Raw genomic sequence first — 72089 nt, forward strand, 5'->3', positions numbered from 1 at the left:
AAGATGTAGATTTAAATCAATTTTTATCGAACTATGATGTTCCAAAATTAAGTGATGTGGAATCTTTATCGTTAGAGGGAAATATAACTTATACCGAAGCCTCACACACTTTAAAGAATATGAAAAACGATAAAAGTCCAGGGTCGGACGGATTTACAGTGGAATTTTTAAAGTGATTTTGGAAGCAATTAGGTAAATTTGTTTTAAGATCTATTAATTATGCTTTTTTAAATGGAAACTTATCTTTAACACAAAAGCAGGGAATTATTACATGTATACCTAAAGGTGATAAACCAAGGCATTTTCTTAAAAATTGGAGACCTGTTTGTCTTTTAAATATTGTATACAAAATTGCACAGGCTCAATTGCATCTAGATTAAAAACTATTTTAGATAAATTAATTAACTCTGACCAGACAGGTTTTATTCCAGGCAGATTTTTAGGGGAAAATATTTGATTAATTTACGATATTATGCAATATACAGAGGATAACGATATTGATGGGATGCTTCTAATTGTGGATTTTGAAAAGGCGTTTGATTCTGTGAGCTGGGAGTTTATTGATAAGGTATTTAAATATTTTAACTTTGGTAAAGATATTAGAAGCTGGATAAAAACATTACATAATAACTCTATGTCTGCAATTAATCAAGGTGGTAATCTATCGTCTTTTTTTTAAATTAAGAGGGGTTGTCGGCAAGGTGATCCGATAGCTCCTTATATTTTTATTTTGTGTTCAGAAATACTAGCAATTAGACTTAGAAATAATAATCTTATTAGGGGTATAAATATGGATAATTGTCCACTACTTCTCTCACAATATGCAGATGACACTTTTCTTATATTAGATGGAACAAAAGAATCATTAAAAGAATCAATAACAGAATTAAATTTATTTGCAAAAATGTCTGGTCTCAAAATAAATAAAAGCAAAACACAAGTAATATGGATAGGCAATAAAAAGTACAGTGATGATGTTTTTTACCCAGAATGGAACCTACAATGGGGAAGTCGAAAATTTACGATACTAGGTATAGAATTCCATGTAGATTTACATCAAATCCCTAAATTAAATTATGATAAAAGGCTAGTGAAACTTAAGTCTATAATTAAAAATTGGAGTTAAAGAGTATTAACACCATTAGGAAGAATTCAAATCATTAAATCTTTATTAATTTCCCAATTTAATCATCTGTTTATCTCCTTACCAAATCCGGATAACAATTTTATTAAAATATTAAACTCAGAAATCTTTAATTTTCTACGGAAAAGTAAAGTTGATAAAACAAAAAGGGAGATAATCATTCAAAAATACCAAGAAGGGGGTCTTAAAATGATTCATGTTAAGGCTTTCATCGAAGCCTTGTCACTTACCTGGATACGTAGGTTGTTCACATCAGGGGGTAATGGCAAGTGTTATTCGAAAAATATGCTAATAAAAAAATGTTATTTAATTGTGGTTCAGAATATTTATCAATTATTCATGACAAATGTAAAAACCTTTTTTGGAAAGATGTTTTCCAGTCATGGAGAAAATTAACAGATAAAGAAGCTTCTATAGGAGAGAAAAAAATATACTGAAAATGCCTATCTGGTATAATAAATGTTTTAAAATAGGTAACAAGTGTGTTTTCTATAAGAATTGGTTTGAAAATGGTGTTATTATTATAAATGACTTATTAAAAGATAACTCTAATACTTTTTGTAATTTTGTAGAATTTTCACAAAAATTTGATGTAAACACTAACTTTCTCACATATCAAGGTATTGTTAACACTATCAAAAACTACATATATATGTCCAATGATGACACTTTAAATACCTTGATCAGTTATCCATATATACCCCTCAATTTAGAAGTATTCATGAAGCATAGGAGAGGAACTCAAGATTTTTACAATTTGTTATGCCATAATAGTACCAAATCCTCAGGGAAAACCAAATGGAATGAATTGTTTGATTTTGATGAGGATACGTGGAAAATGATATATATGATACCTTTTACTGTCACTAAAAATTCTAAATTACAATGGTTACAATATCGAATAAACCAACACATTCTAACAACAAACTCTTATCTATTTAAAGTTGCTCTTACAGATAGTGCCATTTGTGTTCAATGTAAGTCTGAGACAGAGACAATTATTCATACACTTTGGGAATGTGAGAAAGTTCAAGAATTTTTGCAAGATTTTGAGTTCCTTTTCTTGATGCATTGTTTATCCCATTTGGTTATAATAAGGAAACCTTCATTTTTGGTTTATTTAGTCAAAAGAGTATCTAAAGTAGAATAGATAATACCATAATTTTAATTATAAAACATTATATTTACCAAGTGAGATGTTTACAGACATCATTGTCAATAACAGCACTTAAGAATGTTATCAAAGATACATATAATGTATCAGAAATATATTGCGGTTAGAAAAGGTGAATTATTTTTTTATTGAATGGAAAAAATGGGAAAATTTAATTAATAATTCTTAAACCCTATTGTCAGTTTTTGACAGAATAAAACAACATAGCTTTAGGTATTTTTGAAAACTTTACTTTTAAATGCATATATTGTTTACTCCCTTGAACTTGTTGGCACAACTTTAGAATTCCTATTTCCCATTCTCTCTCTCTCTACCTCTCTCTCATCTCAAACTTATAGGACCCTCTCTATCCCTTCCAAACAATGCTCATATATGTGCTTTAATTTAATTAAAACTAGGTCAATTCGACAATCAATTCTGAAATTAATTATGAATAAAGACTCACGGGTGAATGAAAATGGGTGAAAGTTAAATTGTTTATCTATGATATATATATATATATGTGTGCATTGTTATCAACTTAATAAAAAAATAACAAAAAAAGAGACATTAGGAAGAAGAAAGTTGTTCAGAAAGAAGAGAAAAGATAAGATCCCAAGTTTAGTCGCCTCTTACGATCATGCAATGGGGCAGCAGGTACAATTCTTACGCCCTACCTGCAGGGAAGGGGTGGGGATTCAAAATTGTACAAATGGTGGGGCTAAACCCCAAGGGGCCCGAGAGGTGGGGCCAAAATTGGTCAATTTGTTTAAACAACTTCTTCTTTGAATTTAAGCAATGGATATTACTCACATTTGTATGGTAGCATGGTTATGGGGTGGGGATTCAAAATTGCACAAATGTTGGGATTGACCCAGGCCGCCAGGGGGCTGAGGGGTGGGGCCAAAAGTGGCCAATTCGGCCAAATTGATTTCAACAAATTATTCTCTGAAACTTGCAATGGTTTTACTGGTAGCATCCTATAGGGGTAGGGATTCAAACTAAGCAATGGATATCACTCACATTTGTGTGGTAGCATCCCTATGAGGTCGCGCCAAAAGTCAATTTCATTTCATAGATTAATGCACTTTTTGGCATTTTTAGTATAAAATAAAACCAATGTACATGTACCCATATAAAATGCTTATGATATATATTGACTTAGCAATACCAGCGACAAATATACTGAAGCAACATTCTTGTTTCATATTTCATGAAACCAGGTGAGCGATACAGGCCCTCTGGGCCTCTTGTAATTGTATTAGGGTGCTGATAGTTGATAACAGAGTCCCTATAGAGTTACACTGTCCCTTCTCGGGGTGAAACTGAATATAAAACAATATGAAAACGTCACAATAGACAATTTATACCGGCCACATTTTTCAAGGGAAACAACTCTCATTAGGATAATATGTTGTCAAACAATTGAAGAAATATGTCCAAAAGCAATTACATTTGTATTAAATATCTTCATTTAATCTACAACAGCATAGCTTGTCTCCCGAATGTTTGTCAATAAATAGTTTATATATATATAAATTGGTATGGTTTTGAAAATTGCATGAATTCACACAACATAATCTGATCAATTAAACAATATAAATATTATTAATGCAATTTGCGAAACCATTCCAATTAATATATTTTAATTTTGTATTGACAAACATTTGCGATACGAGCTATGCTGTTCTCCAACAGCTCTTTTATATCTACCTGTGATCTGACAAAGTAATCCCATAGCACCGCCCACCTGCGGTGTGACCGGTAATTGTATTGGTTTACATAACAACTTGACATGTTCCTGTTAATTGATATACAACATATTGCAACCTGGAATAAAATACAAATACAAACTTACTATTTCATCAGTTATGATTATTCCATCAGTTACAGTTTCATTTCAGTAATTAAAACGTTTAATAACATGGTAAACTTTGTGTTCTAAAATAAATATAAAAACTGTAATTCTAAGTTAAATGCTAACATTATTTTTTTTCTTATCGAAAGTTATGTTGACTCAGATGATGGGAATTTAAAATATTACGGATTTCCCCTAAACTGTCTGGCATGATGTCACAAAGAAAATTTAGATCTATAACATTTATGATAGAGAAGAATACAGACATTCTCTGTGTTTCCTATGTACACGTATCTTATATGTCAATTGTGGAATTCCAAATCTGCAACCTGAAATAAAATACTGATAAAAACTTATGATTTCATCATGAACATGAATGCATATATACAATTTCGAAGTGATCAATAAATGCATTAACATTTAATAAAGCAATCATTGACTGAGAGAAGTGATAAAGGTCATCTATCGGTGACTCCGCCCACCTGCAGTATAGTCTAATTGGATTAGTTTATTTATATAACTTTGGTGCCTTTCTAGCTGTCAATTAACCCACGTCTCCGCCTACTTGTGTTCAATGGATGACGGTGACAGGTGACGAAAGCTATCAATAGGCGGAGTCACGTAACTAACAAATCAGATGTCGTGCTGTTTGTCCCACACCACCAGTTTGCTTATTTCTATTCTAATATAAAAAGAATATTTTGTTGCTACCAGAAACGTAAAAAATAAAGTCATTTTATCACCAAATGTAATATTCTCCATCTTGTACTGCTGCAACAACACGTGTACAAAAAATCATCAATTACTATTATTGGTGACTATACGTAATACGTACGATTGACTTCTTGAAATATTAGTTCTATAGATTTGAGTTGTGCATTTTGGAGATTTCGTGAAAAGGGAATAAATAAAAAAAAATAGTAAAAAACAAATTTACGAGAAATATATCTCCGCGATGTATCAATATGCATATCAGTTATCAGACTCGACCAATTTCCTGTAAAAAGAAAACTCCACAAAAAATGATAACAATATTATCGACTATAGTATCAAAATAACACAACATTAACTATTATTAAGGTTTAAAACAAGTGAAAAAATTGTTGTGCGAAACGTCTTTTCATAGGGTACGAAACGTCTTGGGGGCGAAATGTCCGACATTCGTTTGTATTGGGGAAAACACCTGACACTAGTGACAGTGACTATCTTAGTTCGATAGATTTCTCCCCAGTACCAGGCCTTCTGGTCCATTAACATCCGATATTCCCACGGTTGAAACCGACAAAAAGACCATTAAAGATGAACATTTGGATTTTTTGATTTTGAATCAAATACGTCAGTTTATGATTATTTATGGCCAAATATCCCTGAACATCCTGTATTAGGACAGAATGTATCAATTGATAAGTTATCGCTATCACCTGGTAAGAAGGGTAGTAACAATTACACAAGGTCAAGGTCACAGACATATCACCAAAAAGGGAGGCAAGTCCAATGTCAAAAACTGGCGAAAATTACAGTACAGACCATGAGGATTTGGATAATTCCACATCATCAGAGTCGGACAGTGACACACAAAAGTCTGATTCAATGGGAGATTTAAAAAAGAGACTAGCGAGTCTAGAGCTGAGCAATCCTTTGCAGGCTCAGTCAATGCTCATAAGAAAAATATGTCTCCAGAATGGCTAAGGAAACAGCTGATCAAGCACCATAAGTATCAACTTAGATTGATAGGGCGTCAACTTGAAAAAGCTGAGAGACCACAGCGGAATGCTACTGAGCCCTTTGGGCCTAGCAATGTAACATCTACTAGTGAGCCTTCTAGGCCTAGTAATACAAAAACAGTAAGTGAGCCTTCTGGACCACGCACAAGCCGTCAGGCCAAAGGAGAGAGAGAGAAAGTTGCCAAATAGCCGTTTAAGGTCAAGAGCAGGCTCTAGAACAATCCTCAGGCGTACACCACAGGTCATATGTTCAGAGGCCAGGGTCAAGGTCAAAGCGACAGGAAAGGTCACGCCATAGTGACCAGTTAAGAGAAGATGATGAGTGTTTATCATCTAAGTAAAGCCGGTCAGAGCGACATTGTGGCTCAAGGTCCGGGCACAACAGTAGGTCTCCGGAAATACGGCATACGCAGAAACATCGGGAAAGTCATCAATCAAGAGGACGTCACAGCAGGCGGCGTGGCTCTAGTTCTTCAGAGTCTGATGTTGGAAGATCTGCGGGTTGACAATATAGGGCGTCAACATATTTTGAGTCGTCAAGTTCTGACGACAGTGATGACACCGGGTATCAAAGGAGAAAATCCTCGAAACATAGTCATCGGGGGAATCCTAAGATGTTACCCAATTTCAAAAATCTTCAGACCCTAATAAGAAAATCAAATACCCTTGATGCATGGAAGGGTCTTAAGGTGCTTAACCACAATTGTAAATTTCATGACCCTGGGGTCTCGCGTTTGCCCCTGGGGAGGGGGTAAACTTAACTATAACTTATATAGGGAAACCACATTTTTTACTATCATTTGTTTGATTTCTTTTAGAATTCATTCAAACTTTTTTAATATTATCAGCATGGGATGACAGCTTAATGGTATGTACATGTTGGCCCTGACTGACCCCTTGGACTGATAAGTGGGGCCAAAAAAGATCAATTAAATTAACTGAAATATTTTGAAAGTCAGGTGACCATCGAGGCCCATGGGTCTCTTGTTTATAAATGAGGCTGGTGTGACCTATGGGGCCAGAGCTCCAGTGGCGGGGCATTAAAAGGGGAAGTTTGCTGTAATTTTGCTTTCTATATATAATTGTTTAATTGTCCAATGACCGTTAAGGGCCATGGCCCTCTTGTTTGGAGACAGGGTCCTGATGTAGTTGTGTAAGTTGCAGGTACTTCTTGCTATGCAATAAGGTGTCATAGATCTGTATTGCCTATTGATTTTATTCTAATTAAAGAAATATCAATTTCAGAAAATGGAAGATAAAGATCTAGATGAATACCATTGGTGTGATTTGGACTCATTGGATCCATCGTCATTGGACATTGAAGATTCTGTTCAACCAGTAAAACAACCATTGTCTAGTAGTGAAGATCGAGGTAAGGAAAGCACTGAAATAAGTTACTTATCATATTGCTGATTCTCAGTTTATTAGAATTCCAGATAGAAGCAGTAGGTATACCCCCAGATAAAAACCGTTGCAGATGTGATACAAATACAAAAGTACAAATCCTAGAGGCACAGGAGATGTCAATAGGGAGCTGGGGCTGGTTTACAGTTTAAAATTTGTAGTTCATCAGGGTAAGAGTTTAAAAGACGATTCATACATGTTCTTTTTATACCCCCTGCATCGAAGTTAGGGGGGGGGGGATACTGGAATCAGGTTGTACTTCCGTCCGTCCGTCCGTCTGTAGACACAATGATGTACTGGCTACTCCCCCTAAACTACTGAGGGAATTTCAACGAAACTTTATGGCAATAACCCTTATACATTGTAGACGTGCATAATCTATATCATGTTGTAATTTTTGGTTACCATGGTAACCAGGTCACTATACTTCGTTTTTTGAGTGAGGGGAAATTTTGTCTAGTCAACTCCGCGTAAACCTGTGAAATGCTTCAAGTCAAACTACACAGGAGTGATAGGGACCATGTGTAAATGTGCATGCATGATATTTCTCTACAGAATTTTTGGTTTCCATGGTTACCAGGTTTCAATACCCATATTCTTGTGGAAAACTTTGTCGAAACAACTCCTATATAGATATCAACCGATTTCATTTGAAATACACGGGAATGTTAGGGACTCATAATGTGTACATATGCATGCAGGTTTCTTGGTTGCCCTGGTAACCCGCTCACTAAAAATAGGTTTTTGTTGGAAAATCTTCACCAGAGGGGCGGAGGTTATGAGTTGGCCCCCTGAATGACAGTTCTAGTTTATTCTTTTTTCACCAAAAAGGACCATGCCAGCTGTCAACAGATTTTCTTCAAACTTTGTAACAAGGTTAAATGCCTTAAGGGCTCAGCCAAGTTTGATCGCTATACTTTTGTCAGACTTTATTTCACAATGTAAATGGCTGCTTGATTAACCAAAAATGTTGTTTTCTGTCGTTTCCTTGAAATATCTGGAAGAGTTCCGGATTTTCTTCAAACTTGATAACATGGTTAAATGCTTTAAGGGCTAGGCCAAATTAAATTGCCACTTTTGCCAGATATTAATTGGCATAGTTATGGTCCCTTGATTAACAAAAACTTTTGTTTCTGCTGTTTCCATGCAATAACTCCCATATGACTTACAGTCGATCTAATGCTGCTTCTTTTCCTGACATTGTCTGAAAATGCCTGGTTTTCCTGCCCAGTGGTGCCCGATACCAGTTTCCATCATTATCAGGTGGTTGCCAACTTTCCTCGTATGTTTCAACCCTGAACCATGACAACCTCCGGTTGGTGGGTCAGTAGTGGTGACCAAGCCACTACTCGGTGGATCCTGGCTTCCAGCCTTTGTCGTTCCGACGCTGCCATACCCAGCATGATGCTCTTTCTGCCGCTTCAAGTTTTCTCAAGACCAATGACTTGGCTTTAATCACCGACTGTGCTGGGAACTCCAGGAAATCATGGAAAGCAAGAAGTCACTGGAAGATCTGGCAAAGGACATGGACTCCTTCACGAACATGTCAGCAGAGCTGAAGATGTCTCCTATGGTGTCTGATCAACTTCATACATTGTTGGGGAAATATGTCAAGGCACTCATACACAACATTGACCGACGCTTCCAGGACTCTTCAAACGTTGTATCAGCCTTTAAGATCTTCGATCCATCTCTACTTCCTTTGTCAGACTCGATAGGATTTCGGGAATATGGACATGACTGTATCCAGACACTATCTTTACATTTCCATCATGAAGACATACAAGCTGCCCAAAAACTGCAGTATGAGTGGAGGAGTTGCAAGCACTACATAAATGACGTTGTGAAGCCCCACTTGCCAAGCGAAATCAAGGAAGGAACCAGTCCACCGAGTGGCTTCTGTTAGAGCTACTGAGGAATCCTTCATGTCGCACCTACTATCCAGGCATTACATTCCTCGCAGAAGTAGCAGCAAGTCTTCCCGTGTCAAACGCCTGGCCAGAGAGAGGTGCAAGTTCTCTCAAGAATACCAAGACAAGACTTCGCAGCCGCCTGCACACTGATATGCTGGAGAACATCCTGCAAGTCTGCATCAATGGTCCAGCAATTGAGAAGAGCAAGCCCTTCATTCAAAAAGCTGTCGGACGATGGATTGGATCCAGAAATAGAAGGAAACTTCCTCAACCGTCTGCTAGATGCTCCACCTCCACTGCAATACCGCCTACGGCAGTTGGAACGTCAGTCCAAGACATGGGTGTGCAGACAGATGCAGCTGTCTACACAGCTGATCAGGTCAAGACAGCCATGAAGAGGTTGTTTGTTGACGGGCCTTGCGATGACGTGGACGATTCTGGCGAGTGCTGCAAATATTAGGGTCGTTCTTTGACTCGGCATGGACTCTGTGTCAGTCAAGAGCTTGTTGTGACCTTTGTGTTATACATATATGTAACAATGGAGTTACCTTTTCAGAGATATCAACAGGCTCAGACACTGAAAGCAATGTATCAATCAAAACTGAACTTGAGCTACTTACCTACTTCAGAATTGTTCAATTGGTGTTGCAATTTTTGAAATAGTAAATCATTACTTCGTTAAATTCTAAAATAAAATGTGAATCTTTCAAAACGAAAAGTAATAGTTTTCAGAAAAGGTGGGGTACTGAGGCAAAGTGAAAAATGGTTTTTCAATAATGAAAGAATTGATGTGGTATCTTCTTATTAATATGGTTATACCTCACATAACACAATTTGTAAAACGATTATTGAAAGTTAAATAGTCAACATGTAATCTGGCTGTAGGAGTGGGAATATTTCCTGTATGTTTTCTTTATTATAAAAGATGTTTAAAATATTGGTTTAAAATTCTGAAATGGACTCCTTAAGATATCCAAAGAAATGTTATGAAATCATTTTAATGTTGGTAAAACTGCATAATGCTGGTAGAGTGGTGACATGGGCTACACATATAAGAAATTGAAATTAAACAAGAGGCCTATAGGCCAAACGCTCACCTGCTGTGATTATAGCCCCATATCATTTTTTTACATCCCCCTTCGAACCAACTAGAGGCTGATAGCTGCATGGTTTGGTTTGGTTTGGTTTATTTTGTTTAACGTCCTATTAACATCTAAGGTCATTTAAGGACGGCCTCTCGTGTGTGCGACATGCATGCGTGTGGTGAGTGCGTATGTGTGTTTTGGGAGGCTGCGGTATGTTCGTGTTATGTCTCCTTGTGATAGGCCGGAACTTTTGCCGATTTATAGTGCTACCTCACTAAAACATACTGCCGAAGACACCCAGCAGCACACCCCACCCGGTCACATTATACTGACAACGGGCGAACCAGTCGTCCCAGTCTTAATATGCTGAGCGCTAAGCAGGAGCAGCAACTACCATTTTTAAAGACTCTGGTATGTCTCGGCTAGGGGAAAGAACCCAAAACCTTCCTCACAGCGGCGAACGCTCAACTAAAGGCCAAAAGTGAGGCATTGTCAAGGGAGACGTTAGGAAGAAGAAAGTTGTTAAGAAAGAAGAGAAAAGATAAGATCCCAAATTTAGTCGCCTCTTACGATCATCCAATGGGGGCAGCAGGTACAATTCTTACGCCCTACCTGAGGAAGATAAATTGAACAGACAGTTACTTGTCTGTGTAAAGTTGCACAGACAGCAACAGCCTGTAAATTTGTATTTAACATGATAATTCTGTGAGGAATAGTTTTATGGACAGCTACAGCTGCAGCTGCGCCACCTCTGTTTCCTGCCGTTGCGATGCTATTGTAGAGCGAGAAATTTCTGAAAGTAATTGGGTTTTTTAACATGACCTCCTGCAAGCAAAATAAGGCAGGTCTAAATTCTTTTGATGAATTTTGAAACTCTTCTAAATTTGCCCTTAGTCCGCGTATGTTCCATTGTATAATAAAATTGTTCGTATTGCTGACCACTATCCAGGTTCGTGATGGACGCTCTTTGGACTGACAGGACTACTTGGTGTAGGTTGTCTGGTGACAGCAATGCTGTCACCAAACTCACTGTCGACCGCAAGAACGGAAGGTAATCTGTGTAGTTTTACCTTCGGTTTTCGTTGGTCTTGAGGTGGTGTGGTTGCTGGTCGTTTATTGGTGTTTGCTGGTCGTTTATTGGTGTTACCAGCAATCTTATTAGGGTCTGACGGCTGGAGGTGCTGGCATATTGGTCTTGATAACTGCCGTTTCGTCAGGCTGGGAAGGTCCAACTGATGTTGAGGTAGTCTTAGACGCTACCCTGACTTGAAACGGGATGCCAAACCGAAAAGAATCTTGTCATTCCTTTCGTCCATCAAAGGTGGTATCTCCGCACCGAAAGCTGGCTTATCAAAGTAAGCTTGTACTTTCGCATCGCTGACTGTAATGGTGTTTTGTTGCGTTTTTGATTTTGTTACTGATGCATATGACAACGCAGCGGGGTCATTACTCTCGACCACTCTCCTGCCGTCAGGGAAGGAAATGTTACGGGTATACTTTACCCGCAGAACTTCCCTTTCCTTCTTCCAGGAAAGACAGTCTCGAGAAGACGCCGCGTGGTTGCCCTTGCAATTTGGACATTGTTTGCCGGTGATATCACAGCTATCTGTGTCGTTATGGCCCTCTCGTCCGCAGTATTCGCAAACCTCCCTTCGCCTGCATCTGTCCTCATGATGGCCGTATCTCTGGCAGTTACGGCATCGTAGAGGATTCGGTATGTAGGGTGAGACGTTACATCTCATGTAACCTACCATTACCGATGGAGGAAGGTTTGGCACTGCGAACGTGAGGACGAATGTATTTGTTTGTACTGTTTGGCGTTTTATTTTGATCCGCCTTACCTCTGAGATCGGGATATTCTCCGACTTGAAATATTGCAGAATCTCTGCGTCAGTGTCGTTCTGCAAGGCAGGGCATCTGATTACCCCCTTGCTGAAGTTAAGGGACTGATATATATGTATACGAATAGATTATGTGAACTTTGTTATATAAATGTAACGTAAAAGACATCAATTTTGTTTGTTTGTTTGAGTTTAACGGCCCATCGACAACTATGGAGGGATACACTAAATTTTGGAAAAGATATGTTTTTCTTCAATTTTTGACACATAACTTGTCTGATATATCATACACTGGCGATGAAGTACCACAGAATGGGATCTTTGCAGTTTCATATAGATTATCATACCTCCGTGAAACCAGTGATAATTCAGGAACTAGTGAAACCTAACCCTAAAATACGTCTCGTACTTGCAAAAATGGATTCGGGAATGGGGGTCAATGAACCCAGTGTAGAACGTGTAATTCACTGTAGACCTCCAACCACCATGAAATCATATTTACAAGAAATGGGAGGGAGAGGTAGACTTGGACAATCAGCACAAGCCATACTGTTTTATAACAACAATCACATAGCGAAAAATAGGAAAGGCTTATCTGAAGACATGCACACATGCGGGATGTTACAGAAGTAACCTTGTTAATTCCTGAATGGAGTTTAAACCAGTTGGGCTAAAAGAAAGTGATTGCTTGTTGTGCTTAGTACTTACAGCCTACCTCAAACCTTTCCAAATGTGAGAAACTGAGACAGACTATCAAAAATCAGAAACTGAATACCTTTCCAACTTAAACTGACTTCGGCATTTTGTATCAAATGTGCTCAATATAATGCTATTCTAATACCTGATGTTGATTGTTGTTGATATTTCAAGTCAAATAAAGGGCCGTGTTTTCTTTTTTAGTTCTAAAACCACTTTGAAGTGGTGATATGATGTTATTGTATTCTAAATACCACACAAGCCTATGGTTTATCATGCGCTCGAGAGCTATAGGGACCACGGAACCAAATGATTTCCCATAGACGGTAATGTTAACGTTTATCACTGTACTGCTTAAATGGAGTTTTCAACACTGGTACAGTAGCAATAATTTTGAAGTATGTCATCTCGGAAACCTCTAAATGGAATTATAAAAAATTCTACCAATTTGAACTTTTTTTATATGGGGGCCGCCATCTTGTATTGAAATCAGCACCAAAAATCCATCTAAATTAACAACAAAATACACACTTACTTACCTCCCCCTGACAAAACAGGCTAGCAAAAAAATAACTGTTTTTCTATATATTTTACATCTATATGTATTGCCCGACCCACATATTAAAACTTTGGAAACTTCTCTCACCTTAATATCCAATCAGTAGGCCCCGATGTATTCACCTTCCTATTAAATCTTCTGCTCAAACGGGGAAAACCCACATTCTATTTTTGATTTGGTTCTGTGGTCCCTATAGGTCGGTAGCTAGAAGGGTCAGTGGTGTCTTTTCCTTGTTTCATTCGTTAAAATGTCGGTACATAGATTTTCGAATTTCGTCCAATGAGCTTTGTATAATTTCCAATTGGGCACACGGTCCTCCATGGAAGGACTATAATTCCTTAAGAAAATAGGAAAGTGGTCACTTCCACAAAGTTCATCGTGAACTTCCCATCATAATCCATAAGTAGTGATGGATGACATAATGTCAAGTCTAAATGTGTAAACTTTCCAGTAGCCGGGTGCAGGTATGTTGGAGACTTATTGTTATATAAACACATATCGTTATTTGTTATAAAGTTTTCTATGGTCTTTCCTCTTTCATTACTGTCAAACGAATCCCAAAGATTGTTATGACCATTGAAATCGCCTAACAAAACGAAAAGAGCGGGTAACTGCTTTAGCAGATTATCTAATTCAGTGGTCGAAATTTTGAAATGAGGTGGGAGATATATTGAACATACAGTTAGCGTTCTATGGAGGGATACACTAAATTTCGTTTCGTTATACTTCAATTATGTAAAGTCAGGTGGGGTGTGTTTGCACGTGCAGAGTGAGGATATTGTAGGTCCTTACTTTTATAGAGTTTTTAGCTGTATACATCATCGAACCCCTGCAGGTAGGGCGTAAGAATTGTACCTGCTGCCCCCATTGCATGATCGTAAGAGGCGACTAAATTTGGGATCTTATCTTTTCTCTACTTTCTCAACAACTTTCTTCTTCCTAACGTCTCCCTTGACACTGCCTCACTTTTGGCCTGTAGTTGAGCGTTCGCCCCTGTGAGGGAGGCTTTGGGTTCTGTCCCCTGGCCGGGACATACCACAGTCTTTAAAAAATGGTAGTTGCTGCTCCTGCTTAGCGCTCAGCATACAAGGAGTGGGACGACTGGTTCGTCCGTTGTCAGTATAATGTGACCGGGTGGGGTGTGCTGCTGGGTGTCTTCGGCAGTATGCTTCAGTGAGGTAGCACTATAAATCGGCAAAAGTTCCGGCCTATCACAGGGAGACTTAACACGAACATACCGCAGCCTCCCAAAACATACCTACGCACTCAACACACGCATGCATGTCGCACGCACGGGAGGCCGTCCTTAAATGACCTTAGCTGTTAATAGGACGTTAAACAAAACAAGATAATTCAACGAATTACAGTCCCCCACCGGGTTGTTATCTCGAGATCCAATAGCAATGAGTGTGAATCTCGAGATGCAATAAGGTCATGTATTTTCTTCAATGTATTGAAAGGTGAAGATGTTGTTTACAGAGACCCGCTTCTATACAGGAACCATCCCATTCTCACTAAATACATGTACACTGTAGGTATACTCTATAAATGATCTCTATATAAAGGACACAAGTCTATGAAGGACACCTTTAGTTTTTCTATTGGGTATCCTTTATAGACAGGTTTTACTGCAATAGACATGAAATTGTAATAACAAGGAACCATACTACCAAGTATTAAGTTCTAGTCCTTTCTAGTGTAGGAGATAGAGCCCGGACAAACTTTTACTTTAATGTAGGTCAGAGGTCAAAAAATAGCAAAATATAGGTCACATTGACCCGGTTTTTGTACGCGACACACTGCCTTCCCACAGAGAACAATACTACTAAGTATTAAGTTCTAGTGCTTTATAGTGTAGGAGATAGAGCCCGGACAAGCTTTTTCTTTAATGTAGGTCAGAGGTCAAAATATAGGTCACAGTGACCCGGTTTTTGTATGCGACACACCGCCTTCCCACAGGGAACCCACACACTAAGTATGAAGTTCCAGTGTCTTATAGTATGGGAGATAGAGCCCGGACAAATAGTGTGCGGAAGGACGGACACGGACGGACGGACACAACGCAAACCTATAGTCCCCCCCGGATTCCGGTGGGGGACTAATAAACCAAACCAAACCAAGTATACATCATCGACGAGATTGTTATTGAACAAAGCGGACGTACAACATCTTGCAATTTTTCTCCCTTTTTTTTTAATGAATAGCTTATTTTTCTCCTTTTTTTAAAGGAATAGCTTAAGTTGATTTTAAAGGAATAGCTGAAGTTGTTTAAATTTGACCGTTACGCTTATTATTCATGTAGCTAATTATAATATTTCTGTTGTAGAATCTGATTGTTATTTGTACTGGAACAATTTCTCACCAGGTTCTACTTTGGATCGCGCCAGAGGATTTTCAGTGTGTGGACTTATAATTGTTTGTTTATGTTTTACGGCCCATCGACAACTAGGGTCATTTAGGGCCAAACAATATACTATCGTTTTTATTTTTAACGATAAAATCATATAAATGTTATGTTACCATAATTACATTGTATCACAGGGTTAATTTGATTACAATATGATCCGGACATTACGGTCCGAGTTTTAGTATGATCCGGACATTGCGGTTCAAGCTTTAGTATGATCCGGACATTGCGGTCCGGACGTTAGTCGTACCCTTTGGCAATCTTAGAGGAAGTTTGCAATGGCGTGCTCCGGCACTGTACACATTTCATGTCAAAGGAAACTTTAGGTCCCCCACAGGGTGAGTTTATTCCCTGCCCATATCAATTCTTGCCGATCGAACATTTATTGCATTGATTATATGTTTGTCTACATTAGTCTGTAAAAGATATGATCTGTATGTGTGTTCGAAATGTCAGTCATATGAACTGTCTGTCATTCAGTGAAGCACATGGTCCGTGCCATCTAGTCATGTTTAGGATCTATATATGTCAGTATTATTTCGTATATTAGTTTATTAATATGTCTTATGTAAATTCTACTCAGCGACAGTGTAGGAATAAGACATCAGACGAATTATAGTTGTATTTTGGTCAGAAAGCGATTAGGTCAATTCGTCCTATTATTACTTACCTTGGACAAAACGTCCTATTAGTCATTTGAGTTAATTATATCTATAAATGTGTTTTAAACTATTGTTGTTACTCTGTCCATCCATGAATACTCCAAAGATAGTGTATATATATCCAGCAAAGAAATCTAGTCAGTTTATTAAGTGATATTTGTGTTAAATATCCGATTATTGCTCAAAAGCAGTTTTGTATTCGAATATCAGTGAAAGAAAGTCATATGTTAGACATAATGGTTTGCATATTGACAGTGTACATCTGTATCATATTCTCATTGTGTTTTCATTTTCATATGTTGTAGTCTTTTACCTTCCTCCGGGGAGTTTTGTGGAATAAAGTCGTATAACATCACAATAAAATTGGTCATTTTTAAAAGCATTCGTATTCATATTTAGATCTTTATGATAAAAAAGTTGGTTAAAAATGGTAATATATATATATACGAATAGTGTGGACTTATGTGGTAACTGGACGTGCTTCATTATTTCAATTCATACGTCATGTTTTCGAGAAGATTAGTTTGTGGTTTTGAGGTTCAGAGTAATTTCATATGTATGTACAACCAATTAAACTATTGTAGCACAGTGTTTGTTTGCTATATTATAATGCAATACATTGTGTTAATCCGCTAATCCGCGCTCCGCATTGTTGGCGCTCAGAATCTTGTTAAATTATGTATGTACCTACGATCCGCACTCCGTACCGCCGTACACGCGATGTCACGTGATTGCTACTTTCGTTTTAGCTATGTAAGTTATTGTGTGATGTAATGTTTGTGTATCTGTCAATCATGTTGTCTCGTGACTGGACTGACTGACCACGGACACCTCGTGCGTCATGACTTGGGCGCATTTCTTTTCCCGCCGTCTTCCCTTCTTTCTTTCTCTCGACTCTCTCTCTACCGCACTTCTCAACCAGACGTGGAGCTGTCCACATCTACGGTCTCTGGCCATGGTTCCGAAGCCACTCTAGCTATTTTGAACACTTTGTGCCGGGTCCCCAGCACCATATGCAGGGGACCATATTTGATATTAATAAAAGTAACAGAACCGACGAACGTTTTGGTCATGTCATCATTGCCAAAGAACCCTAACACCACACTATTACCAATGTAACAATCACAGATGTTAATTATAGAGTTAAAAGAATGTCCAGTTTCAATAAAAATGTTTAGAAATGAAATAATTTATGTACGTATGGGGAATGAAGGAGAACATCAAGTAAGGTAAAAGGACATCAAAGTCAATTGAATTGATCGATTTCTTTCAAATAGCTAAATAGTGCTTCGAATCCACGGAATTGAAAAGAGTTTCCAAATCTTTGGCTCGAAAGTATTTATCACAATTATGATTGAAATCGGAACATTCTATTAAATATCATTATACGTATGTCGGATATGAAACGCTTGTTTTTTCAGCCGGAACACAAGACATCACATTTGGCCATATTCTGGCCTTTATTATATGCCTAAATGAGGAGCCAGCAATGGGTTTCCTTAAATCACCCACAATAAGATTTACTGAGCTTCCAGGGAACTTGCCCACTTCATCGACTTGTTCAAGACAGATGTGCCTGTCGATTAATGTTACAAATGAAGAAGACATGTTTTATAAATTTGTTTTGGCATTTCCAATGCCTACTTTGGATGTGTTTGAACAACGATATATCATCGGAAACTTTTGTATGTTTCTGTTCTATAAAATATAATGTAGAGCAAGAACCAAATTATATCATATAAAACATTGGTAGGATATAGTTTAATTAACAGATCGAACAATAGCCAGTGATGCATCTTGTACTCTCAGCGGCAATGGTAAGAACAATATTAATTTATAACAATAGTTACCGGATTTATAAAACATATATGTCTATTGAATAAGATATGACTTATTTTACAAACTAGTTACGTTATACTTTCAAACCAGACAACGAAATTGGTAGAAACACAGCTTTTGTGTAGCCTTTGTTTGTTTGTTTGTTTGTTTGTTTATGTTTTACGGCCCATCGACAACTAAGGTCATTTAGGACCAAACAATATACTATCAATTTTTATTTTTCAAGTTAAAATCAGATAAAATTTGTCATTTTTAAAAGCATTAGATCCTTATGATAAAAGAAATTCGACCGGATCGGACGGACGATTTAATCACGTGTCTGCTAGGCAGTTAGCCAGAGTAGTCGGTCAGATCATTTCCATGTACGTAGGCATAGGTCCAGTGGTGAGGTTAATGACCAGGTATATGCATCTCAATGTCTTAGCTAAGACGTGCTGGGACTCGCATATTCACGTTACTAGCGATGCATTAGACGAGGTTAAGTTTTGGTTAGACAACGTTAGACGTTTAAACGGGCGTTGTATTGATCAGAGATTATCTTATGACGTCGCCATTTATAGCAACGCGTCAGCACTGGGCTACGGTGGTTACGTGCTAAACGTGAATGACAGCGAAGTGATCGGATTATGGTCCGAAGCCGAGAGGGCTGAGAGCTCCACATGGAGAGAGCTAGAGGCGGTTCGCCGCATGATGAGGCATTTCGATAGTAGCTCGATAGGGCAACGCCTGGTAGGGCGAAGAGTGTTGTGGTATACAGATAATCAAAACGTGGCGAATATATTGGTGAATGGTAGCAAGGAGTGTCATTTGCAGACACCGGCTGCAGAGATTTTTGGAATTAATTCAAAATTGAACATGGAATTATTTTCAGTCTGGATCCCAAGGGGAGATAATCGGGCTGCCGATTTGTACAGCAAGGCTGGGGATAGTGAGGAGTGGGGTATTCATTCATCAGTGTTTGAGTTTTTCGACAAGGCTTGGGGCCCTTATTCAGTCGATAGGTTTGCTAGTGCTTACAACGCAAAATGCGAAATCTTCAATTCTCGATGGTGGTGCCCGGGTACGTCAGGTGTAGACGGTTTGTTACAGACATGGGGAGGGGTTATCAATTGGTTAGTTCCACCTCCCCGATTAGTGCCTAAAGTTATTAACAAGTTAATTGACGAGAAGGTTAAGGGCACTCTGGTAGTTCCTTATTGGGTTTTTGCTCCGTTTTGGCCGCTTATAGTTTTTGAAGGCGGGACATTTGTCAGTTTTATTAAGGAATACAAAGTATTGCCAAGCAGTGTCGTCGTGAAGGGGAAGGGTAATAACGGGATTTTTGAGAAGGGTATTCGCATGTTGGCATTAAGAATAGAATTTTGAAGACTGAAGTTGGATATTTGCTATACGATACTTTCATTTTTGCAGGCTTAAAGCTACAGGCGAGCGTGCTCCAGTCAGCTAAGGCAGCAGGTCCTGTTACACCGGCGTTATCCGCGTTATCTGAAAGAACTGCCCATTATTTGTTACAAGCAAGGAGCGCCAATACAGTTTTCGAAGTATTACTCATATTTCCGGAAGTGGGAGGATTTTATAGCGAAGGAGAATGCTTGTGCTTTGCCCGCTCAGCCCATACACGTAGCGTTATACGTTACACATTTGTTTGTTTGTTTGTTTGTGTTTTACGGCCCATCGACAACTAGGGTCATTTAGGGCCAAACAATATACTAACATGTTTTATTTTGTAAATTAAAATCAGATAAAATTTGTCATTATTAAAAGCATCCGTATTGTATATTTAGATCATTATGATAAAAAAGTTGGTTAAAAATGGTAAAATATGTATATGTACGAATAGATTATGTGAACTTTGTTATATAAATAGAACGTCAAAGACAGTAACGTAAAAGACATCAAAAGGGTTTTCATATCCGGGACTCGAAAGTATTTATCACGAATGTGCTTGAAATCGGAACATTCTATTAAAAAATGCTCCACTGTGAATTGAGCATCGCATGCATAACACACCGGTGGATCCTCTCGTTTCAAAAGGAACGAATGAGTAGGATATGTGTGCCCGGTACGGAGCCGAGAGAGGACTATTTCCTCTCTACGATCCTTCCGACTTGGTTTTGATGTTTTAAGTTTTGGTTGTACTTTAAACAGTTTGTTGCTCGTCTCGAGAGACCAGCGTTGCTGCCATTTACTCAGAATGGCAGAACTAATTATAGGTTTGAAATCTGTATATGGTATTTTAATATTTGTTTGTTGCAGATTTAGAGCAAGTTTTGCTTGGCGGTCAACAAGTCCGTTGCCTTTAATTCCGACATGGCTCGGAATCCAAAATAGTGTTATTTTGCATTTTTTTAAGATACGAGATATTCGTAAAACAAGGTTTTGTATGAGTATATTCTTTGGATCTCGTGATTGTAAATTCTGAAGGACAGATAGAGAGTCGGAACAAATTATTGCCTTTCTAATGCGTTGTTCTTCGATATGGTCGAGGGGCAAATCGATGGCACATGCTTCCGCAGAGAAGATAGAGGCACCATCTGGTAAGCGGATTGAAGAGCAATGGTGATCGGAATAGCATGCTGCGGAGACCTTTACTCCGTCTTTTGAGCCATCAGTGTAGATCTGAACGTGATCGAGAAAATCTTTAATGCATTCCCGAAAGGAGGATTTGTGTTCTTCGGGTAATGCACTCGATTTTGCCCTCACGTGTAGAGTAAGGTTAATATCAGGTATTTCGACAAGCCATGGCGGTACATCCGATACGGTGTATTCGCCTATGTTGTCTAAGCTTATGTTAAGTTCATGAAGAAAATTCGAAATTCTAATGCCAAATGTTGGTAAGAGTTTTTGGTTTTGAGTGAATATTTTTCGGTATTGCGGATTGACAACAAGATCAAAAGCCGGGTTTTTCGGGTTGGATTTCAATTGGGCGGCATATTGAAGCGTAAGTTTTTTCCTTCGGTCATTTAAAGATGGTTCATTTGCCTCTACATAAAGGCTCTGCACTGGTGTTGTTCGGAAAGCACCAAGTGCTAGACGTAATCCTTGATTATGGATAGGATCCAACATTTGCAAGTAAGAATTCTGTGCCGATCCATAAACGATGGACCCATAGTCAAGTTTTGATCGAATAAGTGCCCTATAAAGGTGCAAGAGCATTTCACGGTCCGCACCCCAGTCGGTGTGGGATAGTACGCGTAAAATATTCATTGCCTTTGAGCACTTATCCTTTAGGTGTTTAATATGTGGAACAAAGGAGAGTTTTGAATCGAAAATTAGTCCGAGGAATTTGGTTTGCTCGACAACTGGAATTTTGCTTCCATTTAATGTTAGATCGGGATCATTATGTGGCTTTCGTTTTTGGCAGAAGTGCATGCAGACAGTTTTTGATCTGGAAAATTTGAAGCCGTTTTCATCTGCCCAGGTTTGTAGTTTGCCCAAACATTGTTGAAGTTGTCGTTCTATCGTGTGCATGTTCTTCGACCTATAGCAGATCAAGAAGTCATCAACAAATAGAGACCCTTCAGTTGACTTACCGAGACATTTAGTTATACTGTTGATTTTCAGACCGAAAAGAGTTACGGAAAGGATCCCACCCTGAGGGACTCCCATTTCCTGTTTAGCTGTTTCAGAATACGTTGAGCCAACGCGAACCTTAAAATGTCTGTCAGATATGTAGTTTGAAATGAATTTTGGAAGATTCCCACGTACACCAATTTCATGCAGGTCTTTCATAATACCATATTGCCATGTAGTATCGTATGCTTTCTCCAGATCAAAGAACACAGCAACAAGATGTTCCTTCTTTGCGAAAGCTTCTCGAATAAAGGTTTCTAATCTGACCAGGTGGTCTACTGTTCCTCTGCGGTTTCTGAATCCGCTTTGGAGTGGACTCAAAATATTATTGGATTCAAGGAACCAAACTAGTCTATTGTTTATCATCTGTTCAAGTGTTTTACAGATGCAGCTTGTTAGAGAGATAGGGCGATAATTATTTGGTTCATTGGCGTCCTTACCAGGTTTTGGAATCGGAATAATTGTAGATTCCTTCCAAGACTCAGGGATCTTACCGGAAGCGAATACTTGATTAAAAATATATAAGAGACATCGTAATGATGATTCTGGTAAATGTTTCAGGAATTGGTACGGAATTTCATCTGGCCCAGCTGCTGAATCCGTCGATCTTTTTAGCGATTCAAGCAACTCCTCGAGATCAAAAGGCTAGCTAATTGAGTGTATCTTGTTACACACTAGGTTTTACGATATGTCACTTAACGCTCCTCCAAATTTACATATCAGTCAAAACATAAAAGGAGCCCACGACAGGAAATTTATTTATACCGAGATTTAAAATATTCTAGAGTTACTGTTCTTTGAACGTGTTCGTATTGTTTTCAGAATGGAACATTTCCCGAATTAAGAAGTATCATCGATTCCTTTGATAATAGCGAGGAATCGATTCCTTTGATAATAGCGAGGAATTGGAAGAATTTGCAGAGTTCACTGGATTCTTAGACGATCACTACGTGAAACAAAACTCATGGAATTGAAATGGAACGAAATAGAAATGGAGTTGGATTTACCACCACTACCAAAACGTCAAAGAATTGACCAGTATGGCGGCCAGCAACCACCCAGACCTTACCAATTAGAAAAAGTCAAGAGAAAAACAGTTCAAAAGAAAGACGGCTGTTGACATTAAAAATCAAGTTCATTTAGACAAGGATTTTTGGAACAATAAAAAACTAAAGGACATACACGGTGACCTTCATGACATGTTTAAACAAGTATTAGATGAAGCTAAAGATGGAGCAGCAGAAAACGATGTGGGGCGTGTCCTCATCCATCATCCTAGTTTGGACAATGCCATCGTGGTGCCGTTACATCCAGTAGAAGAGCTCGATGCAGATCTAATCATGGAACATGTCTAAAAGGTGTTAAAGAGCCACGACGAACTTACCGTCACAGAGGGGTTCGATATCGACGTCGGTATCATCAACATTCCAAAGGGTAGTGGTAGGAGACGAATTACGTGTTTGACACCTTACAGTCACAGAGAACATCATTCATGTTCAACGACATGTATCGTATGTAAAACAAGTAAATGTTCGGAAACGACACACAGATGACATGTATCAAATGTCACATGACCTGTCGATCCATGGAATGTTTTCAGCGCCATCTGGATAAACCGAAATACGTTACGGGACCTAAGAAGGGAACACCACGTGAATAGTCGGGGTGTGAAAAATGGTGAAAATGTACCACATGCTACAAAGTACTTGACCGTCGTTTGCGAGACCCGAAATACCACCGATGTGGCGAATACGTCTGTAAGTCGTGTCAGCAGTACGTGTTAGAGGATCATCTCTGCTATCTTCGCGCTTCCCCAGTCGACGATACGCACATTCCCAAGTTCATTTTTTTCGACTTTGAGTGTACACAGGACAAATTATTGCAATGTGACGAGGGTTATCTCCCTGGACAGGCATGTCAAAATTGCGAGAGCGAGAAATGCAAGACATGTACCCTCTGTCAACACTGCTCGTTTTCCTGGTGTGGAAAATCGGAACATCGTCCCAACTTTGTCGTGGCACAGACCGTCTGCGATAAATGCATCACCAAGTCTGTCAAACAGAAATGTAACTCTTGTGGAACCCGATGTAAAAAATGTGAAGGATCTAAAACACCCTGCAAGGATAAATGTGGATCGAGAGAGGTCATATTCCAAGGAAAGGACACTAACGCTCAATTTGGGAAATGGTTATTTTCTAGTCAACACCAATATTTCACGGCCATAGCTCACAACATGAAGGGATACGATGGATATTTCCTGTTGGAGTATTTGATAGACCAGTCCATACGACCCGACAACATCTTTTACAATGGGTCCAAGATCATGTGCATGCATGTAGGGAAAGGACTGGACATCAAAGTCGTAGACAGCTTGAACTTTTTACCGATGAAATTGTCTGCATTGCCGAAATCGTTTGGTTTAAAGGAATTAAAGAAATGTTGGTTTCTACATCTCTTTAACCTTCAAGAAAACCAAAGTTACAGGGGGTCTTATCCTGCACCTAACTTTTACGGATGTGACTTCATGAACTCAAGCGATAGGAAATCGTTCATGGAATGGTACAGTACTACAGAGGGAGAAGTATTTGACTTTCGTGAAGAGATATTGTCTTACTGTCGTAGTGACGTTGACATATTACGACGCTCGTGCCTCAAATTCAGAGATCTACTGATGAATGCCACGGGACATTGGGAAGAAGTGGTAAACGAAGACGGAAAAAAAGACTGGAAGTTGATCGGTGCCATCGATCCATTCGACTACGTGACCATTGCTTCGGTGTGTATGGGAGTCTACAAAACGAAATTCATGGAAGAAACTTGGCGCGTAAAATTAAAAGATGGTGACGCTGGCTGGATGGAGGGATTGGTTTGGTTTGGTTTATTTTGTTTAACGTCCTATTAACATCTAAGGTCATTTAAGGACGGCCTCCCATGCGTGCGACATGTATGCGTGTGGTGAGTGCGTATGTGTGTTTTGGGAAGCTGCGGTATGTTCGTGTTAAGTCTCCTTGTGAAAGGCCGGAACTTTTGCCGATTTAAAGTGCTATCTCACTGAAGCATACTGCCTAAGACATCCAGCAGCACACCCCACCCGGTCACATTATACTGACAACGGGCCAACCAGTCGTCCCACTCCAAATATGCTGAGCGCTAAGCAGGAGTAGCAACTACCATTTTAAAAGACTCTGGTATGTCTCCAGAACCCAAAACCTTCCTCACAGCGGCGAACGCTCAACTAAAGGCCAAAAGTGAGGCATTGTCAAGGGAGACATTAGGAAGAAGAAAGTTGTTAAGAAAGAAGAGAAAAGATAAGATCCCAAATTCAGTCGCCTCTTACGATCATGCAATGGGGGCAGCAGGTACAATTCTTACGCCCTACCTGCAGGGCAGGGATGGAGGGAAAGGTACTGGATGGTACGCTTTTAGTATATGTAGACGGTGAATGGAGAGATGATCTCAAGAGAACAGATTGATTCTAAAGAGTTTGTTAAGAGTCCGATAGCCCTTGTTCCTTCTGACGGATATGGATAGAAACAACAATACAGCAAAGTATCCATTCAGTGGTTAGAGTGGTTGAGACATAAAACCGGGACAATCATTCGACATGCTTTAAACGGTGGCGAGAAGAAATTACCGGGGTCGCGTTATAAACTCGACGGGTACTGTGCTGAAACTAACACGACTTACGAATTTCATGGCTGTGTGTGTCACATTTTTAAAGACTCTGGTATGTCTCGGCTAGGGGACAGAACCCAAAGCCTTCCTCACAGCGGCGAACGCTCAACTAAAGGCCAAAAGTGAGGCATTGTCAAGGGGGACATTAGGAAGGAGAAAGTTAGATTGAGTAAAAACGATAATATGGTAGAATCGTACCTTTGAACCGACAGCTTTGTGTTTGTTGATACGCTGCACGTTCAGCTGATCATGAGGCCTGCCACACGCTCTGATCCATCGTAAATTAGATTTGCGCTTCGGGAAAAGAATGAATCGCCCCCCGTCCAGTCTATCAGGGTATCTTTCATTTGCGTTACATGTTCCGCATGCACACCGCAGAACCATGTTGTTTCCACAACTCAACTTCACTAATGTTTGTGGGACAATATGGCGGCGTGTAAATATTGGTCTCGGGCCAAATGACGTCGCGAGTTCTGATTGGTCTATTAGTTTTGTTTGATTGACAGGTCGGAACTGTGTATTGTTTCGTATGATTCTGCTTTCCCAATTTTTTTCTTTTCACGATGCCTCCAATGAGAAAGGCTGCGTTAGCTGATCGGGCCATACAATCCACAACTAAGTGTAGTCGTGTCAATGATGAGCCCCTTCTGGAGCAGAGGTCCAACAGCGTTAGCTCTTCAAATGCCCCTCTTGTCACTTTCACCTGATGAGATTCAGAAGCTGGTCAGGTAGGCCTTTCAAAAAGGCCTCGAGGAAGCCAGGCATTGTACCTCCTCAGCAGATCCAGCCAATACACATGTACTACCATCGACATGCAGTGATTCAGTGCATACTGACAGTGACGATATCATGGGACAGAACAACGTCGCTGGCCCTACACTGTCTACAACAGGAGTTTCATCAGCAACATCGACCCTGGCAACCCACACAGCAATAAGTGCGTCCACTATTTCAGGTGTTGCTATGGCCTCCACATTACAGATTACCCCCTCAGAGTCAATTCCTCACAATACATTTTCATCTTCATCTATACCACTTGGTTCATTAATAAATGACAAAATAAAGGAAAAAATTTGGGAATACGAGTTTGTAGACTTATCCACTTTTACCAATCAAGACCCTATGAAGTATGAAATGGTCATACAGAATGGCTCCGAGGCATCACCTATGGTGCATTGGGCCCCAAAAAATCGTGCATCATCTCTGACCATTGATCAATGGACCAATGCATTCCATGCATTTATAGCAGTGTATACCCAACGGAAGTCAGTGGATTTCCCAGCCCTGTTACAGTACATATCTGTGATTAGGAAACTTGCCTCAACACAGGGAGACTGGTAATTTTACGACTAAGTCGTTTCATAGGTTAAAATCCCAAAACAAATCTGTCATGGGGCCTGATTGAATGGGAGCTGTGGCAAGATGCCATGACACGCTGTAACAAACAGAGCTCATCATCTTCCCAGGGCCCGCTCCCTAAGGGATCATGTTGGAAATTCCTCAAGGGCAAACCATGTTATGGGTGCCGCTTTTCCCATAGATGTCCCAAATGTCAGGGCACCCATACTCCAACAAACTGTCCAAATACATTCTCGCCTGACCAGTCCTCTCAATTTCGACCTCAGGGCCCCAAATTTCGTCCCCCTTTTCGACCATCCAATCATCAATTTCGTGCCCCTAATGCCCCCCCTGCCTTCCATGGACATTGTCACCCCCCGTCATTCCTTCTGAGCTCAGAGCCTTATTGTAGGGATATGATGTGTCAAAAGTCAATTACCTTGTGAATGGTTTTTTGTACGGTTTCCGCCTACATTGTCAGATTTACTTACAAAAATCCTGCAAAAATCTTAAATCTTGCACTGATTACTCTGAGGCGGTCGATGATAAAATCAAGAAGGAACTTGCATGTGGCAGACTCTCAGGACCTTATTTATGTCCTCCATTCAGTCAATTTCATATCAGTCCTATTGGCATTGTTAAAAAAAAAACTCCGGGAAAATTTCGTCATTACATCATTTAAGTTACCTAAAAGGTTTTGTCCATCAATGATTCAATTCCCGATTCCGACTGTCGAAGTTGAGTATTCCTCTATTCAAGATGCCATTTCATGTATCAAAAAACAAACTAATTCTTTTCTTGCAAAATGTGAGTCTGCTTTTCGCATTATACCTATTCATCCCAACGATCGCCATTTATTAGGTTTTCAATGGAGGTCCCAATTTCATTTTGATAAATGCCTACCCATCGGTTCATCAGATTTTTGAAGAGTTCAGCTCAGCAATTGAATGGGCGATTACACATAAGTTGGGTGGCGAAGGGGTGGTTCATGTTTTAGGCGATTTCTTATTCATCGAGCCAACCAAACTTAGATGTGAAAGAATTTTGTCAGATTTTCAAAATATGTGCAAAACGATTGGACTGCCTCTGGCACCGGACAAAACATTTGGCCCAGACCAGGTCTAACCATTTTAAGGCATTACTTTGGATACAATTAAGTCAGAGGCCCGGTTAGGTTTGGTTTATTTTGTTTAACGTCCTATTAACAGCTAAGGTCATTTAAGGACGGCCTCCCGTGCGTGCGGCATGAATGTGTGTGGTGAGTGCGTATGTGTGTTTTGGGAGGCTGCGGTATGTTCGTGTTAAGTCTCCTTGTGATAGGCCGGAACTTTTGCAGATTTATAGTGCTACCTCACTGAAGCATACTGCCGAAGACACCCAGCAGCACACCCCACCCGGTCACATTATACTGACAACGGGCGAACCACTCGTTTTATGCTGAGCGCTAAGCAGGAGTAGCAACTACCATTTTTAAAGACTCTGGTATGTCTCGGCCAGGGGACAGAACCCAAAGCTTTCCTCACAGGTGCGAACGCTCAACTACAGGCCAAAAATGAGGCATTGTCAAGGGAGACATTAGGAAGAAGAAAGTTTGTAGGAAAGAAAAGAAAAGATAATATCCCAAATTCAGTCGCCTCTTACGATCATGCAATGGGGGCAGCAGGTACAATTCTTACGCCCTACCTGCAGGGCAGCTGTTCAGGTTGGACTAACACAGACTAGAATTGGCAACTCGGTGTAGTGATCGGTGACTTGTATGTGTATACATGTGTGGATGGTGTGCGAGCTTGACTGTGTGAAGCGTCTGAGGGACCCCGCGCATGCGTAGGAGACATTCGGGTGACAGACCTGCAGACAACCGACAGCTAGCACGGAGCAGAGCGCTATAGATCTACCTACTAGACTATCTACTAAACCGCCTATTTACCCAAGTTCAAGTACTAGGTAAGTGCTTCAATGGTGTCAGAAGTGCTTGAGCTACGCCAGGACGGGTTATATTGAATTTTTAATTCATATTTCTCACTTTACAAAAGTCAGAATTGTGTCGGTAGTGTTGCAAGATTTTTCGTGTGTACATTCTGACAAACGGCGGGAAAGATAAAACTTTCTAAGTTTTATGTCCGTGAGAGTTCTGTATACAATTTAAATTGATTTTTAATTGATTTATATTGAATGTTCATGCAGATTTACTTCCTTGTTATATGTTTTTTGTAATAAAACAACTTTAGCGACCTTTAATTTGTTGTTTACGGTCCAGTGTAAACATTGACACTTCGTGGGAATAAGCTATATTTCTACAATGCCGTTTAAAATAAATTACGCTACGGAGGAGGAGATGATACAATGCCTACCAAGGATTGGAATCAAAAGGGCGAGAAGGTTGGTGTACTTGAGGGAAACAGAGGGGGCAATAACCTCTGATACTTTAAGTAGAGTTCTGAAGGCAGACCCCAGTCAGGACCTTTTAAATCTTATAGATTTTGAGGTAAGGCCAGCTACATTACAGGTCCCCGGGGCGGGATTTATAGATCGCTGGAATCCCTTGGGCCCTACATCTGTCCCTATGTTACAACCGGATGTTGTAACAGAAATTTTAACCCCGGAAAAAATCAACCAGAACATAATGAGGCCAGACAGCAGTATGTTCTCAGATTTGGTTAGGGGTGCGAGGCAGGGGATGGAAACAGGGTCACCGGGTGCAAAATGTAAACCCAATGAGGATAAGGGTTATAGCTGGGAAAGGACGGGATGGACGTTTGATTCGAAACTACGACCTTCTCACACAGAAACATCAAAAACAACAAGACGGTTTAACAAGGACTGTCTACTTAAGGATTCCTCGTTGTCATCGGGAGAGAGCAGTGTTGCAGATTTGGAGAGGAGACTATCGAATCTGCGTATGTCAACTGACAATAATTTGATTTTTAATCAAACTAAGCAGGAGCCTCCATCCAGGTCTGACAGGAGTCTCAAACAGGAGCCATTCTCAGCATCTTTATTCAAGTCTGCTGAGGAAATAAAAAAGCAACTGATTGAGCAGCATGCTCAACAATTAGAATTAATTTCGCGGTTGGAGCATGCAGCATCTGGATCTCTGTCTAGGACAACAAAGCGGTCTTGTAGATCACTTAAGCAGGAGGATGTCAACAAAGAAAAAGGACATATTGATTTATCTGCTAGGCCTTCTAGGTCTATTAATAAGGGTAAGTCTGATGTAAAACCTACACTGTCCATTTCTAGGATGTCCATGGAATCCGGTGTTGTACATCAGCATCTGTCGACACCAGGTCCCCGTCTCACACAAGGTCACTGAAGGGTCATAGAGGTGACCGATACTCTAGACACCGTCGCCAGTCACCTAGGACTACAACCTCGCATGGTAAGTCTGACATCCAGGATTCGCGTACGCGTAAAGGTTCCAGAGACTCTAGATCTTCTCGATCAGAGTTCAAGGTCACGCGCGCGAAAGGGTCAAGGTCGGACAAACACCAAAGGTCGCGATCGAGTTCATCAAGCTCGTCCTCGCCAGAGGGGAGGTACTTATCTGACAAACGTCAGCATAAGAAAAACAAATCCTCTAAATCGCGATATCACAAAAGGATGCACGTGGCAAACCGGTTATGGATAAAGTGGCTACCGTGCGTAGAGATAAACGAGTGGATCTTCTGGATGTTTCAACCAGACCAAGGGACTGTAGGAAAGGAAACCAAGGGGTTACTACAGATAAAGGGTCTAGTGTGGTGAAAGGTACCTTGCACTCGAATACATCAGTGGCAACAGTAGATCTGAGTTGTTTTCTAAACAACATATCAGACAGTCACTTGGGACTTAATGATGATGGTTCTAGCTTTGATATTGAACTTCAGAATAGCACTTTGCATGTTCAAACATGTATTGTTAGATTAGCGAAAGAGGCTACAGTGGAGGAGCCATCTTGTTGGGGTTTCACATGTCGTGACCTCCAAATGGAGCAGGAAAAGGATCAGGACTTGAAGTTCATCAGGGAATATCTGAAGGATGGAACAAAACCCGGAGAGGGTGAATTATTTTCATCATCTCCAGCTGGAAAGTACTACTGGATAAACAAGGAACTTTTCAAGCTTAAGGATGAGGTTTTGTATAGGAAAAAGCTAGACACTCAGGATTTGGAACTTGTAGTTCCTACGTCATTACAGGAAAGGACAATGCAGTGGCACCATGACATTCCGTCATCGGGACATCAGGGAGTAGCCCGGACTAAGGCAAAAATTAAGGAAAAATTCTTCTGGGTACACCTTGCACGGGATGTGGAGTCTTATGTCTTGTCATGCGACACCTGTAACCGTAATAAAAAGAACAAATGTTACGGGAAGGTCCCACTAACAGAATACCAGGCAGGTGCACCAATGGAACGGGTGCATATAGACTTCTTGGGTCCCCTACCCAAGACCTCCAACGGAAATCAACACTGTCTAATGATGGTTGATCAATTTACCAAGTGGGTAGAATGTGTTCCATTACCATCTCAAAAGGCTGAGGTTACTGCGAAAGCCGCTATCGACGAGTTCTTCTCGCGGTTTGGTTATCCATTCAAGTTGTTTTCAGACCAGGGGCGCAACTTTGAGAGCAAATTGTTTGAGGCTCTCTGTAAAGCGTTGCAGATCCATAAGGCTAGGACAACGCCGTACAGACCCTCGTCAAACGGACAAGTAGAGCGGTATAATCGTACCTTGATGGACGCCGTACGTTGCTTTCTAAGCAAAAATCAGAACCGATGGGATGAACATTTACAGCAGATTGCGGGAGCGATACGGTCATCTGTAAACCGTAGTACAGGATTTACGCCTAACATGTTAATGTTGGGAAGGGAGGTAAATGTTCCAGCACATCTTATGTTTCCCAATACATTGGTTAAGGCGGAAGGAAAGAATGTCTCAATTTTGCCCAATGATATCTTATAATTCGCCCCAAATATGTTACCATTACGCCTTAAAACCTGCAACCTATTCATTCGCACCAGACTCTGTATCGGCCCAATATAATTATATTTCGTATGTGCGAATAGCGTGACTGGGGTGCATGGCTTGCATTATCTGTGGATCTACGTCAAGTCATACAAGCTGTACCGAAATGGTAAGCTTCAGGTGCATGTTGTGACGAATTGGCGAGACTGATATCGAAAAATTGACAATATCGACCTGAAAGCAAATAGGCCTATAGAGATACCAAAGATCACCAGAACGTAACCCTTATGTGATGTCGTGAGATATGCATGTAACGAAGTGAGAAACATATATTTATAGTAGATTGGTATCGGCTGCAAATCTTTTTCCCGAAAAGTTGCCATATCGCCCTAAACTGATTCGCCTCGAAAAATTTAAAAACAAATCAAAAGAAGACCGCAAGGCCGTAATAGCTGACGTGAAAAGAATTATGGCTAACTCGTACCCTTTCCAACCCGTGACCAAACAAACTCGTACCCGAAATTGGCGAACTCATAATTTGCACATATGCCGATACAAAATTTAAGAAACTTGTCTGTTTGTTTACAACCCTATTTCGACCAGTTTGGTTATTTCTGATGAAGTCGTTGTTTGTTTATCAGTTTATTGCAGTCTACTCGAAATGCAAGCTGGCAAAAGTGACAGCTGTCAGTGGCTGATGTACATGTGTGTTGAATGGTTGTGTGGGGATGGGTGTTATCAATGTTCTCGTTCTCGTTATATAATTAGCTTTATACCCAGGTCTGTGTCGGTGTACAGATATACTAGGGATTGTTGAAGTATGTACTCTGTGTACCTGTGACGTATTTCTCTTGTTGTTTATCTGAATACATTCAAATACACTTGTCTTGTGCGAGGTCTATGCCCCCCCCCCATCCAGTAATCAGGAGTTGTCCCTGTACTTGAGCAAAATAAGCATGTTTCTTTCTTAATTTGACAGCGGTATTATCTTCCAACTCCAGACAAAAATTGGTAACTTGAGTACATGCCTCGTTGATGGTGAGGTTCCTTGCAGAATAGGGACATTTGATCTCCAATAAGCCACATTCTTTATCAATACAAATCTGGAGAAGCCCCAAGGAAAGTAAATTCCTTGTTGATAACTAGACCACATTCATGTACACGACAGGAAGGAATTTTGTCTAATAGCTTTGCTTTTGCGTTCTTTTCATTCCGTGTACCATAGACCAATGAGGAAGCAGAGATGGTATTCCGGTTAAACACGGTTGACATAAAGCTATCTGTAGGCTTGGCCTTCCTCACCAACGCTTTACCAAAGTTTGACGATGTTAGTCGGTGTTTCCTCTCCTCACACCAGACAGTTGATAATGATTGGTCTCTTGTTTCCTGCTCAATTCTCTCTATGTCTGATTGCTGTATGTCAGAGTTAAGATGTTGAAATTCTGGGGGTAAGGGCACTGGTGCTGCATTATGTACAGATGTGTTGCCACAACCCTGTGATGTTGGCTGCTCAGCATTCAGTTTTAAGTTCCGGGTCTGAAATATGAAAATGTTGACATTTAATTAACATGTGATAATTTTCAAAATACAGTCAAACCTCGTTAACCCGAAGGCAGAGGGACCATGATAAGCTCCGAGTTACCAGAGTATTTTAGTTGACCATGAGTGATCTTGAATGTTTAGTGTAAAGCTTGGTCTGGACCAGCAAAATACTTTGAATTAAGAAGGGTATTGGAGTTCGAGTTAACGAGGTCTAACTGTACATACATGTACCTTTTATATATAAATATATGTGATATTTAAATTTCAGGGGTGTCGCCTATGGATGTTCTGGTGTAGTTGTCATTGGTGCATCAGCAGTCAGAATGTAGGACAGTGGTGTACCTTCTAAGCTGGTTAGATGACCGATATCTGTCCGAGTTATCTTTGGTAACCTGAATTGGAACATGATTCATTGATTGTATTTCCTATTGAATACATTTATTGACAACAGAATAAACAAGTACTTAATTAATATGATAATTGATATACTGAATGTATATATGTGAGGTAGCACTATAAATCGGCAAAAGTTCCGGCCTATCACAAGGAGACTTAACACGAACATACCGCAGCCTCCAAAAACACACATACGCACTCACCACACTCATACATGTCGCACGCACGGGAGGTCGTCCTTAAATGACCTTAGATGTTAATAGGACGTTAAACAAAATAAACCAAACCAAACCCAAAACACACATACGCATTCAACACACGCATGCATGTCGCACGCACGGGGGGCCGTCCTTAAATGACCTTAGCTGTTAATAGGACGTAAAACAAAATAAGCCAAACCAAACCAGTATAGAAATGTAGATGTTTCCCACCTATCAGCTAGAATGAGAGAAAACCCCATTGAATGAATTGTTGCCAGGCATGAATGTCCAAACGTGCCTCCCTATTTAATCGAATGTGGAAATGGGGTTTTAAAATCCCTTTGGTGAGATCGATAAGACGGTGCAAAAAGGGGCGGCCTGGAAGAACAACACAACATGCAAATTTAAGCAGACCTATGAGGGATTGAAGCTCTTTATGGGTAACTTTCTTACGGGAGCTAAAACTAGACAAAAGTGCTTTAACTTTCTCCACTTTTTCCTGTGGGAGCCTAGCTTCCATTGTGATAGTCTATTTCCACCCCAAGAAAGGTTATTGTTGTGGGCTGTGCGGTTTTGGAATGTTTTATAGGGATGCCTACTCTATGGCATAATGCTATGAATGTCCGCCCGACATTTTTCTGAATTAGGAGGGCCAGCAAATAGGAAATCATCTAATACATGGACTACTCCTGCCGCCTGAAAATGATTCTCCATTGCCCAATTTAGAGCTGTGCTGAGCTGTTCGAAAAGATAACAAGATATTGAACATCCCATGGGGAGGACTCTGTCAAAGTAGTATTTCCCAGCGATCTTCTTACCCAATAATTCATAATCATTAGGCGATATGGGCAGAATTCGGAAAGCATTTTCAATATCGGTCTTTGCGAGCAATGTCCCAGGGCCAAAATATTTGACAAGACCAATGGCGTCAGAAATGGTCTGATATTGAACCGAGGAGTCTTCTGGGGGAAATGCCATCATTAATAGAAAACCCACTAGGATATGATAAATGGTGAATTAGCCGAAACTCTTTTTTTTTTCTTTTTTTTCGGGACCAACCCCAAAGGGGATATATGGCAATTTTGAAATGGTGGCGAATCAAATGGGCCAGCGATCCGACCCAACGATACTTCCTTGTCAATTTTTTGCTGTAAAATTTGAGGATTTTCTTCTGCTGATCTGAGGTTTTTGGAATCACGAAAAGTTCGGATGCCCTGATGTTGTAAAGAAAACCCCTGGGTGAACCCCGTCTGTAATAGAGCCAGTTTAGAAACATCATATCCCGTCAAATACTGTTGCAATATGTTAAATTTGACTGGAGAGGGAAGTTTATCTGGTCTTGCCTGGACAACCTCTGGAATTTGTGTTAGCACTGCGGACTGATGAGGTGTTGTTTGTTGATTTATTTGTATTGGATGGGTCAGTTTTGGAGCCCCCATTACTTGTTGCATTTTGACCGGCTCGGTATTGAAATCGGTTGTTTTGCGACTTACATTGTTTAACATGATGATTGCCCCCACACCTGGCACATACATGGAGGAATCTACACTGTGCTCCATATGAGCATGTCCCAGATTGCATAAAGTCCCAGCACCTTGCCTTGGCTTTCCTCCCGCTACTGTTTGGATGGACTGGGTTTGATTGAAAGGGCACCTGTTTTTGGGCCGGTTTAAGGCTTATAGCTAATGCATGCAAATACAACTCCTGATTGATGGAGTCCCACGAAATTCTTACCTGCAGATGATGGATCCTATCCAAAACCAAGGATTACGTCTAGCACTTGGTGCTTTCCGAACAACACCAGTGCAGAGCCTTTATGTAGAGGCAAATGAACCATCCTTAAATGACAGAAGGGAAAAACTTGCTCTTCAATATGCCGCCCAATCGAAATCCAACCCGCAAAATCCCGCTGATATTAACCTTACTCTGCATGAGAGGGCAAAGTCGAGTGTATTACCTGAAGAGCACAAATCTTCCTTTCGGGAGTGCATTGCAGATTTTCCTGATCATGTTCAGATCTTCACTGACGGCTCGAAAGATGGTGAGAAGGTCTCAGCAGCATGCTACACCGATCACCATTGTTCTTCAGTCCGTCTACCTGATGGCGCCTCCATTTTCTCTGCTGAAGCATGTGCCATCGATTTGGCCCTCGACCATATCGATGAAGAACGCATCAAAAAGGCGATTATTTGTTCTGACTCTCTATCTGTTGCGAACTTGTTGACCGCCTAGCAAAACATGCTCTTAATCTGCAACAAACAAATATCAAAATACCATATACAGATTTCAAACCTGTAATTAGTTCTGGACATCTAGGATGAGAAGGCATGCCAATAGCAAATATTGCAAAATAAGGTCACCGAGACCTACTTTTTCAATAATTATATTAGGGCAACATAAATGGACATCTAGGATGAGAAGACATGCCGATAGCTAATATGGCAAAATTAGGTCACTGACCTTTTTCAATAATTATATTAGGGCAACAGAAATGGACATCTAGGATAAATGCATGCCGATAACTGATATTGCAAAATTAGGTCACTGTTACCTACTTTTTCAATAATTATATTAGGCAATTATTTTGTCTAGATTGCCTCAATAAGTTGACAATATACTGTATTGTCATTACTTCTTCAACTTAATATGTATATGTATATCGAAATACATGTATTGCAAACATGCCATTCGACATTTTGTTGAAGCTTCCTGTGGATGATCAGCATCGCACACAGATGGATTTCCATTGTGTTTGAAATAACTACATCATTCAAGATATCCACCATTTTTTTGCCATCTCCAGAATCACATTCTCCAGAAATTTTAACGTTACATTCTTTGAGATAGACCCTTGGTAATATACTGCCCACCAGCCATGCAGCTATCAGCCTCTAGTTGGTTCGTAGAGGGATGTAAAAAAATGATATGGGGCTATAATCACAGCAGGTGAGCGTTTAGGCCTACAGGCCTCTTGTTGCAATTATTTTGGGATCTAAGTTAAGCCCGAGAGGTAAGGAAATGCTGCTGTAATTAGACACACTATGTGCCTCACCTGTCATGTCATTAATTGCAGACTGTACTGGTGACTGGAGTGATGGTGATGGTGATGTTGAAATCACATGCCCAGAAGATGAGAGATTCACAGATTGCAGTGTAGATGCTGTCGCAGCAGAGTGGCTGGGCATCTGCGGCCTGTTTATACCAGCGAGTATATTGTGGAGCAGTTCATATGTGGCTTGGTCAGTACCGACAGTAGGTGGTGCACCTAACGCTGCTGGTGGTCCCATAAACATACCGCAGCCTCCCAAAACACACATACGCACGCATGCACGCACGGGATGCCGTCCTTAAATGACCTTAGCTGTTAATAGGACGTTAAACAAAAAAAACCAAACCAAATTATAATAACAGATAGCTAATAAACAGGAAACAAACTGTAAAGGAACTTGGGAACGTATTGCGACAATTTAATTAGCCTTATGACGCTACCTCATCGGACACAGTGACCTGGGCGGAAGTGGAGCGAAGGACTGCCCCACGCACTGACAGAATGAACTTGCGTGTACCCTGCGGTGACCTGGGCGGAAGTGGAGCGAAGCGGACAACGACCTTCCCCGAAGGACTGCCCCACGCACTGACAGAATGAACTTGCGTGTACCCTGCGATGAAAGATGGACGCCATCTTGGTTCAAACAATTAAATATCTCTGTCTTTAACCCTTTATGTCTCCAATAAAAACACTGACTTCGGTCTGCACACAACGTTTTCAGGGTCATATTAACAAAGTCAACAGCTGAATTATATACCTCCACTGCTATGTGTCGTGTTTTTGTTCTGTACATACGTTGCATAATACCAAAACTATCTACGTTAAAGCCATTAACAATCCATGAAGCCACAGAAAATATATCACGAGCTAAACGTCCTTGTAGTTCCTCACATACTGGCGAATCAAGATCGTTCCCTCCTATCTGTAGCAACACAACATCAGGTCTATAGCGATCTATAGCTTGAGACATGTCTGGCTGAAGTAGAGGACGTACTCTCCCGCCATCCCGACCACAACAATGTACCGTCATTGATGACTCATCAAAACCAAGGTTATACCACAACCCTGACATATGACCTTCCAAACGTCTAACAAAACTATGCCCCATGATCAGTACTGATGTTTGTTCCTCTATTTTCTCTGCGGAAGCATGTGCCATTGATTTGTCCCTCGACCATATCGATGAACAACGCATTAGAGAGGCAATCATTTGTTCCGACTCTCTATCTGTCCTTCAGAATTTACAATTACGAGATCCAAAGAATATCTCGTATCTTAAAAAAATGCAAAATAACATTACTTTGGATTCCGAGCCATGTCGGAATTAAAGGCAACGAACTTCTTGACCGCCAAGCAAAACATGCTCTAAATCTGCAACAAACAACTATTAAAATACCATATACAGATTTCAAACCTGTAATTAGTTCTGCCATTCAGAGTAAATGGCAGCAACGCTGGTCTCTCGAGACGAGCAACAAACTTTTTAAAGTACAACCAAAACTTAAAACATCAAAACCAAGCCGGAAGGATCGTAGAGAGGAAATAGTCCTCTCTCGGCTCCGTACCGGGCACACATATCCTACTCATTCGTTCCTTTTGAAACGAGAGGATCCACCGGTGTGTTATGCATGTGATGTTCAATTCACAGTGGAGCATTTTTTAATAGAATGTTCCGATTTTAAGCACATTCGTGATAAATACTTTCGAGTCCCGGATATGAAAACCCTTTTCAGTTCCGTGGATTCGAAAACAATATTTAGCTACTTGAAAGAAATCGATCTATTTTATAGACTTTGATGTCTTTTACGTTACTGTCTTTGATGTTCTATTTATAACAAAGTTCACATAATCTATTCGTACATATTATTTCACATAATGTACATATATATATTTTACCATTTTTAACCACCTTTTATTATAATGATGTAAATATACAATACGGATGCTTTTAAAAAATGACAAATTTTATCTGATTTTAACTTTAAAAATAAAACATGTTAGAATATTGTTTGGCCCTAAATGACCCTAGTTGTCGATGGGCCGTAAAACATAAACAAACAAACAAAGGAAGAAAAAGCTAGACAAAAAGACAGATTTCCAATGCCTGAAGCTAGTAAGTGTAAATTATATATTTAGTGTAAAATAGATTATAAGAGTCCTAGCTTTGCAGCATATCTTGCATTTATAATATATGTTATATTCTTTTATTCACATTATTTTGATTTATTAGCGTCAACAAGTCAATAATACTTTTAATATGACTTGTATTATAAACTAGCAGTTCACATTTTAAAAAAAATATATTGATATGCAAATATCTTCTGTCTGTCTGTCTATCCGTAAACATCTTATTTCTTTCTTGGAAAGTATTGATGGAATATCTCTCAAACTCAATGTATGCATGTTGTCCAATTCGCTGTACCAATTCAATTTTGAATCTGATCTTAACTGGGAAGGGAGACAGGGAGTCATCTTGGAATTGGTCTGTTAGAATTTGTTATTAATATTTCTAAGAAAGTTGTTATCAGATCATGATTAGACTTCAGATGTACTTTTCCTATGTTATTAAAATTAATGTAGGGAAACAATATGTCTGTCAAAGGGCAGTTAAAGATCATTCATTGGCTAGCACCAAGATCCCTTTTGAGGTCTATTGTGAAAATTCAATTATATCTTATAAAAAAAACATGGACCAGTGTGTAAAGTGTATAACGATGATGAATTATCATTTTAGGATTTCAACGCAAGGTACTAACATTGTTAGCAGAGATTAGAGACATGCACAGCCATCGGGTCCTGGAGGATGATGGTAAAATATCTCACCTGCAACAAATGGATTCATTAGAGAAACTGGAAGGATTTGAGAAGGAAATTGATGAGCCCACAAAGAAGAAGGCTGTGGTAAGATTATAGTACTTAATTCCATTCTATTTTCCTAATATAAAGTAACGAGAATTTCAAGTCTTGATCATGACTTGATGAAAATTTTAAATTAACAAATTATTAAAATGAATTTGTTTGAAAAATAACACAAGTTCCACAGAACAAAACAAAATTAATGGCTGAATATCAAATCACAAGTCTTTTTGCATTTGTTTTTAGATAATTCGGATTTCCGTTTTCCGTCTTTGAAAACAAAATACGTAGACGTATTGCATAGTAAACGTAGCCATATGTACATATGTAACAGCTGATTTCAATCAGATTGACTTAACATGAACTTAACACCGTCTCAGTAGTTCGTCACAATCGAAAATTTGATCGTGAATTCGGTATTTTGCAAATTCTTTCAAAATACTTCCAGGTAAAGGGAAAAAATGCATATGGTCTCTATACACACACCAAAGATTAATAGATCCTATATTGGGTCCATTCTCTCGTTAAAATATCGATTTGGGTCCACTATCGGCCATTTCGGTAATTCAACTCTAACGACAGTCGGGCCGCGATTCGCAAATGAAAAATTAATTTAAAATTCGTAAACCTCTAATATTTTACATATGATACAATTAGGCATTGAAAAACATATATGTGGGTCAATTCTCTGAAAATAATGCCAATTTATATTATAATTAAGCCCCATTCCATTTTTCTTCGTTTCCGTATTTCCAAGTCTGCTTCACCTGTGGTCCGTTTCAGTAAATATTCTAGACTTTGCCGAAATAAAAACAAGCTATATAATTGTTCATTTTAAACATGCCAACTGCCAACCACACGTATCTAAAAATGTTATTGTTGATATCATCTGAATATTGCCGTAGTTATCTGTCACTTCGATTGTAAACCCATTGCCAAAGTCATGGAAGAATCGACCAATCAAATTGGTTTAACGTTTGAATTCCGTAATCTTGCAGTTACCTCCCTTACAACAGTAAATACGTTCCAAGTATCGCCTACAACAACCAATCCCGTGCACATGGCAACAAGATATTATCATTTGCATTTGATTTATTGGTCGTTTTCGTCAAAGGAAAATGGAATATGGAAATCGATGACAATGTTAACGCTATGACCAGTCACCCTGACCACAAATGCCACCTAGTATCTACAGTACCTTTCTCGCAAACATGTACAGTAACATACAATGATCGTCTCGTACCTATAGTATGATACAATGTATCGTCTCGTATGCCGTTATTGATATATTTTTTTTCTAAATTATACAAATACTCATCTAGTTGATAATGATGTAACATTCTAGAATATATATTACACATTTAAGTAAATCGCGGACATATTTGCAGACCTATGCTATAATATCAGCCGTTTTGGGATGAACACGGAAGAGCAAAACTTTCTAATCATCCTGAGACGAATGCGCCTGCGCAATATTTGATTACATAAATATATTGACCTGGAGTTATTCGCAAAGTTCAGGTTCATTTAGTCTTCACATTTCGCTAGCGTTATGTATTTCTCAAATCGTATGCATCTTGAAAACATCTACTGAATACATTTCAACATTTTCGGTAAAACTACTACATAAAACGAAGATGTTTTTGCCAGTAAATTATTTGAAGCGTAAGGCTTGGGGGCAGCCATATTTCATTGAAACAGACAGTAGATGGCGTATTGGTGAATGTGGCTACCAAATATGGTCATATTTCTCAGTCCAGTTCTTGATGGCAATAACCGAACATTAATGTTCGTTTAAAAATGATTCAGAGGCCACTGCCTGTCAAACAAATTTAGGAAAATATGCCATATATCAGGTTATATTTTAGTTTTATAGGGGGAATATAGGTACTGGACACGGTAGCATTTTTTAAGTTTCAGTAATTTGTTTTTAATTATGAATTGCTTAATCCTTTAAAAAAAAGTAATTATATATATATATCTTTCTTTTTTTCAGAAAGGACTATATATCTAGGATCGGAGGGGTTGACGCCAACAGCCATGTAAAAAAACCCATGAAAAGGTAGGTCCAAATCAAGAGATGTATACTCGGCAATACAATTAAATATAAATCAATTGTGGACATTTGGTGAGGACAGTATTATAAAGAATCATTCTGTTTTTCACATCCTTTGATAACAAGTAGTTTTTTTGATGTGTTTTGAATTTGAGAAGAAATGGGGGCCACAATAGTAAAAAAAAAATGATTTACAAAATATTTCAGTTCTCTTCATTTTGTTATCAACAGCTGTCCCTCAAATGCTGTGATGGCAAAAATGAATCTTTGCGGGAAGAAGAACAAGCTTGCCTTTGGAAAAACAACTCTATGCCAAATAATCACTGGTATGCATAGCACTCTGGAATAGCTACAAATACAAAATCAAATATGATCCCAATAACAATTATACCTGTTGCAATATATAGTAACAAAATCTTGTTTGGTTCATTTTTTTAGACTATTATCAAAACATCCAAATTAACCATACAGGGTTCGAAATGCTTTGGTGATGCATTGGATCTTATACTTTCAATTTTATATTAGATTTTGTATAAGATTCATAGGCAAGACAAAGAAAAAAATGTAATGAAATTCCTAATCATATTTAAAAAAGGAAGTGAATGAAACTATATACACTTCATATTTTTTTTATCACATAACGAAGCTTTGTTTACAAACACAGCAATTGATATATTTAGAATTTATGAAATTATATTCCCTTTGTTATTTTTCAATTGTTTAATTGAAAAAATTATTTGCATTTAATTCTCTACTGAACGCTTCTCGAAATTTCCGTAATTTAACTGTTTTGGTAACTTTATTTTTCCAGAAGCTGTCACAGAAATCCACCCGGAAGCAACTGTTCATTCATGCCAAAGGTGGAAGTCGCAATATTTGAAGTATGCACCAGAACGTGTTGGTGGAGGAGGGCGGCAGACGGCTGAAGTCATTATTTAAAAATAAACTGTGTATTGAATGAAAAAAAATGTTTGTCTTTACTTACACTACTGAGAAAATCTAATGTTGAAATATAGTACGTTGTCTCAACTTTCAAAATCTAATGTAAATTCAACCTTTAAACAACGTTGAATTCACAGTTAAAACAACATTGAAATTCAACGTTGAATCAACGTTGAAACCCCGACGTTGAATTTTGGTACGTTGTCAGAACTTTCAAAATCTAATATAAATTCAACGTTTATTCAACGTCGGGCTTCAACGTCATTGTGCCTGCTGGGTTTTGTCTTCGTTTCCCCATTTTCTCCGATGTCTATTGATTCTAATTGAAATTCTTTCCTCCTAATTTGCACAGTAGAAAATCTAATGGCTGAAATATTCTAAACACTCAGTCACACAGACGCTTAACAAACCTGAATGAGATACAACAAGAGTCCTCTCCCTTCCTACAACAGTAGCACATCTCACGCTTATTTAAAAGGAATTATTAGCGATATAATAATCCGCAATATATGTGGACCATCATTTGGAAAATCGTGCCAAGCCCCTGCGAGATGTACGACACGTGTGTACATTACACACACGTCATTTATTTTTTGCCGGTATCCAAAAAGCACAACAAAGAAAACAAGAATTGTCAAATTGAAATCATAGTATTGAAAGAAATACAAGCTGACTGGTTTCAGGACTCGCACAACTACATTATTTACTATATGTTATTACTAGTCACCTCATCCCTTTGTTCGCTCGTTTGAAGTTCAAATGATGTGAAACTTATATCAAATTAAAGTCTGAAGTTTTTTCTATCGGATATATATTGTTATTGTATGGGTTTAATGGCATATTAGAGCACACGAGTACTCGCAAGACAGTAACAGTACACTGGGGTACCCCCACCTGGGGAATTCCCGCCTTTTTACACCTCGAATCCTACGCCATTCTATTTTCAGTAGGAGTGTATATTTTTGATTTTCCAAACCTTAAGACCCTACACTTCTCGTATATAGAAAGTACCCGTTTCATATGTTATTTACTCAGGAAAACAGCTACAAACCCTAAGAAACACATTTTCCTCAGGGATTTAGTTGTGCGAGTCCTTCATCTACATACGTACAGCGCATGTTTCTTCATAGAATGTTTTACATATATTTTTTAATGTTTTTTACATAAAATAACGTCATACATGCAAAAAAGATAACAATAAAAACATTTTGACTATTGAAAATCTTTAATATTCTTTATTATTTTAATTGAAAAAGAAGGGTACGGGTTCACCACACTTGGGTACGAGTTAGCCACACGTGGGTACGAGTTCGCCTGTTTTTGCAGGTCCGACTTCGCCAAAATTTGGGTACGAGTTTGTGGGTACGACTTTGAATGGGTACGAGTTGACTATCTCCCCGTGAAACCCGTTTAATAAATAAATAAGCTCTAATTTTATATGGAATAACACAAGCAGACACAAAGTGTGAGGTCTGTCTGTGTCGGCCAAAGAACGTCTTTCATTGACACGTTTGTTCTTATGACTAAGTAAGTATGTATAGTGAGAATAATTAATTCGCATGACGTACTTCGGGTTCAAGCCCGACAAATGAGACCCCTCAACATTGTAGTTCAGGAAAACAAATCAAATGCCTTTTTGAACTTGACTTTTGTCTATGAATTGAATATGGATTCTTAGTAGAGATGTCGATCTAGGTTTTATGATGTAAACTATTAATATTGATCGTGTATTTTGTGCACTAGGATCCTGTGTTAAAAGTCCTGATTTGACCAATATATAGCGAACATACGTTTCTACTTCCTCTTGAGGTTTCGTGTCTTGAGATTGCGACAAAGGCAAAGGTGACCGCGACAGTGTGTCTGCAGTATAAAGAAGTTTTCCAGGTACATACATAATGTCATACTCGAACCTCATTCTGAACCTTTGAATCCTCGGAGGCAGATCACAGATAGCCTTCACTCCTAACAGCGAGACAAGTGGCTTATGGTCTGTCACTGAGAAAGTGTGTATTGACGAGAAAGTAAAGACATTTTTTCTGTAGCCCAGGTGACAGATCACGACTCCTTTTCTACATGCGCATAGCGCTGTTCTGTATAATTCATAGCACACGATGCATACGCTACCGGTTCCCATGATTCTTTTCCCGAGTTATCTCTATTACTGGCTTGTAGGAGAACCGCTCCTAATACATAGACTGACACGTCCGACAAAACCCTTGTCTTAGCATTAGGGTCATATAAATATAGGACTGGGGTCGAACTCTGTTCCTTCTTAATCACTGCGACAGCCTGTGTTTGGGACTCCTCCCATATCCAAGCGTTTTTCTTGTGTAAGATATCGCGTATTGGCTTTGAGAGCTCTGCCAGATTTGGAGTAAACCGACCTAGCTGGTTGACCATTACAAGGAATCTGCGCACGGCACAACATTTTCAGGCGCCTCAAAGTCAATAATGGCCTGGACCTCCTTGGGGTCCGTTCGAATGCCATTTTCATCGATCACGTGTCATGATTTAGGGTTAGACCTGCCTTAGCTATCCTGCTAAGCACTTCCTCCACTGACCAGATGTTAAATGTGTTCCTACTGATCCGAGCCAAATACTAAAACATCATCCATCTGACAGACGACTACCTGGTTTTCTTCTAGAAGTTTGGTCATACGCTTCTGAAAGTGTTCAGGGGCAGAAGATATCCCAAAAGGCAACTGATTGAAGCAAAACCTGCCGAAGGGCGTCATGAATATTGTCAAGAGTCTCAACGACTTTCAGGGGCAACTGCCAAAATTTAGAGTTCACGTCAAGCTTTGAAAAGACTCTCGCTCCAGTAAGGCGATGAAGTGTATCCTCGACACTTGGAAGTTGAATGTTTTCACGCCTAACTGACTTGTTGAGCTGAGTGTTATCAACACAAATTCTAACTGTACTGTTTTTCTTAGGGACTACTACAAGTCCAGAGCACCAGTTAATAGGCTCATCCATTGGTGAGATGGCTCCTAATTTTGTATTTCGCGACAATTCTTGTTTCACTTATCAGAGTTATTGATGGGACTGAAACTTAGGACAACCCTACCGGAGTACCCTCCTAATCTCACCCCGCAATGGCCTTATCTTGTGGAGGTCAAACTTAAGGAGGAAGAAAACAAGGCCAAACAGAAAGTAAACTTTGATATCTCTCATCGTGCTGTGAGTCAATCCAAACTGCAGTCGGGTGATACAACTGTTTGGGTAAAAGGCCAAGGAGACGGATTTCCTGGAACAGTTGCGTCTTCTATTAAGGATAATGACCGATCCTACTTGGTGTCAACATCGTCTGGTAAAGTTCGTCGGAACAGACGTCAGCTTGTGAGTGCACCCAAACTGGACTTCCCAGGAGACGAACAGGAACCTGACATTTGTCTGGATTTGGATATTCAAACAAAAATTGTTCTGGAGGACAATTACCAACCAACACCAACTAGGTCTACTAGTGCTGGTTCAGACAAACTGGTGTCGCAATCTCCAATTGCTATTGGTGTTAACAATCGTAGAACAAGGTCTGATAGGTTATCAAAGCCTCCAGAGAAATTGAACTTATAATTCTGTGAATTAATGCTTACAATGATCTAGTCAAGTAGTCTTGTCCGTGACTGTTTAATTTGTTTTTGGTTTCTGGACTGATAATTGAGAAACCTTAGTTGAAATACTACATATATACAGTTTAATAATTTTGAAGTCTGTTTCTAGCAAAAGTTCTAGTTAATATTAGTTCAGTTTTCTAAAGCTCTAGAAAGGGAGATGTGGTGTTAACCATTACTTAATAGTAAGAACTTTAATGATACAGACTATATGTAGGTCTGATACTGTCCATAGTAACAAAATGATACAGACTATAGAAGAGCCTTGTTCTCTGTTAGGTTTGTAGCCATATTGTAAACACATGTGGTCATGAATAAATGTCTCCGTTTAGAAGTCGCTGTCGGGTCGTTAAGTCTACCATCAAGTAACCTGCTAACTAAACACTTCCCCTGACCCGGAAGTATATAATCCACGTTAGTGACACGTGTTGACAGCTATCTCCAAAAAATGTTGGTTGAAACTTGCATTTTGCTTCTCAGATGTTGGTCATGCCCAGGTTAGATGGAAAGTTTTATACGAGATTTTGGGAATTTCTTATGAATTTTAATGTTACAATGAAACGCTGTGTGAATAACAACTGTGTTGTAGTAGCAGTAGCTGACGTAGTGGGTCGAGTCTGGATACTTCTAATGATGGTAATTCCGATGAGGAGGTCGTTGATGGCACGGTCGGTTCCCTTGAAACTGAAGTGGAGACCATCTCTGCTAAGTAACTATCCATCAATCTTTACGTTGCGGGTGAAGATCAGATGGGGGATGTAGTTGAGCTTGTCTATTTTGTCTGCCAGCGACTTCAGGGAATTGTTGATCTCTTAGGCCTCGTTGACATTTGCGATGAATCGTGGTCTGTGTGGTGCGACAGCAGCGTCTTCCCATCTAGACCCTACGCGGGGTAACGAACCCGATATCGCTATATGGGACAACTGGGAAGCTTACCAAACCATAGCTGAAACCGGTTGAGGACAATGGCAACGGAGTCATTGTGAAGGTAATTAGCACCACAATGCAAGACAATAATTTCTCGCATACCTCACGGGGTTATCCGCCGGTTGATAACCAACAGCTCTGCAGAGGCCGTCCTTAATGACCTTCTGTTAATAGGACGTTAAACAAAATAAACCAAACCAAATTGCTGGGTGTATTCGGCAATATGCCTCAGTGACGTAGCTCTATAAATCGACAAAAGTTCCAACCTATCACAAGGTGACTTTACACAAACATACCGCATCCTCCCAAAACGCTCATACGCACTCACCACACGCATGCATGTCGCACACACAGCTGTTGAAAGGGCGTTGAACAAATCAAACCAAACCAAATTCAGCAATGCTTTAAGGTATGTTTCAGGATTGTTTGTGTCAATATTATTGTCACTTAATATTTTTAGCGGGGCATGATAGGGGACATATATTGCTTTAGAAATACCCAACATGCTTTTTGAATATGATATGGGTATTCTGAATCGGAATACGTATCCCAGTAAACCTCTGTGCACAATTCAAATTCATGCACATGACTGGTCAATCCTCGTGGATCGATCTATTCTATAGACTTTGATGTCTTTTACCTTACTCCCTTTGACGTTCTATATATATCACAAAGTTCAAACAATATATTTGTATATATATATTTCTCTCATATCTCGCCATGTTGGATAGAGTTTGCCCATGTAAGATAGCTATGTAAGATAAATCTATCTTACATAGCATTTCACGCGCGCGGATTAATCTACGTTCAAGGGGGACAACTCTCACAACGTCGTCTGCTTGTGTTCACATCCGGCAGTACTTTTCGTCGGTGTCGGTTTTGAAACGTTGGACTTAACTATAAAAATACATACATTCTTAGATAAATATATATCATATCAGCAGTAAATCAATAGGGCTACACGGTTAAACGATTAGACATTTCATCTGAGCTAACATATAACTCCGTTACTGTAACAAACAGTTAGACTACGCCTACAGGCCTGTTGTAACAGTTACAGTACAATACAGACTTGCCTACCCGACAGATTTGTCATTTGTCATGAAAAACATGTAAACGCACACAATCACCTGGCAATGACAGGAAGTAAAATAAAAGCCATACATAAAAAAATATAAAAAAGAAAATGTCAAACGTCCCAACCTATGAAATGGTTCCGTTTGCGTCAGCAGGGCGCCCTGGAATTTGTTTACTCTACTGTACTGTCAGTAACTGTTAGGCCTACTCAGTAACCTGTGTATTTGGAAGTTGGGAATTGGCTCTTAAATGAACGAACATTCGGTAAAAATGACACCCCTCGATGTTCATATAAAAATATTTATTTTAATTGTAACTCAGTGTCTATATTTGTGTAGAGTAACCATGAAAACTAACTGCCATCCTAGCCTTTCAATATGATCATCGTAGCCTATCGACTGACCTACCTTCGTCATTCTATCAAGACAACCGGTTAAACACATATAATCCTATGTCACAGAACAGATCGAATACTCGTACAGAGTCGCTGTTCGCTGGTTCACACACGAAGTTGCCAAAATCACAGTGAATTTAAAATTACCAGCCACGAAACATCGCCGCGGCATGGCGATCGAGATCGACATCACTCTCAATATCCTTGAACTATGAATGGAATTCCAATGACAGTCGTGACGTCATGCAGTGACGTAGTATTTTATAAAACAAAAATTTGACTTGACATTTAAAAGTACAGTGTGTTCTGTGAAATGATTAAATATGTCGAGGTGCAAATCAAATTATATGTGAAGTTGGAAAACTCATTTCAGCGTTGGCTTTCAGTATTGTTGATAGAACTTCTTTTTCTCGGATGTTGACAATTTGATCACGGCCACGTAAAAGTCGGTCAAGTTACGGTAATTTTTATCGGCGAATTGTTCATTCGTTCATCACTTAACCACAAAATGAATGAAATTTGTGTTCAAACATAGTTTGTCAAAATAGGGTATGATCTTTCAGAATATCACAAGTATATTTAGTAAAAACGTCAAATAAAGAAATTAAAAAATTGAAGAAAATGGATGGATGAGGGACACTTTCGCCAGAAATTCGGTAATGATATGAGAGAAAAAGACTTTCATTATGTGTGTATGTAGGATAGGGATATTCCACCCTCGGGATCACAAAATGTGGTAAAACCCTCGGCAAGCCTCGGGTTTCACCACATTTTGTGACCCCTCGGGTGGAATATCCCTATCCTACATATACACATATGAAAGAGTCTTATAATATTATTTTTTTACCATTTTTAACCAACCTTTTTTTATCATAATGATCTAAATATACAATGCGAATGCTTTTAAAAATGACCAATTTTATCTGAATTTAAAATAAACAATCAAAACGATATTATTGTTTGGCCCTTAATGATCCTAGTTGTCGATGGGACGTAAAACTCGAACAAACAAACAAATCAATCCTCGTGGTCAGTATACCATATATCTCTGCTACAAACGTCGTCTTCTACCCTTTTCCCGATGTCGGTCCGTCTTATTTCAAAATCTCCATCAGAAAGGAAGAGTGTTTGCATGAGTATAATCTTCATTTCGCTGAATACGTAGACGGTCAATGTTGGCTGATAGCGACCTACATATGACACATCTGGAACTCCACCACAACCGTTCTGGTGAGATGGAATTTGGCCAAGGTTCCTTAGCAGGGTATTGGCAAGAGATGTATCTAAATCCTTCAATGACTCTCCAAACACTCCACCTCGGGGAGGGGGGCGCACAGGATCTCCCTTCTGCTGGTTATTTAACTTAAAGATCTGTCTCTTCTGGTTGTCTAGAACAGGGCCAAGACTGACAGACTGCTACATGGCAGCTAGCTCATCTTAGCGAAACGCCTCACTTTTGGTCTTTAGTTGAGCGTTCGCCCCAGTGAGGAAGGCTTTGGGTTCTGTCTCCTGGCCGAGACATACCAGAGTCATTAAAAATGGTAGTTGCTACTCCTGCTTAGCGCTCAGCATATTAGGAGTGGGACGACTGGTTCGCCCGTTGTCAGTATAATGTGACCGGGTGGGGTGTGCTGCTGGGTGTCTTCGGCAGTATGCTTCAGTGAGGTAGCACTCTAAATCGGCAAAAGTTCCGGCCTATCACAAGGAGACTTAACACGAACATACCGCAGCCTCACAAAACACACATACGCACTCGCCACACGCATGCATGTCGCACGCACGGGAGGCCGTCCTTAAATGACCTTAGCTGTTAATAGGACGTTAAACAAAGTAAACCAAACCAAACCAAAGCCATAGTTGGTGACAGATGAACTGGTACCGTCAACCCATCGTAAACAAACGACTTTCAAAATTCGGTTAAAATAATATTCTGACCAACACGTGTGCTTCTAGAAGATTCTAGCACTAAATTAAGCTACAGTAAAACGCAGTTACCGAATAATTAAACTAGGTACTGACCTACATATAAGTACATCAGATTACTCAAAGTACTCAGTGCCTCTAGACCTGTATACGCATTGCATAACAATTGATAAGTATTACATTAAACATAATAACGTATCTTATATAATTCTATATACACATCAATAATACATAACAAATCTAATTAATAGCTATAACTAATCTAATTAGTAGCTATAACTTGATTAATATTCCTTATATGTTTATCCAGCATATATTTAATATATATACTATGTATAACCAGCATATCTAACTTCATTATAATCCTACATCGTATATAATTATATTAGCATACATAAACATTCAAAGGCCGATAACCCTTTATATACATTCAAGGGCTGATAACCCTTTATTGAGTTACAATCCATATCTAGGTACGAATTAATTATTTGAATGTAGAGTGGGAATTCCACGGGTAGACACCGTAGGTTCGGTTCAGTTAACGTTTTAGACTGTTCCTCTCAACTATTTAAACTCTTCAACCAACGTATTGGTCTCTTGGCTTGGTACATCCTTGTCGAGATTAGAGGCAATGGGGGCAGCAGATACAACACGCCCTACCTGCAAGGCGAGTAAGAATTGTACCTGCTTCCCCCATCGCATGATCGTAGGAGGCGACTAAATTTGGGATCTTATCTTTTCTCTTCTTTCTGAACAACTTTTTTTTCCCTAATGTCTCCCTTGACAATGCCTCACTTTTGGCCTTTAGTTGAGTGTTCGCCCCTGTGAGGAAGACTGGGTTATGTCCCCTAGCCGAGACATACCAGAGCCTTTAAAAATAGTAGTTGCTACTCCTGCTTAGCGCTCAGCATATTTGGAGTGGGACGACTGGTTGGTCCATTGTCAGTATAATGTGACTGGGTGGAGTGTCCAGCTGGGTGTCTTCGGCACTATTGTTCCGCCGAAGACTTTATTCGGAAATACATACATAGAAGTAATTAACCATGCATATAGATACACACAATAGTATCAGAACAATTAAAATGTTAAAAATAACAAAGGGGAAAAACCCATCTTACACAGATGTATTTATTTCCATGAAATAAATTATATTTGTGTAAGACTGGATCATGTTCAGAGACTGAAGCTTGTTTGTTGCAAAAAGATGACTCGCAAATTAAAGACAACAAAAATTATATTGTTGTTAAAAGGTCATTTATTGAATAACTGATGAACTCTTGCGAGTCCACAATATATCATTATTCAACATGAATAATGTTTGATGTAATGGAAAAAACAGAGTGTATTTACTGAATATAATGATGTAGCAACAAAGTTGGGGTACAAATGATAGGCAGGTCTGGCTCTAGAATAAACATAAAGGGTGGGATAAAAAGGGGTGGGTTTTATAAACACAAAAGTCCACAGCATATGAATGGCTGAAAAGCACGTGGAGACGCGCGGAATTATATGACTAATGTAAGTTGGCGATGCATGGCCAGAATCTCCGCTGGGCAGTGATCAACGCGGATTGGTCCATAGAATACACGCCCTATATGATTGGTCAATCGGGGCTAACACGGCAAAGGTCATGCTGACCCCCATGCACTGATCACGCGTGATGACTCCCTAAGGAATAAGGCATGCATGTCCAAAACACGTGATAGCCAAAATAGCCACAGCTGGTCAGTAACTGGGAGATGACCACGGACTGAAAATAATAACCTCTAATCACATAATCTAGAGTTTGGTTTGGTTTATTTTGTTTATCGTCCTATTAACAGCTAAGGTCATTTAAGGACGGCCTCCCGTGCGTCCGAAATGTATGCGTGTGATGAGTGCGTATGTGTTTTGGGAGGCTGCGGTATGTTTTTGTTAAGTCTCCTTGTGATAGGCCGGATCTTTTGCCGATTTAGAGTGCTACCTCACTGAAGCATACTGCCGAAGACACCCAGCAGCACACCCATCTAGAGCCAGCCACATATTAATTAACCATGCATATAGATACACACAATAGTATCAGAACAATTAAAATGTTAAAAATAACAAAGGGGAAAAACCCATCTTACACAGATGTATTTATTTCCATGAAATAAATTATATTTGTGTAAGACTGGATCATGTTCAGAGACTGAAGCTTGTTTGTTGCAAAAAGATGACTCGCAAATTAAAGACAACAAAAATTATATTGTTGTTAAAAGGTCATTTATTGAATAACTGATGAACTCTTGCGAGTCCACAATATATCATTATTCAACATGAATAATGTTTGATGTAATGGAAAAAACAGTGTATTTACTGAATATAATGATGTAGCAACAAAGATGGGGTACAAATGATGGCACCGATGATGAGCATTAGATACATGCAATGGACTGTACTTACAGAACATGCATGTAGATCAATGTTCATCATCACCCATTCAAAGCTCTGAACATGTACATGTAACTTAATAATAGATGTAGTGTGCCCAATACACAATATGCTATCATAGAGTGGACAGGCACATCGGTATCCTGGCCCCACATATGAACTGAACCACATATCTGTAATAATCCAATTAACAAATTGATAATGCAATAGATAACAAATCTCGAAGGAAATTTTGAGCAGGCAGATTCTGAGCCGAAATACATAAATAGGTTAAAATTAATGATGAACACATCGATAAGGACAATACGTACTCATAGTTACATGTCATACTTTCAAGCAATGTCTTCAAAATAGACTATGCTTATATGCCTTAGAAGCACCTAGTAGCCTACATCTTCTAATAATGAGCAGATAACCCTGGCCTCACAGTTAATGAATAAACAATTAGTGATGAAGCTAGTAATGGCCCCACATATATGTATATAGGAAGATAAACAAGTCGTGATCAGGCGCTTACTGGACTCACTAAATGCAAGATAAAATAATTTAAGATAAACAGAAGTAGTGAGCAGGCAAATCCTAGCCTCACACCATTTATGACACAAAAATAGTGAACAGGCAAATTATGGTTTAAACATAAAGTGTAATGAAATATATATAAAGTGTAATGAAATATATAGAGTGAACGGGCAAAACCAGAGCTCGAACCATTTATAAGATATACGAAAAATAGAGAGCAGGCAAAGCCTAGCCTCAAATAATACATGATATGCAAAATAGTGAGCAGGCAAATCCTGACCTCACATATGTTACTTGATAAGCAAAATTAGTGAGCAGGCAAATCCTGACCTCGCATATTACAAGAAAAACAACAATAGTGAGCAGGCAAATTCTGACCTCACAATATTACATGATGAGCAAAAATAGTGAGCAGGAAAATCCTGACCTCTCATAAAAGACAAACAAAAATAGTGAGCAGGCAACTCCTGACCTCACAATATTACATGATAAGCAAAAATATTGAGCAGGCAAATCCTGACCTCACATATTACATGATAAGCAAAAATAGTGAGCAGGCAAATATTAATCCTGACCTCACATATTACATGATAAGCAAAAATAGTGAGCAGGCAAATCCTGACCTCACATATTACATGATAAGCAAAAATAGTGAGCAGGCAAATCCTGACCTCACGTAATGAGACAAACAAACAAAATAGTGAGCAGGCAAATCCTGACCTCAAGTAATAAGACAAACAAAAAATAGTGAGCAGGCAAATCATGACCTCACATATTACAAGATAAGCAAAAATAGTGAGCAGGCAAATCCTGACCTCACATATTACAAGATAAGCAAAAATAGTGAGCAGGCAAATCCTGACCTCGCAACTTGAGTAATGACAGCTTATACTATATTGGAGTATGGAGAGTGGACAGAGATTTTAATTCAAGTTAATGAGACTGATACGAATGGATTCCTATGCGGACATAACGTTTTACAGCATCAGATTTCCAGCGCCCCATTTTTAGCTCACCTGGCCCGAAGGGGAAATAGGGTTAATCCTTTAAATCGTTACTAGTCATAAAGTTATGAATGAATTTGAACCAAATTTGGTCAGTAACATCCTTGGCAGAAAGGAAACAGAGTTTGTATAAATTTTTACTTTGAACCCCCAGGGGCCTGAGGGGCAGGGCCAAATAGGGGAAATAGGGTTAATCCTTTAAATCATTACTAGTCATGAAGTTATGAATGAATTTGAACCAGATTTGGTCAGGAACATCCTTGGAGGAAGAGGAACAGAGTTTGTTTAAATCTTTATTCTCAACCCCCAGGGGCCTGAGGGGCGGGGGGAAATAGGGTCACTCCTTTAAATGGCTACTACTCCTGAAGTATTGAATAGCTTTTCACCAAATTTGGTCAGGAACATCCTTGAGGGGAGGGGGAACAGAGTTTATATGAATTTTTACTCTGTACCCCTAGGGGCCTAAGGGGCGGGGCCAAGTAGGGGAAATAGAGATTAGTCTTTTAATTGCTACTAGTCATAAAGTTTTAAATGGACTTAAACCAAATATGGTCAGGAATATTCATTGGAGAAGGGGAACCGAGTTGGTATAATGTTTTACTCTGAATCTCCAGGGGACTGAGGAGTGGGGTCTGATAGGGAAAATAGGGGTTAATCCTTTAAATCGCTATTAATTATTAAGCTACGAATGGATTTTAACTAAATTTGGTCAGGAACATCCAGAGAGGAAGGGGGGGAAAGAGTTTGTATAAATATTGAGGGGCCTGAGGGGCTGGGCCAAATAGGGAAATAGGGGTTACTCCTTTAAATCGTTATTTTCATAAAGTTATGAATGGATTTGAACCAAATTTGGTCTGGAATATCCTTAGGGGAAGGGGGAAAGGGAGTTTATATAAATATTGACTCTGACCCCCAAGGGGCCTGAAGGGAGGGGCCAAATAGGGGAAATAGAGATTTGAGTTTTAAATGGATTTGAACCCAATTTGGTCAGAAACATCCCTGGTGATGGGGGAACAGATTTTGCATAAATGGTTACTGTGACCCTCAATCCCATAACTATGTATAGTATCGCTGGGCATTAAGGGATAAACACAATTTTTATGTAAAAATAGGCCAAAGGGTTTTCCCCACCCTAAGAGACTTAGTTTCTTTAAACACCATTATTGTGTAAAAATAATCCATATGGTCTTTCAGAGAGTACATTTTTGTATATGTATTGACAAATTGAACATGTACATTATTTTGACATTTGTTCAAATCCAACCAGGTGAGCGATACAGGCCCCATGGGCCTCTTGTTTAAAATGTGTTCAGGAACTCCGTTGGCTGCAGCAGAGGTAGCCGCACCAATTCTAAAGCTATGCCCTTTGTAAACGGTAGGGTCTAGATTAATGAAACTTGACCTTAATATGTTACAGAAATATGTGTAAGATACTGGAGAATAATCTCGAAATTGGAAAAGAGGACCATTTTTATGTTGATTAAGATGAAGGTATTGCTCCAAAGTATGAACCGGGCACAAAAATTTGGTATGACCAGTAGGAATATCTAGGAGAAATGGGCGCAAGTCACCATGTTTAAAATTTGTGATTTTTACTGTCATAGATGTCAATTTGAGAGTTTGTGAATTTCTATGAAAAGAGATGTCCTGCACCTGCAAAATTTTTTCTGATGAATTGTTTTGATTCAAAGTAAATTCACCGATCCGAAGAAAAGCATAAAATGCCAATAAAAACAGACCGACACAGAAGAGCTTTTCGAAAGGAGGTTATGACTTTGTCTGTATCATGACAGCTATTCCAATATATTGTGAGTAATGGGTAGTCGACAATCTTATTGTCTTTTTGTGTTATGAACACCTTTCAGAAGTTTCTTTATAAAGAAAGAAGAGGTTGAGTCCTCCATGTTTTCAATTTGTGGACAAAACTGATTGCCGACACATATGAATAGATTGTAGCCGCACTCAGGTTGCGAGTGAATAAGTGTACACTATATTCAGATAATATTCTTTGGGTCACTGGAAATATGGGTAAGGAAAGGTAAATTTGACAGTGAAATGCAATGAAATGTTGCAATACACGACGATAGGAGTTTGCAGTAGATGGAGCCAGGGAGGCTGATAAAAGCTGGCCTACTACACTTTACCAGATGGACTGGAACTGATACAGGCTAACCAGGGAGCCACTTGGAAGGCTTCCTGAAATTTCGAAAACAATATTTAGCTACTTGAAAGAAATCGATCTATTTTATAGACTTTGATGTCTTTTACGTTACTGTCTTTGACGTTCTATTCAAATAACAAAGTTCACATAATCTATTCGTACATATACATATTTTACCATTTTTAACCAGCTTTTTTATCATAATGATCTAAATATACAATACGGATGCTTTTAAAATTGACAAATTTTATCTGATTTTAACTTTAAAAATAAAACATATTGCAATATTGTTTGGCCTTAAATGACCCTAGTTGTCGATGGGCCGTAAAACACAAACAAACAAACAAACTTCCTGAAATTTGAAACGTGACAGTTTGTCAGCAACAATGTTAGTAAAGCCAGGGATATGTTTTGCCTTAAAATGAATGTTTTATTTAAGCGTTGCTAACACTAAACGTCGAACTAGTCTCATTAAATGGTAGTCTTTGGATGATGTTTTATTAATAACGTCTACAACTGCACCATTGTCGCACATAAACAATATTTTGTGATTTGACAATTTTTTGTCCCACATCTCCATAGCAATTACAATGGGTAATAGTTCTTTCACTGTAATGTGAAATGACTGAAGCTGCTCTGTCCACTCTACCACAAACCATTGGTTGCCAAGAACTGCCGCACAGCCACCATGTACACCCGCTGCATCTGAGAACAATTTTATCGTTTCAGATGAAACCCAGTTATCAAATAAAAAACAAGATTTTCCATTGTGTTCGGATAGAAAGAAAAGCCAAGCCTGGATATCGTAACGGGCTTCTTTGTTCAAGCGAATGTGATGATGCTGTTGTTTAACACCCATAGTGAGATTGATAAGACGTCTCAAGAAGGCCCTTCCTGGAATAATTACAACACAGAAAAAAATCAGCAAACCGATTATGGATTGCAGAACTTTAAGTTTAATTCTCCGTTTGTTTTGAAAATGTTTCAGCAGCGACCTTGCTTTCATAATTTTATCACAGGAAAGAGATGCGGTCATAGTATCAGTGTTTAACTGGATACCGTAAATGACTATCTCTGTGGATGGCCACTGAGTTTTTTCAGCTTTGATTGGAATTCCAATATCCTCAGCAACTTTGAAAATTTTTTGTAAATCTGATTTACATTGACTGGAGGCAGGGGGGCCTACAAAGAAAAAATCATCCAAAAGATGGGACATGCTGGCATGAAAATGTTTGGTCATGATCCGTTGAATCGCACAGCTAAAAGTTTCGAATAGTTTACAGGAAGAGGAACAGGCCATCGGTAAACATCGGTCATAGTAGTATTGATCTTCCCATTTGAAACCCAAAAATTTGAAGTTAGATCGATGGATAGGGACCAAACGAAATGCATCTTCAATATCAGCTTTAGCCATTAGACAATGGGATCCAAATTTTTTTACTAAGGCTATTGCATTTTCAATTGATTCGTATTGCACTGCTGAGATTTCTTTAGGAATAAGATCATTAATTGAATGACCTTTAGGATATGAAAGGTTGTGAATAAGACGAAATTTTCCGGAATCTTTTTTGGGAACAAGACCTAAAGGTGATATTGAAAGATAAGGTAATGGAGGAAAGGAAAAGGGGCCAGCGATTCTATTCATAGCACTTTCTCTATCAAGTTTCTCCTGTACCGCGACTGGATTCTGTAAGGCAGACTTATGATTACTAGGTTCAAACAAAGGGAGGTCACCACTGATACCTAGATGAAAACCCCCTGAGAAACCTTGTACTAATGTAGATGTAATATCCCTATCGTAATCTTCTAAATAACTAGCGAGTCTATGAGGTTGCACGGGTGTTGGTAGTCTTATCCGTGGCTGGGGGACAGTTCTTAGCGGAGTGGTTTTTCCCACACACGTAACACTCGTGCTTGTATTTGCATATAAGTGGTTGTTGACATTTGCCCTCTGAACATTATGACCAACAGAATCCTTTGGGCAACTTACTTCTGTGGTCATTTTTACGAAAGGGAGTGTTGGGATAGTGCCGACTGCACTTTTGCATATGTTTGTCATTGTTTTTAAATTTATTTCTAAAATTACCGTTCTGTCCTTGAAATTTTGGTTTGAGGCTTTCAATGATGACAAACGCCACAACTCGTTATGAACGGTGTCCCAGTGGATGCGTTGCATACGCCTAAGTTTTCTGAAATATTCATCATAATAGTTGGCTGCTTGAAAACCAAAAGTATCGTTAATAAGGCGTATTGTGTGGCCGATTTTAAAAGGCCTTGAATGTCTTGAGGAAATTTGTTGACATGGATGGAAACAAATGTGTCAAAGGCCTGATTCCATTGTCCAATGTGGAATACTTTTAGCCCACCATCATCATTGGATTTTGAGACCAATCGGAAAACAACATGGCCGACACGCAGCCATCTTGGATTTTGATAATTGAAGTTTGTTATCGCTATTTCTGAGAAAGTACTGAAGTGATGTTTCTCAAATTTCATATGTGGGTTCCCCTTGGTACTTAGTTATGCATATTGGATTTTGAGACCAATCGGAAGACAACATGGCCGACAGGAAGCCATTTTAGATTTTGATAATTGAAGTTTGTTATCGCTATTTCTCAGAAAGGACTGAAGGGATCTTTCTCAAATTTCATATATAGGTTCCCCTTGGTGCCTAGTTATGCATATTACATTTTGAGACCTATCGGAAAACAACATGGCCGACAGGCAGCCATCTTAGATTTTGACAATTGAAGTTTGTTATAGCTATTTTTCAGAAAGTACTGAACGGATCTTTCTCAAACATTTTTGTAAGTTCCCCTTGGTCTGTAGTTCTGCATATTGCATCTTGGGACCAATAGGAAAACAACATGGCCGACAGGCAGCCATCTTGGATTATGACAATTGAAGTTTGTTATCGCTATTTATCAGAAATTGCAGAAGGGATCTTTCTGAAATTTCATTTGTAGGTTGCCCTCTGTGCCTAGTTATGCATATTGGATTTTGAGACCAGTTAGAAAACCTGCCCGACAGGCAGCCATCTTGTATTTTGACAATTGAAGTTTGTTATCGCTATTTTACAGAAGGTACTGAAGGGATCTTTCTGAAATTTCATAAGTAGGTTCCCCTTGGTCCCTGGTGTTGCATTTTGGGACCAATCCGAAAACAACAGACAGCCATTATCGCTAAATCTTAAATTTTATATATAGGTTACCCTTGTTTGAAAAGTACTAGAGGGCTGTTTCTGAATTTACACAGATTAGTAAGACTTAGAGGAAGGGAAAAGTAGAGAAAAGATCAATCTGACATTGAACCTATAAAGATCATTCAATGGTGGGCGCCAAGATCCCTCTGGGATCTCTTGTCTTATTTTTTGTCTGAGCAGTCAGCCCTAAACCACCATTCCCTTTCATGGTAATATTAAATTGGGTGTCATTTTCATCAATGGGAAAAAGTAAAGAAGAAAATTCCACAAATTCACCGCTGAAAATTTTCAAACGGATTTTATCAGCGACACTAAAACCTAGATGCAAGTTCTGATTTAAAAGAATGTTGTCTGGCAGGTTATTACCTAGAACAGCTGTGGTAGCCGATAAATGGTCGTTGGCTGGTTGTTAGCTCACCTGAACCGAAGGTCCGGTGAGCTTATGTCATGGCGCAGCGTCCGTCGTCCGTCCGTCCGTCGTCCGTCAACATTTGCTTCAAATCGCTACTAGTCAAAAAGTTCTTATTGGATTTTGACCAAATTTGGCCAGAAACATCCTTGGCAGAAGGGGAACAGATTTTGCATAAATGGTGACTCTGACCCCCGAGGGGCCAAAGGGGCGGGGCCCAATAGGGGAAATAGAGGTAATTCCTTTAAATCGCTACTTGTCATAAAGTTATGAATGGATTTGAACCCAATTTGGTCAGAAACATCCTTGGGGGAAGGGAAACAGATTTTGAATAAATGGTAGCTCTGACCCCGGAGGGGCCAAAGGGACGGGGCCCAATAGGGGAAATAGAGGTAATTCCTTTAAATCGCTACTAGGCATCAAGTTATGAAAGGATTTGAACCCAATTTGGTCAGAAACATCCTTGGGAGAAGAACAGATTTTGCATAAATGGTGACTCTGACCCCAGAGGGGGCCAAAAGGGCGGGGCCCAATAGGGGAAATAGAGGTAATTACTTTGAATCGCTACTAGTCATAAAGTTATGAATGGATTTGAACCCAATTTGGTCAGAAACATCCTTGGGGGAAGAATAACAGATTTTGCATAAATGGTGACTCTGACCCCCGAGGGACCAAAGGGGCGGGGCCCAATAGGTGAAATAGAGGTAATTCCTTTAAATCGCTACTAGTCATAAAATTATGAATGGATTTGAACCCAATTTGGTCAGAAACATCCTTGGTGGAAGGGGAACAGATTTTGCATAAATGGTGACTCTGACCCCCGAGGGGCCAAAAGGACGGGGCCCAATAGGTGAAATAGAGGTAATTCCTTTGAATCGCTACTAGTCATAAAGTTATGAATGGATTTGAACCCAATTTGGTCAGAAACATCCTTGGGGGAAGGGGAACAGATATTGCATAAATGGTGACTGACCCCAAAGGGGCCAAAGGGGCGGGGCCCAATATAGGAAATAGAGGTAATTCCTTTAAATCGCTACTAGTTATTAAGTTATGAATGGATTTGAACCCAATTTGGTCAGAAACATCCTTGGGGGAAGGGGAACAGATATTGCATAAATGGTGACTCTGACCCCAAAGGGGTGGGGCCCAATAGGGGAAATAGAGGTAATTCCTTTGAATCGCTACTAGTCATCAAGTTATGAATGGATTTGAACCCAATTTAATCAGAAACATCCTTGGGGGAAGAAGAACAGATTTTGCGTAAAAAGTGACTGACCCCAAAGGGGCGGGGCCCAATAGGGGAAATTTTGTTTTGGTTTATTTTGTTTAACGTCCTATTAACAGCTAAGGTCATTTAAGGACGGCCTCCCGTGCGTGCGATATGCATGCGTGTGTTGAGTGCGTATATGTGTTTTGGGAGGCTGCGGTATGTTCGTGTTAAGTCTCCTTGTGATAGGCCGAAACTTTTGCCGATTTAGAGTGCTACCTCACTGAAGCATACTGCCGAAGACACCCAGCAGCACACCCCACCCGGTCACATTATACTGACAACGGGCGAACCAGTCGTCCCACTCCTAATATGCTGAGCGCTAAGCAGGAGCAGCAACTACCATTTTTAAAGACTTTGGTATGTCTCGGCTAGGGGACAGAACCCAAAGCCTTCCTCACAGCGGCGAACGCTCAACTAAAGGCCAAATGTGAGGCATTGTCAAGGGAGACATTAGGAAGAAGAAAGTTGTTCAGAAAGAAGAGAAAAGATAAGATCCCAAATTTAGTCGCCTCTTACGATCATGCAATGGGGGCAGCAGGTACAATTCTTACGCCCTACCTGCAGGGCAAAATATGGGGGAAATAGAGGTAATTCCTTTAAATCACTACTAGTCATACAGATTTGAATGGATTTGAACCCAATTTGGTCAGAAACATCCTTGGGGGAAGGGGAACAGATTTTGCATAAATGGTGACTCTGACCCCCGAGGGGCCAAAGGGGCGGGGCCCAATAGGGGAAATAGAGGTAATTCCTTTAAATCGCTACTAGTCATAAAGTTATGAATGGATTTGAACCCAATTTAATCAGAAACATCCTTGGGGGAAGAAGAACAGATTTTGCGTAAATAGTGACTCTGACCCCAAAGGGGTGGGGCCCAATAGGGGAAATTTTGGTTTGGTTTATTTTGTTTAACGTCCTATTAACAGCTAAGGTCATTTAAGGACGGCCTCCCGTGCGTGCGACATGCATGCGTGTGTTGAGTGCGTATATGTGTTTTGGGAGGCTGCGGTATATTCGTGTTAAGTCTCCTTGTGATAGGCCGGAACTTTTGCCGATTTAGAGTGCTACCTCACTGAAGCATACTGCCGAAGACACCCAGCAGCACACCCCACCCGGTCACATTATACTGACAACGGGCGAACCAGTCGTCCCACTCCTAATATGCTGAGCGCTAAGCAGGAGCAGCAACTACCATTTTTAAAGACTTTGGTATGTCTCGGCTAGGGGACAGAACCCAAAGCCTTCCTCACAGCGGCGAACGCTCAACTAAAGGCCAAATGTGAGGCATTGTCAAGGGAGACATTAGGAAGAAGAAAGTTGTTCAGAAAGAAGAGAAAAGATAAGATCCCAAATTTAGTCGCCTCTTACGATCATGCAATGGGGGCAGCAGGTACAATTCTTACGCCCTACCTGCAGGGCAAAATATGGGGGAAATAGAGGTAATTCCTTTAAATCACTACTAGTCATACAGATTTGAATGGATTTAAACCCAATTTGGTCAGAAACATCCTTGGGGGAAGGGGAACAGATTTTGCATAAATGGTGACTCTGACCCCCGAGGGGCCAAAGGGGCGGGGCCCAATAGGGGAAATAGAGGTAATTCCTTTAAATCGCTACTTGTCATAAAGTTTTGAATGGATTTGAACCCAATTTGGTCAGAAACATCCTTTGGGGAAGGGGAACAAATTTTGCATAAAAGGTGACTCTGACCCCAAAGGGGCCGAAGGGGCGGGGCCCAATAGGGGAAATGGAGGTAATTCCTTTAAATCGCTACTAGTCATAAAGTTATGAATGGATTTGAACCCAATTTAGTCAGAAACATCCTTGGGGGAAGGGGAACAGATTTTGCATAAATGGTGACTCTGACCCCCGAGGGGCCAAAGGGGCGGGGCCCAATACGAGAAATAGAGGCAATTCCTTTGAATCGCTACTAGTCATAAAGTGATGAATGCATGTTCTAAAAGCAATTATTGAGGTCTTTCAGACCTTAGAGAGTCTGGACTTCATTAATCTTTAAAGCAGTTCGGATTACCACACTATAACCATATATAGCATTGTTAGAGATTTACAAATAAAACAAATTGAATATGAACATTATTTTGACATTTGGCCTAATCCAACCAGGTGAGCGATGCAGGCCCCATGGGCCTCTTGTTCAAGATGCACCACTGGCACATTTGTTGATGATATCGATGGTCCAGGAATGTTAATAGTGTCAATATTTGCCACATTTTCATTTCCAGAGGTAGCTGGTTGGGCACCGTTGTGTAAGGCACCTGACACATTTGCAAATGTAGACGTAGGCAGCGGTGAAGGAGGCTGGGGTTGGACTACATCCGAAGAACTGGAGGTTGTGTTGGTTGATGAAACATTAACAGATTTCATAGCCTGAGCTACTGCTGCTGCGACCATACCGGATGTCCTCTGCATCACTTGATCCACTATGTGCGTTATTAAGTTAACATTGTCCATGTTAATGTCTGAAGTAGGTTGCACATGGTTTGAATCAGGGATACCAGTACTGGATCCGGAGGAAACATTGTCAGGAGAGCCTGAGCTGGCAGCGCCACGTTTTTGTCTTTTGCGTGGTGGTTCTGGAGCAGAAGAGCTTCCTTGGGGAATTTGTGGCCGGGATTTTTTACGCGGTCGTACCCCAGTACCTCGACCAGACATGGTAGTAATGTTATGAAAACAAAATTGCATGGTCTGTATACTATAGATATATAGCACAAAGTGTTGGAAAATGCTAAATGAAATACGCACTTTGTGAACATGTAAACAAAATACAAGTTCAACATTGATCTATATTTGCACTTCAGTGTTAAACCTTATAGTATATATGTATAGACCCATTGTATTGGTACCTCTAAAGGGTTAGGGAAAAATTCACCAGCATGAAGAAATTCCACTGAAACACCCAAGTCAAGGGTGGGTCATACTCGATATAAGGAATAATAGGATAAATATCTGAGGGCCTATCATACTCGTACCGCACAATGTGCTTGGGAAAAATTCACCAAACTGAAATAATCCCACTGAAACACAGGAGTCGAGGGTAGGTCAATATTAATATTTTTCCTCATTGACATAAATTAGCAGGAATTCAATATCAAAGGGCCCATCATACTCGCACATTTAATGTGCATAGGGAAAATTCTATGAAAGAAATAAATTCCCTTAACACACATTGGTCGAGGATGGGTCATACTCGATATTAAGTTCATGATCTAATAAAGGTCACATGAAATAATAAATTCAATATCAGAGGGCCCATCATACTCGCACATTTAATATGCATAGGGAAAATTCTATGAAAGAAATAAATTCCCTTATACACATGAGTCGAGGGTGGGTCATACTCGATATTTAGTTCATGGCGGAATGATTCACATGAAATAATAAATTCAATATATATCAGAGGGCCCATCATACTCGCATAATGTGCATGGGAAAAATTCCATAAAAGAAATAAATTCTCATAATACACATGAGTTGAGGGTGGGTCATACTCGATATAATCATGTTTAGAAAAAAATATTACAACAATAATAGTAAAAACCATATCTGAGGGCCCATCATACTCGTACAGCGGATGTGCATGTGAAAATAGTTCATAGAAATGAGAATAATTCCACATACGCACTTGAGAAGAGGGTGGGTCATACTCGATATTAAGTTCTTGGTTAAATAATTTCCATGAGATAATAAATTAAATATCTGAGGACCCTTCAAGTCACTGTGTAAGATAAAAAAAAATCCACCAAAATAAATCCACCAAAATGATAGATTTTCCCCTGCAAACACTTGAGTCTAAGGGTGGGAAATTAATACTTGATATTATTTAAAAAGTTCCTGTATAATATTTTTTGATAGGAAATAAATTTAATCTTGATATAGGTTCGAACTGTGGCCAATGAGCATCATGTTTTGTAAAAGTGTTAACTGTCAACAGAGGGGCCATCAAAATGCATAGTGTTGTAACAGTAGTAATCAGAGTAGCATATATGACTAAGAGTTATGTCCCTTCCAACGACCGCGGCCTATAGCTACAAAGCGTTCAACGTTAGGCTATATGTCGCTTGCGTAGTCAATCGTACGCGTATACATACAATATATAAAAGGAGACCGTTATAATAAGTGATGACAAGGAATCGATACCTGATCGGTAGTACAGGTCCAGTTTTACATTCGACGGGAATGGAACACGATGGCCGCCTTCATGCTACGGTAGTATTTCCGCATTCCTACCTCGTTGAGGTGAACCGTATCCCTTGCATATAGCGGACGAGGATTCGCCCAAAAACCGCGATGATGCCAGAATGAAAGGAAATCCTGTTCGCTGGCCATTGCCTCTAGAGCTAGGTTCAGTTTTACCACGTCTTCGTTATAGCTGTGGCGAAGACGCTGAGAAAATCTTGGTAACAGTTGCCCGATAACCACACGCTGCACCGAGGGTGCGTTCGTAACGAGGGATGCAAAGTTTATAATCTTGCGGGCGAGTTCGTTGACGTCACACTCTCTCGACAAATCGTTGCCCCCACAATGCAAAATCACTATTTTGGGCTGAATATCCCTTAGCAAAGTCAGTTTATGCTGAAGCGATTTTGGTCCGGGACATATCGTTCCCCCGCCAAGCCCGTAACAGTAAACCTGTACCCGTGTTCCATCTATTCCGAAATTGATACAAACGAGGCGAAAATCATTAGTCATCTGATCCAGTCTACGTATATAAGAATGACCAAGTATTAAAACGGGCATCGCCATTATGAAAAAGAGAGTGGATAATAGGCCTATAGGCCTACAAACTGGATAAATAGTACCTGTTTATATGTCCAATCACAAAGGATATCGCCAGTCTCCACGAAAAATCCTCTTCAAAAAGTAGCACTATATATGCGGATTTCTCAAAGACGTAATATCTCTCAAGAGCACTGCACCGCAGATAGAATCTTTTCTGTTTTATATAAACACAAAAGTCCACAGCATATGAATGGCTGAAAAACACGTGGAGACGCACGGAATTATATGACTAATGTAAGATGGCGATGCATGGCCAGAATCTCCGCTGGGAAGTGATCAACGCGGATTGGTCCATAGAATACACGCCCTATATGATTGGTCAATCGGGGCTAACAAGGGTGATGACTCCCTAAGGGATAAGGCATGCATGTCCAAAACACGTGATAGCCAAAATAGCCACAGCTGGTCAGTAACTGGGAGATGACCACGGACTGAAAATAATAACCTCTAATCACACAATCTAGAGCCAGCCTGATATTAATTAACCATGCATATAGATACACACAATATTATCAGAACAATTAAAATGTTAAAAATAACAAAGGGGAAAAATCCATCTTACACAAATGTATTTATTTCCATGAAATAAATTATATTTATTTTGTACTTACCATCTGTGACCGTAAATCCGAAGGAGGAGGCGATGCCTCAACTCCCTCCAGGCCGGTGAACGCGGCCGAATCTTTGTACAGATCCACAACCTTCTCCATGAGAGGAGTAAACAGCTTTGGAGGAGGACCTCCCCCGGTCCCACGCTTAAAAATTTGCATGTCCGAAAATTTCCTCTTTGCCTCCGAGGCTGTATTTCCCCACTTTGTCTTCACACATTCAGCAGTCCGTTTGCTTTTTCCCAACGCACTGATTTCCGCAGCCATCATAATCCAAATTTTCTTCTTGCCTTCATTCGTCTTGGAGTTGGTAAGTTTTGAATTAAGGATGTCCTTGTGCTGCTCACACAATTGTGTAAGCAGTTCAAGTTCATCATTATCAAAGTTTTTTACCCTCGGGCGTTTTGCCATCTTATCCAAGAATGAATTGTGGGATGGGAATTTCCTGGGAATCCCCTTATTTAATTGAGGTTTAATTGAGGATTCCCAATTAAACCCATATTAAAGCTACATTAACTAATTGGCATTTTTAATCCACGATTAACTAGTGATTAAGATTTAATCTACATTTAAAGCTCAATTAAAAGTTAATGGAGGTTTAATTTAATGGACATTTGAACAACCGGCCCCTGGTCATCAACTATACCGTACAAACTTCTAAGCTTCGCTATCAATCGCGCAGGTGTCGCATCCGCTCCAAATCGCATAGCTACCTTGGCTGCAGTTCCCTTGAGCGATCTCCGGATTGACTGTCCTGTATTGCTGTGGGGATCGCAACAACATATTGTCAACATAAACCAAGCTTCATCCATGCTTCCATCTTTATTTTTTTCTTCGTTAACACTAATACATAAAACCATGCCGGGAGTATCTGGTGAATTCTGTCCGGTCTGTGCTCACTGACACTGTCGTCGCATATGACCTTTGCCTCCACACTGAAAACGTGTTGCAATTAGCCCACCCTGCGAACCGCGAATGTTGGCATGCACAAGCGAATGGTCTAAATACTGTAAATGAACACGTTATGGATGCTTGTAACATGCCTTTTAACACTAGAGAAGACGTTGATAACTGCATCACGACCTTTTGTGACATTATTAATGGAGTAGTTTTACCAAATTGTGATGTAAAGACGGCAAAAGATAATGTAATCTATAATTCAGATAAAAATAAAAATAAAACAGACGATAAACCATGGTTCACTGAACAGTGTAAACGTAGATATTTGGATTATAAAAGGGCTTTGTCTGAATTTAATAAACATCATTCGGCTGAAAATCATACTAATCTCGTAAGGAAAAAATCTCAGTATAAGAAACTAGAATCGAGATTAAAAAGACAATACAAGCATCAAGAAGGTGATATGGTAGAGTATTTAAGAAAGTCAAATCCAAAAATGTTTTACAAATACTTTTCAAAGAGTCGAAATAGTAAACCAAAGTCAAATATAAATCTAGAAGGTTTTGTCGAACATTTCAAAAACATGGGAGAAAGTAATATTAACGAAACTGAGAATTCAAGTATGGTATCCGAAAATGTAGAGTCGGCTGTTGTCGAAGAACTAGATAAGCCAATTACAGAAGATGAAGTAAATATTGCCATTCGTAAGCTAAAACGCGATAAAAGTTGTAGCGAAGATTTTATGTTTAATGAATTATTTTTAGATTTTGAAGAAGTTTTACTTCCTTGCATTACAAAACTTTTTGGAAAATTGTTTGATTCCGGATTTTTCCCAGAAATGTGGTCACGTGGTTGTATAATTCCAATCTATAAAAAAGGTGATGATAATGACACAGGTAATTATAGAGGCATAACTTTGGTCAGTTGTATAGGTAAATAATTTACATCTGTTCTTAATAGAAGACTTATGAAATGGGATAAAGACAATAATGTTATTTCTGACGCTCAATTCGGCTTCAAAGAGGGTTGTTCAACTATAGATGCAATATTTGCACTCCAGTCATTAATTAGTATAACTTTAAAAAAATAAGCGAAGATTATATTGTTGTTTTGTTGATTATAAAAAAGCCTTTGACCTCATAGATAGAAGCAGCTTATGGAGTAAGTTAATTAGACAAGGAATTCAAGGGAAGTTACTAAAGATAGTAAAATCATTGTTATCCCTTTTATCCGGGACGTCTTATTAATTGTGATATATGCAAAAACTTCTCGTGTATTATATTGCGTTTTTAAACGAACATTAATGTTCGGTTATTGCCATCAAGAACTGGACTGAGAAATATGACCATATTTGGTAGCCACATTCACCAATACGCCATCTACTGTCTGTTTCAATGAAATATGGCTGCCCCCATTGCCTTACGCTTCAAATAATTTACTGGCAAAAACATCTTCGTTTTATGTAGTAGTATTACCGAAAATGTTGAAATGTATTCAGTAGATGTTTTCAAGATGCATACGATTTGAGAAATACATAACTCTAGCGAAATGTGAAGACTAAATGAACCTGAACTTTGCGAATAACTCCAGGTCAATATATTTATGTAAACAAATATTGCGCAGGCGCATTCGTCTCCGGATGTTTAGAAAGTTTTGCTCTTCCGTGTTCATTCCAAAACGGCTGACATTATAGCATAGGTCTGCAAATATGTCCGCGATTTACTTAAATGTGTAATATATATATTCTAGAATGTTACATCATTATCAACTAGATGAGTATTTCTATAATTAAGAGAAAAAAATATATCAATAACGGCATACGAGACGATACATTGTATCATACTATAGGTTACTGTACATGTTTGCGAGAAAGGTAGATACTAGGTGGCATTTGTGGTCAGGGTGACTGGTCATAGCGTTAACATTGTCATCGATTTCCATATTCCATTTTCCTTTGACGAAAACGACCAATAAATCAAATGCAAATGATAATATCTTGTTGCCATGTGCACGGGATTGGTTGTTGTAGGCGATACTTGGAACGTATTTACTGTTGTAAGGGAGGTAACTGCAAGATTACGGAATTCAAACGTTAAACCAATTTGATTGGTCGATTCTTCCATGACTTTGGCAATGGGTTTACAATCGAAGTGACAGATAACTACGGCAATGTTCAGATGATATCAACAATAACATTTTTAGATACGTGTGGTCGGCAGTTGTCATGTTTAAAATGAATAATTATATAGCTTGTTTTTATTTCGGCAAAGTCGAGAATATTTACTGAAACGGACCACAGGTGAAGCAGACTTGGAAATACCGAAACGAAGAAAAATGGGGCTTAATTATAATATAAATTGGCATTATTTTCAGAGAATTGACCCACATATATGTTTTTCAATGCCTAATTGTATCATATGTAAAATATTAGAGGTTCACGAATTTTAAATTAATTTTTCATTTGCGAATCGCGGCCCGATTGTCGTTAGAGTTGAATTACCGAAATGGCCGATAGTGGACCCAAATCGATATTTTTACGAGAGATTGGACCCAATATAGGATCTATTAATCTTTGGTGTGTGTATAGAGACCCTTTACCTGGAAGTATTTTGAAAGAATTTGCAAAATACCGAATTCACGATCAAATTTTCGATTGTGACGAACTACTGAGACGGTGTTAAGTTCATGTTAAGTCAAACTGATTGAAATCAGCTGTTACATATGTACACATGGCTACGTTTACTATGCAATACGCCTACGTATTTTTTTTTTTCAAAGACGGAAAACGGAAATCCGGATTATCTAAAAACAAATGCAAAAAGACTTGTGATATTCACTTTAATTTGATATTCAGCCATTAATTGTTATTTGTAGTTTTATAACTTCTGAAATAGTGTGATCGATTCTCTATATAATATTGCTGTGGAACTTGTGTTATTTTTCAAACAAATTCATCTTGATAATTTGTTAATTTAGAACGTTCATCAAGTCATGATCAAGACTTGAAATTCTCGCTACACCATACTTCAAACACGGAGTAATCAATGAATTGATAAATTGAAAATTGAAGTCAAGCAAATGAGTTAATATTTACCTAAATAATTTTTCAATATACAACACATGTTCAGATGACTATTTGTGCCATGCTGTGACAAGATTTCAGTTATAATTCTAAAATTGAATTACAATGTAGTATGTAAATATATGTTATACTGTCAATATCCACAAAGCGAGTGTAGTCTACTGTACTCCGTCATGCCGGTAGATAGCGGTACATATACGTACTGCTTACATCTAGTGCTTACTTGTGTGAACTATAAATCAATAACAAAAATGGTTCATATATTTCTATATACATTTATGACTTCACAAATTATGCGGTGTCTGAAGATCTGAATGAAGTGAATAAACGATGTATAAAATTATTTTTATGAAATATTCAAGTCATAGATCTTTTTTTTTTTAAAAATACTGATTTCAGGTCCATTTTGGTAATTCAACTATAACGGCAATTAAAATACTTCTCGTTTTTTTTAAGCCGGAAAACGGAAATCCGGATTATCTAAAAACAAATGCAAAAATACTTGTGGTATTCACTTAATTTGATATTCAGCCGTTAATTGTTATTTGTAGTTTTATAACTTTTGATATATTGTGATTGATTCTCTATATGATATTGCTGTGGAACTTGTGTTATTTTTCAAACAAATTCATTTTAATAATTTGTTAATTTAAAATTTTCATCAAGTCATGATCAAGGCTTGAAATTCTCACTACACCATACTTCAAACACGGAGTAATCAATGAATTGATAAACTGAAAATACAACAAATGTTCAGATGACTATTTGTGCCATTCTGTTACAAGATTTCAGTTACAATTCTAAAATTGAATTAGTATGTAAGTATATGTTATCCTGTCAATATCCACAAAGCGAGTGTAGTTTACTGTACTCAAAGTCATGCCAGTAGATAGCGGTACATATACTTACTGCCTACATCTAGTGCTTACTTGTGT

General features: G+C 39.2%; 1 long non-coding RNA gene across 3 annotated transcripts; it reads left to right on the forward strand.

Annotated features, from left to right (window-relative positions):
* The first annotated feature begins 33603 nt into the window (after positions 1 to 33603).
* Positions 33604 to 42888, forward strand: LOC117343022. Of its 3 annotated transcripts, none has more exons than XR_004535947.1 (5): positions 33604 to 33743; positions 39736 to 39902; positions 41854 to 41919; positions 42145 to 42239; positions 42725 to 42888. It is a non-coding gene; the product is annotated as an uncharacterized LOC117343022 (long non-coding RNA). The 3 variants fall into 3 exon arrangements; XR_004535948.1 differs by lacking the exon at positions 33604 to 33743 and adding an exon at positions 36294 to 37191; XR_004535946.1 differs by lacking the exon at positions 33604 to 33743 and adding an exon at positions 39044 to 39114 and having other exon boundaries at positions 42725 to 42887.
* The last annotated feature ends 29201 nt before the right edge of the window (positions 42889 to 72089 follow it).

This window comes from Pecten maximus, chromosome 14 (assembly GCF_902652985.1).
Source record: "Pecten maximus chromosome 14, xPecMax1.1, whole genome shotgun sequence".
NCBI lineage: Eukaryota > Metazoa > Mollusca > Bivalvia > Pectinida > Pectinidae > Pecten > Pecten maximus.